Source organism: Labrus bergylta, chromosome 16, assembly GCF_963930695.1.
Source record: "Labrus bergylta chromosome 16, fLabBer1.1, whole genome shotgun sequence".
NCBI classification, from domain to species: domain Eukaryota; kingdom Metazoa; phylum Chordata; class Actinopteri; order Labriformes; family Labridae; genus Labrus; species Labrus bergylta.
This window is the reverse complement of record NC_089210.1, coordinates 21,800,757-21,872,244: the sequence shown is the minus strand read 5'-3', so window position 1 is coordinate 21,872,244 and position 71,488 is coordinate 21,800,757. Positions and strand designations below refer to the sequence as shown.

The window sequence follows — 71,488 nt, the reverse complement described above, 5'->3', positions numbered from 1 at the left end:
CGGCAACCTCTGATGCATTAAAATGGTGATATAATCTATGGGTGGAAGCTTTGACCTGACTGATATTTCCCAAATACTTGCTGGGGTCCTTTCCTTGCACCTGCTATTATCTGTTCATAACTCCTTATCTTTGTCTAATTACATTTAATTCATAAAAACTTCTGCAATATGTGAAGTTGTTACAATAGATTTAAATATTATTATGTGATTACCTTACAGTTGCTGTTTCCCGTCATGGATGATTTTGTTAAAACAAAATTAACTGAATGGGGTCTCAGCGATTGGATTAAAACGTTTCAAGGTGAAGTATTACCATTCTTTTTGTTTGTCACAGGCAATTTCCCACCAATACTGAAACATTCAATCATATGCTAATAGAAACAGAAAAGGTGCTGTAATATGGCTCTACAATGCCAACTTGACATAATTTCATCATTTTAAACAATGTTTGGTTTTGCTTGACAAAGATTATTCTGAATTGTTTTCCTAACAACAGTTCAAGGTATTGATGAGGAATGTTTTTACCTTCTCGATAAAGATGACATCAAAGACTTGATCACGAAAGTTGGACCAAGGGCAAAATTCAAGAAGAGACTCAAGTCTCTGAAGGTAATACTCCTCAATGTCTTAGGTTTAATACATTCTCACGTGTAGAATGACTATCAATTATTAGTAATTGTATGATGAAAGAATGACTAAAATAGTATTTACTGGAATCTCTCAAATTCATCTTTTCCCTTTGACATTAGGGGGAGAAAAATGCAACAAATCAGGTCATTAATTCATTTTCTTCTCCTTTGAGTGCAGTGCATTTTCTTTCATTTAGTGTTGTGTATATATTACAGTCAGGCCATAATTATTTTAAATGTCTGCTAAAATGTTCCATGGCTTTGTTCTGAGAGTGATTATTTTCTTGACGTTGTCAACAGGAACATGAAGAAACTGCTGATTCTGCTCAGGTAAGGATAAAATACATTTTCCAGGGATACTGTTATTATACTTGTACCTCTTTTAATCATCAATGTGCAATAGAATTACTGATGTGTCCTGAGAAAAATCACCATCATATTTGACTGAATCAATGGTTGACTCCACTTCGAGGTTTAGTCACACTCATCATAGCTTGGATGATATCTGTTTCAATGAGTCAAATGCATATTTCATCTTTAGGTTTTGGCCAACAGTAACACAAGAGATAAAGGTAAGGTCTAAAGTATCTTATGTATGATTTATGATGATCTGCTTTTGTAGTAATAATGTTTTGTTCTGACAAATCTACTATTTGTATGTTTTAATATTGTAAGAGGCAAAAAGCTGTTTTTGATTTTTAATGAAAAATAAGGAAAAAGAAAGTCTGAGTCTCAGCGGGAGTCCAGCGGATGTCTATCACCAACTAAGAAACGACGACGGGACTCCACATATTCAGGTATTTATGTTACGCTGAGAACAATTACAACCAACAGATCAAAGTATTCACCAGCATGTATGTGTCATGACTTCATATTAAACCTTAGGTGTCTCTTAGCAACATGCCATAGAGACGATATCAATGCTTCCATTACTTCATAAATTAACCATGGACTTAAACTTCGGGCCTCTCATTTGGCCTGAGCAGCTCAGAGGGCAGCACAAGTGTCTATAGTAGTTTCTGCCAAATGAAGTTTGTATTTTCATGCCCAGCACTCACACTGTTTGACTAACAAATGTACACACAGAAACCTGAATAACAAGACTAACATGGGCATGTTAGTCTATAAACAAGGTGTGGTCAGGCACAGTGTTGGGGCTTTTCTATGGATGCCAAATAATTCTTTGTACCATGCAGTACACATGTTTACTGCTGTTTTTTTTCACTATAATGGCTTATTTTTTCAACACCTGCGGTTGCTGCTTTGATGACACTCTAAATTATCCTTAATTGACATTTAAGAGAAAGGATTTTGTTTAACATGGTACCTAATTAATACCTAATTAATACACTTGTTTCTTTGTCTTTTCTTTTCTCCAACAGAAAAAGTCATGCTGTCTGAAGTGAGAAACATCATGGCATGTGTTCATGACAAAATACTACACAGAGAAAAAACAAAGCTCAATGCTTTTCTAGAGTAAGACAAATGATTTTTCATATTTGCTTATGGGTCCAAAAGAGATTTGTGACTATTTGATTTTTGACAAAAAGAAATAAAACAGGTCCAGGCAATCAGGATGGTTCATATACCAACAAGACAATGACCCCAAGCATACTTCAAAGCTGTGCAGAGACTATTTGACAAAGAAAAGGGGATCTGGAGTAGTGGAACTGATGGACTGTCTAGGTCAAAGTCAGGATATGAATCCGATTGAACAAATTTTGGATTTAGTAGATTCAAAGATTGATCGCACAAAAGTTTCATCTAAAGCAAGTTTGTGGGAATAGCTAGAAGCTATTTGGAACTCAATATCAAAAGAGACAAGCAGTTATCAAGGTCAAAGGAGGCCATACTAAATATGAAGTTTTTTGGTTATTATATGTTATAAAGGACTATTTAGTTGTTTCAATTTATTTGACAAATAAACAATAGCATTATTGGTTTTCAACAAGTTTTTGAAAAATTTGTAAAATATTAGTTTTTTCGTTTTTATGACAGGTGGTCTAATAAATAATATAAGAAAATACTATATATATATATATATATATATATATATATATATATACTTCCATTTCTGCTGAAAAGCTGCAAGTTGTGAGACCATTTGTTCCCTGAAAAAAAGCCTTTTGGAGAACTCTGACATTTACACAATCTTGACATATTTGTTCACCTATACTTTTTCTTTAAGCTCTGGTGAGTTTACCTCTTACCTTTGTTCAATTTCAGCTCATTCACTGGACTTTAACTGCTGAATGGGTCTGTTCTAAAAGTTTGAACCATTAGTTTATATATCTCAGTGTTTCCCACAGAATGACACAATACCTGGGCGGTGGAGTTGTCCGAGTATTTATATATACACACACCAATTAATATATGGGGGGTGGGGGGCATTTGTGTACTAAACTCTACATTGAAGCAATATGCTCTTTAATCCATAAATTATTGACTCACTCTATGATGTAATAAAATGATTACACTATTAGGAGAAAATTATTTTGCCTGCTTCATGTAATAACTTATGACGTTTTGGGCCCAGCATCTTGTCACATTATCAACTAGTTATTACAATTTAGGGTTTTATTACATTTTTTGTAACATTTTGGATCATTGTTCCATTTCGGATTCTTACAAGCCCAGAACAAGGTATTTCATGGTATATAAATAAAGTTATTATTATTATTATTTATTGCATCTTCTAGAGCTACAGTCTATCCTTTAACAACTGAATGAATTGTGCTTTTTATATTCTCCTGTTCTGACTATTCTCATATCTGTATTTTACAATGACGTGTGCCTTTTACAAGTGAAAAAAAAAGATTCACTATTGACTTGACTCATTTTGTTAAATGGTCTTCTTTGTTGACAAATAAGATTAAGATTTATTTTTTCGGCTTTTTGTGCCTTTGATGGAGAGATAGGACAGTGGATAGAGTTGGAAATCAGGGAGAGAGAGAAAGAGAGAGAGAGAGAGAGAGAGAGAGAGAGAGAGTGGGGAATGACATGCGGGAAAGGAGCCACAGGTGGGATACGAACCCGGGCCGACCGCTTGAAGGACCATAGTCTCCATATATGGGGCGCGCGCACTAACCACTTTTCTGAAGTTTTGTGAAGGAAACAAAATCAATAACTTATTTCCCTTAGATGGTAAACATCTGGCTTTGACTTCCTGCATGAAATGAACATTTTAGCAAAATTTCAAGTTCGACTATTCACATGTGGCAGCTGTGGCTCAGTGGTAGTGTTGGTCGTCTCTTAACAAGGTCGTAGTTTTGTTTTCTAGCTCCTGCAGTTGTATGTCGAAGCATCCTTGGGCAAGAAACTAAACCCCTGCATCAACTTCTGTGAATGTGTGTGAATAGGATTAGTAAATAGTAAATGTATATGGTACTCCGTTATGATTTCATGAATAATAAAAGGATTTAATGAGAAGGATTAAAGCTTAACACTTGACACCTTTATTGTAATATCTTTCATATGAATTAACGGATTTGAACTGTTGTATAACAGGGAAAAAATCTGTGATTTGGAGACAGAAAAGAGGGAGCTGGTTGGTGTCTTTGGAAGAACAGGGGCTGGAAAAAGCTCTTTGATAAATGCTGTCGTCGGAGAGAAGGATCTCTTGCCCTCAGGAAGTGTCAGTGCTTGTACAACAGTCATCATTAAGGTGGAGGCTAACAAGCAGAACCAGAACTATGAGGCAGAGATTGAATTCATCACAAAAGAGGTAAAATAAGATGAACATAATGTATCCTTTAATCCCTAGTCTTTAAAAAGATGTTGAATGCATTGCTTCATCCATTTACAGTATTTGATTCTATACAATTAAAACTCAACTTAGTTAAAGGATGATTATTTTCTTTTTTAGGAATTGAAGCAGGAGTTGTGGTACTTGTTAACATTCATCCTGAATGATGAAGACTGCAAAGAGGAAGATGTCGATGATTACAATGACGCTGTTGAAATGCTGTCAGCGCTGTATGGAGAAGAATGGGAAAAAAACCCTTCTGTGGAACATCTCATGAACGACAAACATTTCAGAGAAATCCCAGAATTTATTGTTTCTACGAAGAAAACCTTGACCTGTGAATCAGTAAGAAAGAGAATAAATCTACAGTATCATTTATATTTGAATTTGAATTTATATATGTAATGGGGTCAATGCAATTTAACAGTTTCAATACACGAAACTGATGTGCTACATAAAGAGTATATTGCTAATTTCCAACATGTGTCCCTAATTGGGCCTTTGGGTAAACAAACAGAGTAAAAATGTACAGCATTCGATAACATAAAACCCCATAACATTATATGAGGATACATTAAAATACATGCACTATATGACAATACAAAATGCTATAAACCGGTTTAAGATACAATTTAAAAGTGGGTACAGCTCTGGTTTGCTTTCAGCCAGCATTTCACCTTTTTTGTTAAAGATTTGAAGTCTGAGAATTTTAATTCCGGTACACAAGTACATATCCAAAAATTACTAAGCTATCTTGTTTTGAAATGTATAACATTTCCATCTCAGACATAAAGTGATGTCTGCAATTTACATACTTCCTGGTCGTTCAAGTTTGGTTTAATTTTGGGGTAGTTTAGAAAATGTTATGGTAAATTCAGTACCTAAAAATGGATTTAAAGAGAGAATGGACTTGATCCTCAATGTCTGCAGCTCTATATCAAATGTTCCCTTAACAGCAAAGTCCTGTCATGTTACCTTCATAGATGGTCTGTGTAACTGTAAATCCTTAATCTTATTTTTCTTTTGTCAGGCTAAAAAGTTGTCTGCAGAACTTGTCAAATACACAAGAAGCAGATCAAAGTATGGAATGGCTAAAAGCATAAAGAAATGGTTTTGGCCCCTGGTGAAGTGTGTGACAATCAGGGTGCCAAATAATGACCTTCTCCAGAATGTCACACTTGCGGATCTACCTGGAAATGGGGACCGCAACAAGGGCAGAGATAAAATGTGGAAAGGGGTAAAACATTAAAATGCATCACTTTGTTTATATTGTTTTAAGTTTAACATTATTTTATTACAAAGCACTGATATTGACTCCATTGAAATACATTGCATAACCTTTCTTTGATATTGACTGATATTCACGATTAACTTGGATTTCATCCTTGTAGGTGGTTCAAAGCTGTTCCACTGTGTGGATCGTGACGGACATTAACAGAGCAGCATCAGAGAAAGAACCATGGGAGATTCTGAAAAGTGCCAGCAGCCTTATGGGAAATGGTGGCCAGTGTCAGCACATTCACTTCATCTGCACCAAGTCTGATGTTATCGAAGACTCTGATGATCTGTAAGTGATTTTTATCCATAGAGGAAGACGCTGACGAGTATCAGGGTCTACTGCGATGTATTTATTATATATATTTAAACTATGTGTACTTTGTTCATATATGTCATTTTTTAAACTTTTATCCTCAGAGGAAAGAAAACCACGTCATGTTAAAGATGTTGGAGATTGACTTTTCAAGGCTTCAGATAATGTATGAGGTTCAGCTTGATACTGATCTCTTCTTACAGTTCAGTAGCTGGCGTTCGTGCTGCCATATTTAAGAGGAACATCCGGGCCAAGGAGGAAGTGAAGAGAGAATTTGGGAAACTAAAGGGGGTTCAGGTGAGTTTTGAAATGTCAGAAAATCTAAAATGAAGATGTCTTTTCAATGCAATACCACCCTAAATGTATTCATTATTTTTGCAGACACATTTCAGTGGTGACTGTTTCAAAGTGTTCACAGTGAGCTCCAACGAGTTCCTTAAGGAGAAAAGGCTTGGACCAGATGAAACTGGTAGGTGAAGGTCATGCATAACTTTGTGAATAAAAGAATATCTGTTACATGTGAGAAGTTTCTCTGGATGTAATTATGTAAGCTCTATATTGTATGGTTTTTTTATAGAAATCCCCAAACTTCAGGAATTTCTGCAAGAACTGAATGACTTTCACTCAGTCACACTGAAGTATGTGTCAGGAGCGTATGGGATTCTTTCCCTTATTCAAGGTGCCGGCTGTGGAGACGTGGTAAGATCAAATAACACTTTAACTGCATTTAGTTTTAGTTTTGGCAGCCAATAATCACAATCTGAGCCAAAAAGGTACCTTAAAATCCAGTATTAGGACCACTCTAAATATTTTTAAATTGTGTATGTTTCTTATCCCTATATAAACTCCTCAAAAAAAGATTTCTAAAATATCCAAAACTAACCTAGATGAAAATAAGTTTTAGGTTCAACACCAGTTTTTACCTGCAATAATATAAGTCTGATTGATTGGCCTTTTAACTGAATATACAATATTTGAACTAACATGCTGACGTCTGCATCAATTTTCTCCAGCGCCACTTCTCTCTCCTCTGCTGCAGCAGCAGAACTACAGAATGCTATCAAGCACATGGCTAACAAAATCATGTTTGAAAAGTTCTACACCCATAAAAATATAATATTTTACATATAACCCAAAAAAGTTTACTTAATTGAAGAGATTATGTGTTCAGTAGTGACCATTTTAAAGTTACACACTGATTTTTAAACATTGGACCACACTTATTTCAAACTAATGGGATATAGCTGCTTAATATGCAGCCGTGAGGGACAGGGATGTAGTGTCACTTCCTGGCAGGGGTGTGGCTTTAAGTGTTGAAGGTTACATGAAAACTTCATCGAAAAAATTCACCACGTCATATGTGATAGATATCCCAGTGTAAAATATTGAGGCATGCACCGTCAGTACCGTGAGTGCTGCCCTCAACATCACACACAGCATGCGACATGACGCATTTAAAAATTTGCTGCCATTCATTAATGTAAGCTGTGGTTAGGAACATAGCACCACCACTTCACATATTTTCTCCATCATGAGGTCATGATGGTGCATTAAAAGCATACGGTGGTAAACAGGTCAGTAAATACAGCTGTTGGAGTGCTGGTTTGGAAGAAAGAATCTACAATTAAAGTCAACAAGTGAGCAGAGCAGGTGGGCAGCACGACTCAAGGGACGAGGGTCTTTACACCACAACTTTCACCGTAGGCTAAGAGCTCAAATACCATACTGTAGCTTGTAGGAGTGTAAACTCCACAAAGTGAAAACAGATGGTACTAAAAAAGCAACACAGGAGAGAAGAAATTGCACATTGTAGACTTGGTTAAAGTTCTTTTTTTTCTAAAATATCGAGATTGGAGTTGTACATTTACAAGAATAAAGCTGTGAATTTATGATATTCAATCTGTAAACCAATTTAAATTAGGCTATGGTGGAAATTTTTATTCTGAAAGGATACATCAAGTCTTAAAATTCCAAAAAAAAAAAAGGTAGAGGACCCAATAGCAGTCTAACAAAAATAAATAAAACAAAAAGGAAGAATAAAAACTTACTTTATTAAATGTCCAAAGAAAATCCACAAAAGGCAAAACAAATCACAATGAGAAAAACTGAGACGAAGGCAGGTTGCACAAAGCACAGACACATAGATAGGTTAGACACCTGACAATGAACTGACAACAAGAGGAAAGGAACTTTGAGACTAAATACACAGGGGTAATCAAACACAGGTGAGACTAACAACACAGGTGAAGACAATCAGGGCAATCAAAATGGAGGGAAACCAGATAAAAGGAAAGAAGAAAACTGCAGAAGCCACTGATGAACAGTCTATGGTGGCTTAATAAGACAACATAGGCTGTGATTAGACAAATGCAATGCCATGTCACACCAAACATAGTCTTTGACGTATTGAGTCTGTGATGATATTTGTATGGTCTTTATTTTACATTTTAGTTTTACTTTCTTTAAGAGTCATTTGTTGCTTGTACCATAAATAACTTTAAATCCAGATCGGGTCACATCTGGATGCAACTTCACACGTGGTTTAGAGCCAGATATCCGTCTATTTTTTAAAAACTTTGACACATTATTTTATGCCTAACATACAGTATAGAGTTGTATTGTTTTAACATTAAATGTTTTCTATTTGGTTTCAGGCTGGCGTAAAAGCAAATGTGTGCAAAGACCTTGAAGAAAACTTGAAATGTGCATTAGATAAAGTCTTTGAGCCCATGATAAAGTCCTATAGGGCTTTTAACAAGTGCCTCATGGAGGGTGTTGAAAAATCCAATAGTTCAAGGGAAAGTGACTTGAAGTCCTTCTTATATCCCGTATGTATTTGAATATTTTACTCCTTCATCCAAACCATCGATTTTTCACTTGATATTCAAAAGTTAATCATTTATGGAAATGTTTGTTTTTGTTTCAGAAAAGAATAAAAGGAAGAGCTTTATACGGGAGATTGAAGAGCATTGTTGCAAACAATGGTGTCTACAAACCAAAAAAAGGGAAACAATACAACCTCAATGAGAAATTAGCTTCAAAGCTGATGGAGAGCATTGATGAGGAATTTAGAAAGACCTTCCCGTAAGAACGTACTAAATGAGGAAAAGATAATACCTCTTCAAATGGCGATTATAATAATAATATAATAATGTGTGCAATGGTTATTTAAAGTAATTAACATAATTGAATACAAGTATCTAAATGAAATTTCTAAATTTAACTTTGTCAGTATTTGATCAATGAAAGATTTACTTGTTAACATGTTTCAGAAATGAATCAAAATGTGAACCATTCAACGGGGCCATCAGTTCCTTTTCACTCGGCACAGGGACTCTGGTTGAAAAGTACAGAAAGTACAAAGGTGTGCAGCTGCAACTGGAATTTCTCAGGACAGAGGTAAGAGATGGTGATGGTACCATCTTATCCAACAGTTTTGTTTTAAGCTTTTTGTCAAAGTGAAGGAGACTCAAGAACGAGGTGAAAAAATCAATTGAAACACGTTTGTGATTAACGTACTTAATGAAGAAAAAACATTTAAGAAAGAAACCAAATAAAAGATCTTTTTTTTTTGCGTTTATTGTTGATATTCATTTCTTATGTAGAACACCATCAATAAGGTACATGTTAGCGATGCAGATATACATGTTTTTGTTTTTAACCTTCTGTTGTAGGAAGAAAAAATTAAGGCAAAACTCGACAAAACCATCCGGGAGCGAAAGAAAGAAATCTACAGCAGCCTGACGACTTCAATCGAGGAAAACATGCAGAAGTGCTATGAAGGTAAGAAAGAAGATCTTGGCATTTGAAACCTGACACTTAATCAAATACATGTAATTAATGTGCATTTAAAACCATTTTCTGATTCACTGTAGATGCACAGCAATGTAAAGGCAAAGGCTCCTTGAATGCCATGAGGGTCGTCATTGAGCAGCATGTTCGTGCCAAGGTCGACATGTTCAAGGAGGCTAAAACTGTGATGATGTTAAATCTGACAGAACTAATGGTTTGTAATGGTTCATAATTAACATACAATACCTTATATGATTGTTATATAGTAAAACACGTTGTGTTGCACATCTCAATCTTTGTGTATGATTCTATATTATTATTCACATCAAGTCTTTTCTTCATTGAAATAGAATGTACATCATTCTCAAGATAGTTTTTGTGACTGCGGTTTTACAAAAAAGCAACTTTTTATAAAAAATGAAAACAAACACAAAAGCTTTTTCTCTATTTAAGACTTTTCTGCTTTCTGAGCAGCCCAGAAAAAACATACATTTAAACTGTTAATGTATCATCCAGTAAATCCTAAAGAAAAGTGTGCTGGTTAACAGTGTTAAATATTTGAAATCTTATTTAGGAGGTCATCCAGAAGATACTGATGGAAACACTTCTGAGGTCAATGGACCTATCACTCAATACAGATGATCAATCCGTTCCAGGTAAAGTGAATGTTAACAAGTACATTTGTTTACAGACAAAACACCAGTGAAGCGATTACAACTTTGCATGTCAAAGTGGTTTGATTCTGATTAAATGCTTGATAGATGTAAACTATGAAGTTGGAAGAACTAATCAAAACTGTTTTTATTTGGGTCTAAGAAATATTGCACAAGTAATCCTAGTTTATGTGGATATATCCTGTCATTTTTATAGCACTGATGATAACTGGTGAGAGGAAGTTACAGGAACATTATGCAGATTAGAGTGTGCTCTTGAACAACATAGTTAAAGCAACAAGATGTGACTTTTCCACCTTTAAACAGAAGTGTCAAAGGTCGATTTAATAGCAGAAGAACTTTCAACAGGGAGAAAGACGTCTCTGCCCCGACCGCCTGTTTTCTGCAGTATGTAACTTTGGCAGTTGGCCAAGGTCATCTCATGAAGAGTGTGTACGGCTGTTTGGAGACTAGTTCACACAAAAGCCTTCAGTTACTGTATAAATAGAAACCAGTTAGCCGTCTCTGTGCGGTTATGCAAATTCACATAGTCTAGAAAGGGTTAGGAGTAACATGGGTGACAGTTGCACTCAGGGACCTTCTGTGGGTGCCAAAGTGCACCAAACTGAAATATTGTTGCTTTAACACAGAAAGTGCACACCAAAGTGCAAAGACATTTTCTTCCGAGTTTAAAGTTTAACTTTTTGTGTTTGAGATGTCAAAGAGGAGCTTGAGACCGTGACAAAAAAATACAAAGCACTGAAGAAAAACAGACATGAAGGAACATCACCAGTTAGGTAAAACTTTGTTTTTAAAGTAGATAATGCTCTGATTTTAAACTGTAAGAAATTGCTTCACTTATTTTTATAACAGTTGCTAACAATGCTTCTATTCACACTAGTGCTGATCAACCCGGCCCGTCATCTGCACAGGTAAGTTTAAGTAAAAGTGATGATTAAAAGTTAACATTCTGGTAGACAATGAAATGGTAATATGAAAGTTATCAGTAGAATATCACAACCTTTGTGTTTAACTCTCTTGTGGATATTTCAGGTTTACCTGATGCAGAGAAACAGCTGAGGCCTGTTTAACCACTGAGGATCCCACAGGGAACATTGAAAAGTCAAACGAGGCTTCTGGATATCAATCAATCAAGCAAGATTTATTCATATAGCACCTTTCATACAAAGTCAAAGTGCTTTACAGCGACTGAAAAACAAAAATAAACATAAAATAGTGACAAAACAGGGTAGAAATAAAAATGGATTTAGAAGTAGAGAAGTAGAGACTAATGCACACCAATAGGAATAAAAATAGTTAAGTTAAAACTGAAAAGATTATCAAAAATATAGTTGAGATAATAAGAGGGTAAAGATTGCCTTATAGACAGTTAAAATAATTTTCAAAATTAATATGAAACCTCACAGGCAGCCTGTGTAAAGATTTTAAAATTGGTGTATTGTGTGCTCTCCTTCAGGTCTTTGTTAGCACTCGTGCTGCCGCGTTTTGAATTAAAACGTACATGTGGCTTAAAATTAAAATCAGAATCACGTAAAACAGATACCAGAACAAATATTTATTATTTTCTCCCTGAAGTAGCCAGCAAACTTTTGACATTTAGAACCTGGAAGCTGAGCACTGTGGTTAACTGTGGGATTGAAAAGTGAATCAATGGTACTGATTTAGTCTCAACCTTTTTGTCAGGTTGTTAATTCTGCTCTCTTTGAGTGGTGTGTTTAGATGTTTGTTGTGAGTTTCATACATACAGATGTCATATTAGTGACAGTTTTCCTTTTGATTAATTGTGGGCCTCAGGCCAGAAATGGCTGAAGGTGGGGGGGTGTTGTGTTTTTCATGTTAATCGTTTCTTTTTTGGGCCTTTTCGCCTTTATTAGATCGGACAGCTGAAGAGAGACAGGAAACGGGAGGAGAGAGTGGGGGGATGACATGCAGCAAAAGGCCGAGGTCAGATTCAGTCCCACAACTGCTGCTTAGGAATGTAATCGCTGTACATGGGGCGTGACATAACCGTTATTTGTTTCTACCATTCTTTCAGCAAGACATCAACTTCTGCAATAATTCAGCTTTTTGTTATTCTTGAATATGTGTTAACAACTTTTTGTTAGTGTTTTTATTTCATGAATTTAGAAGTGGATGATTTGATGTACCTGCTACAGTTTCACTGATTATTACGGTGTCAAATTAAATCTAATAAAACTTTAATCTGTGTAATGATATATTAGAAATAAGAGTTAATTTTATTATCAGACCAACTTTTCTGGCTTCCTGATATGAACTGTACAATGTTTGTTTTGTTTTTAAGTCTTCATTGTTTATAAATGCAATATGGCACATCATGCAATAAAACTCCTGATTAAAATGTTGTTGCCTTTTTGTCTTTATTGTGAATTTGGTATGAAAGTCCTGCAGCTGCCCAAAAGATTTCCATTCAACCCAAACGTGCTGTAAATACACAGAAGCTGTCATTTAAGAGACACAAACCTAGAAAACAAACTACTGCATACAACAGCTCACCTCTTTCAAGCAGAGAACTGTCATCATGATAATATCTGTCTCTCCATACTGTAATCTGTTCTGCACATGTCAAATTTACAAATGATCCCTACACTCATGTTCACTTCATTTGGCTGTCTACTCGCCGTTATATTGTATAGTTTCTGCTGATAATATGTATACACTCATGCACTTTTACTTATGTCAATACTGTCCATTTACAACTCTGTTTTTGCACATTTACATTTAATCTTTCATATTAAATTTACAACCATTTATGACTCTGTTTTTGCACATTTACATTTAATCTTCCATATTTAATCTTCCTATTTAAGACTAGTAATGCTTAGTTAAATCCTGGTTGTATATATTCACATTCTTAGTTTTGATATTTTTAGTACTTATTTACTTTGTATTTAATATTATATTATGTTCAGATTTGCTAACATTGTGTTTTTTACTCATATTGTGTGTTTGGATAACCTGCTGCTGTAACGCCACAATTTCCCAGTTTGGGATCAATAAAGTAATTCTAATCTATTCTATTCTATTCTATTCTAATCTATTCTATTCTATTCTATTCTATATAAAGTGCTTTATATTTACAGGGACTGTTGCAAAAACAAAATAATATTAAATCATGTTGCAGACAAGTTTTCGCTGTTCATATTTATTTCTTATTTTTCTACTTTTGATGTCTTTGTGAAATCTCAATTCAACAATAAAAAATACACTTTTTGCTGCTCTGATGTTCAACAATATTATCCTTGTCTTTGCATTAATTTAGGACACCCTGTTCTATGAAATTACGATAAATTAACTTCAATGATAAATTACAACAAACAATGTAGGCTTAATCTAATAGTTGTGTTATAAGTCTACACATAAGTCTAATATAACTTACTAAAGAACAATAAGAATAATCTATAATAATAAATATTTTTACAGAATGCATTAGCTACAAAATAAAGCCGCTCCTGTAAGATACCGCTGAGTAACCATGGTAACATACAGTTCCTGTTTCCACCTGAGAGAGGGAAGTTTTTCCTAAAGCCTGCCGCTGTATTTCTACCCTACACCTTGATGAAGGGGACTTCATTCAGCTGTGACATGGTGGTGACCTTCTCCAACAAGCAGAGGGAACTGGCTGCAGCTGCAATCACCACAATCCATGAGAATCCTGTCGAACTAGTAGAGGAGTATAAGTACCTGGGTACCATCTTCGACAGCCTGCTGAAATTCTCCTCCAATTCCGAGGAGATTCTCAGGAAATGTCAGCGAAAATACCTCCTAAGGAAGCTCAATTCCTTTGGATTCAGTAAGAACATTCTTCTGACCTTCTACTACTCCTTCATTGAGAGATTTATTACTTTTTCTATAACCTGCTGGTTCCACTCCACCACCCTCCAGAACAGAAACCGCCTGCAGAGCACGATCACAGTCTGCTCTAAGATCATTGGACTACCTGTACCTCTCACCAATGCAGACTCTCAGCTGTGAACTTTGCTTTTTTACTTCCTTCCATTTGCCATGCACCTTAACTGCCTTTGCTTTATCTGGTCTCATGCACTACATCACTTTATTCTATCCTTTCTATTTCAGTATTCATACAGTTCTGGTTACTTTATTCCTGTTGTCTCTTATCCATCATTGCACTACAGTCACTTTATTTATCTCATTTTTACCTTTACAGTTATATTGTATATAATAGTTCTGTTGTTCCATTGTTCACCATGCACCTTATTAACTTATCATTTAGTATTTGCCTACTTGCACATAGCTCTGTATATATATATATATATGTATTTCTCGTTTACTGCACATAGTTATGGTTACATCTGTTTACATCTGTTAGTCCGATCACTGTCTATATCTACTCTTTTATATTTTGTATTTTTAAGTTAAGTTTAAGCTTTAAGTTGTATTTAATGTTTCGTACTTGCACTGTTGTTAATTTACTGCTCTGTGTTCCTTTGAATTGCCCCCCGGGGACAAATAAAGTTTTTTGAATTGAATTGAATTGCGAGTGTGACTTCTCCGTCACGGAGGGGGAGAGTGTAGTGGTTGGTTTGGGGACTGCGGTCAAGCCAGCCGCTCCTCGAGTTTACATAGTGAAGTGAGCCGCTCCTAAATTTGAAGTGCTCACGTATTCTGATCTTTATGGTAAATGCTCCGGACTGCAGAGCGAGCAGGAGGAACAGACAGAGAGAGTGAGTCTGTTATTAATCTCCTTTTCCAGACAAAAGTGATAAATGCAGAAGTCTTACCATAAAACTGACTATGAGATACACGTGTATGAAACGGGAGTAAACAGAATACAGTACAGGGAATAGCTTCGGAGGTCGGGGAAGTTAGTGTGAGAATTATTCTGCGAGTCTGCGGTAACTTCCGTTTTTCAAAATAAGGGTCAGGGTGTGGTAGCCGGATGTATTCGCATTCACCAAGTCGGACAAGGAAATTAGGCAATACCCCTTAAACTGGCATGTTTCATTATACAACATGAACTACTGCAAATGAATTTTACTTCGTACACGGACCGTGGTTAAATGACTTATTGAGATAGTTTTGTTTTTTTTACTTGATCATCTGGGAGTTTTGATACAGTCATCTGTGGAGCTTTTTGGACTTTTACCATTTTTACTTTCATCATCGTCTACAGACTCCAAAGGAATTGTAAGTAAAGCAGTGTTACATAAGATAAGAAAGGAATAGAGATGTAACTAGTTTTACTAACTCTGACTGGACGTTGTATCTTTGATTAATGTTCTGCATAACTTAAACTTCAAAAGCAGCTTCTGGTTATCTATTTCAATTTGCTACATATTTTTGAATAATGTTACAGCCTCCATCTGTCCTTTGATTTAATGAAATTCATATTAACTGTTTGAAATGTGTCAAGTTGTAAATCTGTTGCTTAAGGTGGCTGCTTTAACCTACGAGGCACAGCAAGAAACACAGAAGCAGGCCCTCTCTCTCTCTCTCTCAATAATATCTCGCTTTGACAAAAACAAGTGAGAGAACGTTTTATACTCTGAGGGTCAAATTGTTCTTCTTGCCTTTTTGATAAGAAGAGAGAAGGAGCCACACGGGAGAGACCAGCAGATGGCATCACTACCTAAGAAACCACAACATGACAAGGAACTCACAGGTATTTCATTTATTTATTGAACAAATAAAATTGAACAAAGATTTTAAAACCTCAGGTGTCAAGGATTCCAAATGGGGGAGAAGAGTTAGGAGAGTTATGACCCCCCCCCTCCAAATAGTAGGCCTATAGGCTGTTATTAACCCTGAAGAGATTGCTTTTCTCTTCTAAGAGAACACTAATAAGGTTGTAATCTCATGCCTTAACTTCTTAAGAGGATTCCACTAAAAAAATAATCTACCCTTGAACCTCTCTGTTAACTTAGCTGTCATTTAATCAATGCAGCCAATCTTGTAGAAGCTATATAACTATTTGTACTTTACCCTGACCCTACCTGGTGTCAGGGCAGACCCCTTCACTTTCAGGTTCAGACGCCCCGTCTCCCTGTACCCATACAGATGATCCAGCCCTGCAGGCAACAGAAAAGGGAGATGAGCAGCGTAGTGTTAAATATGTCTACTTGTGATGGGTCCCCCGGGAGTTTATTGTTTTATTACTACAAAACAGGATAAAAATAATTAATTTAAAGAAGAATCCTGAGATAAAACAAAACATGTCTTCAGTCTATACTGCATATGGACAGTTTAAATCATTTCCCTGCTATTGAAAGGGCACTTTGTGCACTTACATGAACATTGGATTGTTAAAATAAGACCCAATTATGTTTTAAACTCTGAAAAACATTTTGCAAGAGGCTGTAAAAGCCTGAAGATACTATCTAAGACATTCTAACTGTTTCAGAAGAGAACGGCTCTCTCATGCTCTACATTTATTTCCTCTCTTTGTAAAACGATATTGATACATTTGTCTTTTTTTCTCTACTTTCACTCCAACAGGAGAAGATGTACTGCCTGAAGTGGAAAAAATCATGGCAAGTGTTGAGAGTAGGCTACCTCAGACAGAGCTCAAGGATTTTCTAGAGTAAGTAATACATTTTTTATATTGCATATTATTATTAGTTTTAGCGGACATGCTTACAAAGACATTAGCGACTGATCTCTGGAGTTGAGTCATTCATTTTGCAATGAATTTCTCCTATTCTGACTGTATTCTCTTGACAATGACCTGTGCCCATCACAAGTTAAAATCTGTTATCATTCTCTTTCCCTTTTTACTTATATAAAAACCTACAACCCAATTTCCTAGAAAGTTGGGACATTGTGTGAATTTAAATAAAAACAGAATGTGATGATTTACAAACATTTGGAACCCCATATATAACTGAAACTAGCACAAAAAAGACAATATATCTGTGGGTGAAAAAGTAACATCAGACTCGGAATGAGGATTTTGAAGTCAGCGTCTCGTTACTCATGCAGTGCACAGAATCTCACACAACATAGAGCTGTGGGAGAGGAGTTCCCCGAATAGAGAAAAGTCTCGGTATTTCAGCACAATGCAGATAACACTTGCTACATGCTACATAGATAAGTTATCTCTTCTCTGAAAGGCCCAGTTGTTCCATCTTCCCACCACCTCCCACTAATAAGACCTCTAAAAGAACAAGACACTTAATCATTGTATGTGCATAGCACTCAGTTACACACTCAGTATATCAAATGTTGAAACTGAGAAATGTAATAAACCCAATTTGAATCTTTATGCAAGCTGCACGTTCTATTTAGATTTAACACAACATCCCAACTTTTCAGGAACTGGGATTGTATTTGACCTCTATGTAATTCATCACTACCCATGCATTTCAACATAACTTAAATATTTCTTATATGTCAGAGAACTTCACCAGATTTATTTTTGGTTGTCAACTTTTATCAACTTTAAGGTTTTGTATAAACAATAACATGGCCTCTAAAAGTGTTCCTGTTTTCCAGCTTAACACAGAATATAAACAAAGGTCTTGCTGCAGTATATAGTGGCTGGTATGAAATCATTAAGGTTTGAAAAGAAAAACTTCTATTGAATTAATTTTCACATTAAAAAAGAGAAACAAACAACCTGGGCAAACAAAGACGAATATAAAAGAACAGTAGGGTTGAAAGTGTTTTTCCTGCATAGACAATTATTTGGGACCCCCCAAAGAGGTTTTACCCAGCACCAAAGGAAAATCACCAGAGTCAAAAAACAAAAAAGACAATTCAAATCCTCACTGAATCTATGTTTATGTATCAAATGACTGTTGAACAGGTAGAACATGAACTAAAATATGACGTCTCTGACTTCCAGCAGTCAACTCCCCTCTCATCTGTTTATACATGCGGCTCGCGCTGGATAGCCAGCTGATGCACTGTTTGTTTGTTTGTTTGTTTGTTTGTTTGTTTTGACTGGGTCTGGACGCTCCGCTGACGACCGCCAAGTGCTAAATGCTGGTAGATTTTTCATTTGGCAAGTTCATTTCACAGAGCTATCCACCACATGACGGGCAAATATTTACCCCAACAGTCATGTAAAAACTACACAGAGTTATAATAACGGAGTATTCCCTGCTCCTCTGTCTGCAGACAGAGCATCACGGCGGCACGCTGAGACACACCAAAATAAAACGAACCATATCCTCTCCACTTCTTAGAGATTGCATGCCCCACATTGAACACCAGCCCTCTCTTATGATTTTTTTGTACAGTTCATTTTCAATAATATGTATTCCATATTATTCCCATTATGTACTTGGAAACCCTGGTCTATTTTTGAAGTGATTTTCATGTTCTGTTTGTATGCTTAAGTCAAAATATATATAACTGCTTTGCCCTCCTTGGTTATTTCTTGTTGGTATCTGAAATAAATTGTTGGTCTAAAGTTTGAATTCCTTCTGCAGGTCACCAAAACTTCTAAATAATTTCTCTGAGTTTAAGTACATACTGCTGTAATACCTTGATCCCACCACTGCTTGAATATAGAATGACTGATCCCAGGTTTAAACTGAGGATCCAGTGCAGACCAAGTCAATAATTTGATGTCCAACTCAATATTATACTCTTTTATAAAGTCTATTGTCCCAGACATCAACATGTGGCTGCAGGAGCAGGGGGTTGAACCCTCTTGATAGACCATTGACTCTACCACTGAACCACAGCCACCCCTGTGTCTTTCTTAAGATTATCCAAATCCTTTTTCATGTCACTTCTTAAAGCTTGCCTAAATGTGTTGAAAACATCCCTCATTTCTAAGTTCAGGCCTCTGATCTCTTTAATGATGTCTTCTAGCCAATAGCAGATATCTTAAGCACCTTGCTAATACAGCTTGTTGTTAGTTGAGTCCACAATTTACTATGTCAAATGTAACATGGCCAAGAGGAGTCAAACATGTCCTCCCTGTCAGTAGACTAACCATGTCCCCATTTGGATGACAGCTATAGGTATGACCAGGTGTCCCGCTTTGTATGGGACTGCACAACATTTTCATCACCTGTCCTGAGTCCCTTAAATTGAGAAGATGTCCTGCATTTGATTGGCTTTAGTTTTCAAGATGAGGCTCTTACCATAGCCTGTTTCAGATATCAAGATATCATCCTTGTTGACTATGTTACGCTCCTCTGCCACAAAACAAAGACACAAGTCAACCAGGATGCACTTTTTGGCAGATTATGATGGAAACTACAACAAAGACAGGAGATGCAGCCACATTTGCCAGAGTTCTTTTTCAGTCACACATTAAGGACAGTACGATTTGATGCGACACACTGAATGCAAGACTGACCCTTAAAGAAAATGTCAGTCTATGGATAGGCCTACATCCCTTAAAACCTGAAGAGGATTGCCCAACAGATAAAGGGACAGCAAGTAAAATAACCAACGTTCATCACTGTGCAGCACTTGCAGCAGACTGTGGCTCCGTACATTTATACAGACTCAGATATAACAAAAAAAACTCACGGCGTACAAAAGCAGCAACCATAGTTAAAGATGTGCTTACACCGGCCTCTGTGGTGAACCTGCATCGTGCAACCTAAACCAACCTCGGCATTGCAGTAACATTTTGTCCCGCATAAACATACTCTTTGTCCCACATTTGGTCTGTTGGCACCTTAATGACAGCAGTCGCTGTGAAATTGCTGGTGGTTACTTCTAAAACATTACTGACACATTATTTCATTGTTTAATTTCCAAATAAATCAAAAAACATATTAAATCTTTTTTTCAACAGGAAAAAAATTGGTGGTTTGAAGAAAGAAAAGAGGGAGCTGGTTGGTGTCTTTGGTAAAACAGGGGCTGGAAAAAGCTCTTTAATAAATGCTGTCATTGGAGAGAAGGATCTCTTGCCCTCAGGACGTACCAAAGCATGTACAACAGTCATCATTAAGGTGGAGGCTAACAAGCAGAACCAGAACTATGAGGCAGAGATTGAATTCATCAAAAAAGAGGTAAAACCTGCTTAATGAGTACTTGTCACTTTTCAAAAAGTTCAGATGTTGCTGCTCATCACTTTGCTTCATGCATTTTTTTTTCATTTGTTTCCATGAAACTATGTTAAAAGATTACTTTTTCATCAGGAGTTCGAGGAACATGTGCAGGGCTTTAAAAAAATCTTACTGAATGATGCAGGCAACGAAGAGGATAATGGCGATGACCGTGAAGGTGCTGACAATAACAATACGGAGAATAACAATGATGACGATGTTGAAAGTAACGCTGTTGAGATGCTGTCAGCAGTGTATGGAGAACAATGGGAAGAAATATTGGACAACAACAATTTCATGGATCGGAAACATTTCAAAGAAATTCCAGAATTTCTCAATTCTGGCAAGATGACGTTGTCCTTTAGAACGGTAAGTTATAGAATAAATCTATAAAGTGTTATTCTTATATTAAGTCTTTTTTAAAAGAGTGAACTTCATCCTAAATTGAAACAATCACATACCAAATGTACCATTCATAGAAAAATCATTTAGGACCTTGTCCACTAGTAACCAGATTGTCACGTTCCAATCAGGATGTTGTACTCACCATGGTGCATCTAAATAAAATATTGAATCTTATCCTTTATTGCAGGCTGAACAGCTGTCTGCAGAACTTGTCAAATACACAAGAAGCAAATCAAAGGAAGGAGTGGCTAAAGGCATAAAGAAATGGTTTTGGCCCCTGGTGAAGTGTGTTACTATCAAGGTGCCAAATAATGACCTTCTCCAGAATGTCACACTTGTGGATCTACCTGGAAATGGGGACTGCAACAAGGGCAGAGATAACATGTGGAAAGGGGTAAATCATTTAAATGCATCACTATTTGTTTATCTTGTCTTAAGTTTAACATTATTTTATTACAAAGCGCTTGATTGTATCCCTCTAGGTTGTTCAAGACTGTTCCACTGTGTGGATCGTGACTGACATGGAGAGACCAGCATCAGAGAAAGAAGCATGGGAGATTCTGAAAAGTGCCATCAGGTATCTTGGAAATGGTGGCCAGTGTAAGCACATTCACTTCATCTGCAACAAGTCTGATCATATTAGACGTAAAAAAGGTCAAAGGTAAGTGGGGTTTTTTTCAAACATTATATTAACACTAATAAGTGTCAGTAAAAATGGTAAATGAAAGATGTATATATAGATGTATAAAAGATGTCCCCCTACCTAATGTGTATACCATCACAATCAGTCTATAAACTGTGTACCTTGTTTATGAAGAACAAAAAAAACAGTCCAGGCCTTACCTGCATCTTGTTGAACATCACTAGCCTTCCATTGGTGTTGTTCTCATTTCTCTCAAGTTTTGCTAACACAACTGGTGCTCCATCAAGATTGTTATCATCATCTGTTGTATCTTCTAGCATTAGGAATGTGTAAAGATCACTGAGTCGTGCAGGTTTTTAATACCAACATTATACACAATGTATCTGATAATCCACTTTTACACTTTATTGTATAGATATATGATATGTGCTCATATGTTTGTGTGTTAAAGAGACAATGTTTTGCTTTTATTCTAAGAGAAACACAGTTTGAGGTTTCAGGGCTTCAGATATTGTTTGAGGCACTGCCTGATACTGATCTCTTCTATCAGTTTAGTGGAAGCCCTAAGAGAGAGGAACGAGGAAGTAAAGGTGGAAGTGAAAGAAAAATTTGGGACACAAAAGATGGTTAAGGTGAGTTTTATAGACTGACAACCCAAAACACGAAGTTGTTCTATAACTGCAATCCCATCTCAAAATGATTCATTTTATTTTTTCAGAGACATTTCAGTGATGAATGTTTCAAAGTGTTCACAGTGAGCGCCATTGAGTTTCAGGACAAACAATTTCTAGAACCTGCTGACACTGGTAGGTGATCCCCCCATGGAACAGTTAGTGGATTATTTAATGTTTATAACATGTGAAAAGTGTCTAAGAATATTGTTATGTATTTATTATTTACAGAAGTCCCTGAACTTCAGAAGATTTTGCAAAAACTTAATGACAATCACTCAGAGACACTGAACTACTGGTATGTGTCAGGAGCGTATGGGATACTGTCCTTAATTCAAGGGGCCCGCTGTGGAGGAGGGGTAAGATAATGTAACAACACTTTCATTCTGTTTACGTATCAGAATTATTCGGGCTGTATAAATAAAATGTTAATTTTTTATTAAATAAATGCAGAAAAAATAAGGCAACAATAAACTTGAGCCTAATTAATTGCACTCTGACGTTAAACGTTGCATACAACCGGTCACATCAGCTTTTACACTTGATGAAAAAAATGCTAAAGATGTCATGGGCTTTTGATTTGTATTATTTCACACACACACACACACACACACACACACACACACACACACACACACGCACGCACACAATGTTTTGAATTTTAAATGTTTTCTGTTTGATTTCAGGCTACGGTAAAAACAGAAGTGAGCAAAGTCCTTACAGAAACAATGAAGTGTGGACATGAACAAGTCCAAAAGTCCATGCAAGAGGCCACAGATGCTTTGGAAGAATGTCTCAAGCGTGGGGTTGAGAACTCTAAAAGTTCATGTGATGATGTCTTGAAGTCCTTTTTAAATCCTAAGGTACCTGAATATTTTGTTTTCATAACAAAACCACAGATTGTCCAACCCATACTTAAATTATTAGTGTCTAATGAAATATTCTAATTTTGTTTTGTTTCAGAGGAAGGGAAAAGGAAGTGGTTTTCACAAGACACTGAAATGTGTAATCGACAACTATGGTGTCCACAAAACAACAGCAGGGAAACACTTAAACCTCAATGAGGATTTAGCTGCAAAGCTGATGGACAGCATTGATGAAGAATTTAGAAAGACCTTCCCGTAAGGAATTACTAAACAAGGACAAAAAATGGCCTCCTAAAAACGACAGCAAAGAAAAACTTATAAGATAATTGTATACAATGTAGTAATACAAATCCTTAAAACATAGATCAATCGTTTTTGCGTTGTGCCAAAACATAACAAAAGTTATGTCAAGAAACTTTAGAAAAAGAGCAGAGCTGTTTTAGAAACCACATGCTACATACTCCTGTTGAACATATCATGCCGTATGTACTTCATATTACCTTCAACAGTAGTATGACTGCCAGTCTGTGGTTATTTTGCAGTATGCCAGGCCCGACTAAGCTGGTTTCTGGTCTTAGAATGCATTGGAGTAAAAAAAAACAGCCCAGCTGACAACAATCGCCACTACAGGGTAGCATCCACTTACAGTCTGGAAAAAGCTGACGAGTGATTAATTTAGATTTTCAGCATTTTGAGAATCAAACAAGTTGATGGTGGTATCTTTGTGTGGTTTGGTCGGATTGTGATTATTTCTCGGGACACAATGGCCGTTGCTGTCCATCATCTCTGACCTGGTGCTTTGAATTGTGGGAAACAGTACGCAAGGACGACTGGTCTGATGCATATAATGTTTGTGCACCTTGCTCAGACCCCGTTCAGTACGACATCCGGATAGTTTTGGCATACTGTGGATCTCGGATTTGTTCGCATACTGCATACTGCATTCTGGCCAAATCAGTGCGTACTACTAATTTAAATTAGTTGGTGGTTTCAGAAAAAGCCCAGGTGAAACCTGTACTCCATGTTGTATGATTAAAATAAACCCAACACGAGTCCACCATAAGCAAACCTTTGGCAGCATTTATGCAAAGGAAAACTGTCCTTCTAACCAGCAGTTACCTTGAGCACCCGGCTAATGGTGAACAGTTTTAAAAAAGTATTCAGATAGAAATTAAGGAGATGGATTGGGCTGTAAACTTAAAATTGGCTGTCTGGTTTTCCAAGCTGGATGAGCAAAACTAAGAACAAGACTATCAAAACATTTGTGATTAAGTTCAGGTCTATGTTGGATTCTGCCACTCCATCTGCTACAGCTGAAATTATTTAATTTGAAACTTGTCCGGTCTTACTTAATGAAAGAGCTACTTATGAACATGTTTCAGAACTGAATCAAATCCTGGACCATTCAACGGGACCATCAGTTCCTTTTCACTCGACACTGGGGAGCTGATTCAAAATCGGAAGTACAAAGACGTGAAACTGCAACTGGAATTTCTCAGGACTGAGGTAAAAGAAGGAATAATTCAATCTAATGACTGATCAAGTAGTTTGTCGAGCAAATCAACATTAACCTGACGTTTGTGACTAATGTATGGAATAAAGAGAAAACATGCAAAAGTGAAACCAAAACAATGTTATTTATTCAGCTCTAAACATTATATACACTGCCTATGAAGAACACCATCAATATAAGGGATTATATTAGGGATAATATTAGGGATGCACAATACATATCAGTTCAGATGATTATTTGGCCAATATTACGGATATATATATATTTTTATAATCATTATTAACAATAATGGCGTTCATTTATGTTTTACGGTGTACATATGCGAGTGTACTGAAGGGACAGAACGATGTTACTGATGTGAATGAAGCCCAGAGGGGAGGGGGAAAGAATTGTGCCGAATGTGAAAAAAACCTAAAATGGGGGCTAGTCAACTGCTGGCTTATACTATGTGTTGGGCCTCATTGGTTATCTGCAGAAAGTGAAAAATAACTTTTACATGGTTAAAGTTAAAAAATATATTCTAAAGGCCTAACTATTTTTTGTTTTTCATTCTTGACATTAGTATACTACGTTAATGTAGGTCTATATATACATCTTTACTGATTATATTCTTAGGAGCAGGTAATTATCGATATTGGCTTAATAAAATTCATATTGTGCGTCCCTAAATATAATAAATATTAGCCATTTAAATTAGAGGGTCTACAACACAGCTTGTTCTTTATCCTCTCTCTTAGGAAGAAAAAATAAAAATCGAACTCCAAGAAACCATCCGGCAGCGTAAGAAAGAAATGTACAGCAGCCTGACGACAACAATCAAGGAAACCATGCAAACATGCTACGAAGGTAAGAGAAAAGATCTTGGCACATGAAACCTAACACTGACTCAAAACATTTAACATGAAATGTAATTCAGTAAAATATTCTGTTTCATTGTAGATGCTCAAAAATGTGAAGGAAAAGGAAGACTAGAAAACACTAGGAAAATCATAAGGCAGCATGTTGATGCTAATAAGAACACCATGTTTGAGAAGGCTAAAGATGAAATGATGTCAAAACTGGAAAACCTGAAGGTTTGTCACATTTTAAGTTGAATGTTGTGTTTAAAGGCTGCAGCGTGGGTGAAGAGCCCAAGACTAATTCTCACTCTGTGGGACAATAAAGTAAACCTTGATTTTTATCTCGATTTTTATCCAAACTCAAAAGATAATAATACAGCAAAAAACGTTGCACAGTTTGATTATTTTATGGTTCAATAGAACATTTCTTCTATCATCAGGTGATGTGTATCATTGAGAAAATTACTTTTGCAATTAAAACACTGCAGTCAGTGTAACAAAAAAATACATTTTGCTGTTAAATATTACAGTACAACAGAAAAAAAAATCCTATAGAAAAATATTTAGCTTTTCTGTTTTCTGAGCAGCCCAGTGAACACACGTTTAACCTGTTACTTAACATAAGATCCAGAATATGTTGAACACTATATTTAAATGCCCTGGTAATACATTTGAAATATTTTGATGCCGATTTAGGAGGAAATCCTGAAGAAACTGAACGACACAATGAAGGAGTCTGTTGAGCGCGCTCTCAATTCAGATGAACAATCACTTCCAGGTAATGTGGATGTTTAGAAATTAAAAATGATTTTGCCAAAATGTACTCTGCCTGTCACATTGGTGTTGCACAATAGCTCAATCGTGTCCCCTAGAACAGGGTTTCTCAAACTATTTAGCCCGTGACCCCCAAAATAACGGTGCCAGAGACTGGGGACCCCCACTGTCCCTGGAAGTTGTTAAAGCATTTAAAGCAGCACACACTAATAGGCATATCCAAACACTGGGATTAGTAAACACAAAAAAACACAGCAGCCTATAATAGTTGTATTATTTCATTGTGTCTGTGTGCATTTTTATTTACAAAGAGTAACAGACACCTACATTGTTACATTCTTGTGCAAAGTTACATTAGAAAGATTTTTTACAAATTACTTTCATTTCATCACAGATCTCACTTTATTTTAAATTCAACAACTTTTTGTATATAATTTTACAATAATGGGTAAATGTGCAATTTTAAGTCACTTCAAATGTTTATTTGTTTATGGAAGGTCATCTTGCGACCCCCCTCTCAGTGTCTTGCGACTCCCCAGGGGGTCCTGACCCCCACTTTTGAACGAACATCAAGGAGGTGCAGGGCAGTGCAAAAACAGCAGGCCTAGGAAGAAGATATACCTGCACACCTGCAAAAAAACAAAAATTATTACCTGAAGAAGACCTCTGGGGGAAATGTTGGGATTGTGATGGAATAAAAAGTTTTGTGGCATTTGAGCAAGTGTGCAGGTATATCTTGTTCCTCAATAGTGTCCCCTAAAAAATGTTTACTACACAATCCAGCACATTTCACGAATGTACTTTATGTGGGTTAGGTATCTAACACGTCCAGTCCTACATACAAGCCTGTGATATCTAAAGATACAAACAGGGAGTTCACACATGGATGTTATTTTGAAAATTTGATGTATTTATGACCATGGCAGGACAAAAAAAAAGACATTTCCCCACAAGACAGGAAGTTCACATATATCTGCATACAATATGTGTGAAATGTCAGGTTTAATCACAGCCTGAAAAAACTTCCATGCTAATATTCATCCATAGAAATAAAGTCACCTACTAAGAGGATATTACAAGTTTTTGCTTTTGCCAGATTCTGAAGCAGATTATCTTCACACCAAAGTGCAAAGACATTTTTCCAAGGTTGAAGTTTAACTTTTTGTGTTTTAGATGTCAAAAAGGAGCTTGAGACGGTGACAAAATACTATCAAGAACTGAAGACAATCACACATGAAGGAACATCACCAGTCAGGTAAAACATTTTTTTTAAAGTAGATAATGCTCTGATTTTAAACTGTAAGAAATTGCTTCACTTATTTTTATAACAGTTGCTAACAATGCTTCTATTCACACTAGTGCTGATCAACCCGGCCCGTCATCTGCACAGGTAAGTTTAAGTAAAAGTGATGATTAAAAGTTAACATTCTGGTAGACAATGAAATGGTAATATGAAAGTTATCAGTAGAATATCACAACCTTTGTGTTTAACTCTCTTGTGGATATTTCAGGTTTACCTGATGCAGAGAAACAGCTGAGGCCTGTTTAACCACTGAGGGTCCCACAGGGAACATTGAAAAGTCAAACGAGGCTTCTGGATATCAATCAATCAAGCTTTATTCATATAGCACCTTTCATACAAATTCAAAGTGCTTTACAGCGACTGAAAAACAAGAATAAACATAAACTAGTGACAAAACAGGGTAGAAATAAAAATGGATTTAGAAGTAGAGAAGTAGAGACTAATGCACACCAATAGGAATAAAAATAGTTAAGTTAAAACTGAAAAGATTATCAAAAATATAGTTGAGATAATAAGAGGGTAAAGATTGCCTTATAGACAGTTAAAATAATTTCAAAATGAATATGAAAACTCACAGGCAGCCTGTGTAAAGATTTTAAAATTGGTGTATTGTGTGCTCTCCTTCAGGTCTTTGTTAGCACTCGTGCTGCCGCGTTTTGAATTAACTGCAGCTGATTTACTTTATTCTTTGGTAGACCAGAAATGAGAGCATTACTTCTAGTTATGAAATCGGTATTGCTCAGAGAGAGAAACTGCCTCACTTTGGAAATGTTCTTTAAATGATCAAATGCTGTTTTTGTGATGGAGCGTACATGTGGCTTTAAATTAAATTCATAATCAAATAAAACAGATACCAGAACAAATATTTATTATTTTCTCCCTGAAGTAGCCAGCAAACTTTTGACATTTAGAACCTGGAAGCTGAGCACTGTGGTTAACTGTGGGATTGAAAAGTGAATCAATGGTACTGATTTAGTCTCAACCTTTTTGTCAGGTTGTTATTTCTGCTCTCTTTGAGTGGTGTGTTTAGATGTTTGTTGTGAGTTTCATACATACAGATGTCATATTAGTGACAGTTTTCCTTTTGATTAATTGTGGGCCTCAGGCCAGAAATGGCTGAAGGTGGGGGGGGGGGGTGTTGTGTTTTTCATGTTAATCGTTTCTTTTTTGGGCCTTTTCGCCTTTATTAGATAGGACAGCTGAAGAGAGACAGGAAACGGGAGGAGAGAGTGGGGGGATGACATGCAGCAAAAGGCCGAGGTCAGATTCAGTCCCACAACTGCTGCTTAGGAATGTAATCGCTGTACATGGGGCGTGACATAACCGTTATTTGTTTCTACCATTCTTTCAGCAAGACATCAACTTCTGCAATAATTCAGCTTTTTGTTATTCTTGAATATGTGTTAACGATTGTTTGTTAGTGTTTTTATTTCATGAATTTAGAAGTGGATGATTTGATGTACCTGCTACAGTTTCACTGATTATTACGGTGTCAAATTAAATCTAATAAAACTTTAATCTGTGTAATGATATATTAGAAATAAGAGTTAATTTTATTATCAGACCAACTTTTCTGGCTTCCTGATATGAACTGTACAATGTTTGTTTTGTTTTTAAGTCTTCATTGTTTATAAATGCAATATGGCACATCATGCAATAAAACTCCTGATTAAAATGTTGTTGCCTTTTTGTCTTTATTGTGAATTTGGTATGAAAGTCCTGCAGCTGCCCAAAAGATTTCCATTCAACCCAAACGTGCTGTAAATACACAGAAGCTGTCATTTAAGAGACACAAACCCAGAAAACAAACTACTGCATATCTAGTCATCACAGGAGAAACACTCCAGGCCTGTAGGGGGCACTAAATGTTACAGCTATCCTTTTATGGAGAAATGTATTTTGATTATTGGTAAAGTAACTCCTGCTGCTGAGTGAGGCTTTTTAGCCAAGGATTTTCTCATGACTCAGCACCTGAACAACTGATGTTCATGTTGTCTGACTTTTGTTTGTTGTGCCATCAGTCCCAGGGGGTGAGGGGTGGGGGAGTGCTGTGTTTGTCATAGCCCGTCTGTTTCATCCGCCAGCCGATCTCAAAACGTTGTCCTTCCAATTATCTTTGTTAATTATGTTCTTTGTAAAAAAAAATTCACTCATATACAGTCTAAGTAGCGCCCCCTATCTGCTGTGATGATTGCAGCTTTTTTCTGTCTCCTTTGTTTTCTGTTTGTGTGTTTTTGACTTTGCATCATTTGTGTATTTGCTGAATGTTTACTATTAATGTATTCATTTCTGCTTTTTGCAGCATGTTCATTTCTTTTGCAGCACCACGTCTCCTTTGTATTTGTTAGACATTTATTTTCCAGTTGCATCCAGATTTTGCTGCCTGTTTTGTCCTTAAGTCAATATTTTCAACCTTTGCAGCTTGTTCATACATCGTATTAAAGTTAGTGAATGTTTTCCCTGACATCAGTTTCTGTTCTGACAAAAAACTGATGTTCCAATCAAGTTACCAGACCAAAATCTGTAAGCATAACCCAAACTCTTAAAGTAACCTTCACTGCATACTTAGTGTTTGTTGCTCATGAAGTCGTAGCATTCACATTGTAACTTTGTAATAATACAGTTTCCTGACATCATGCAACCACACACAAACCTACAGCAGTAAAACACCCTGTGTGTAGAAGGTGGCTCACCTTATATGCCTGACGTTATGTTGTAGCATTCTTTAAGCATAAGTTTGACTTCTGGGTGAGTTGTATAGTAAATAAACTGCTGTTGTTAAAACCAGCAATTAACAAATGTGCTCACACACAAATGTCAAGCACTACAATTTTTTCCATTGATTCGTTAAGATAAATCATTTTCTACACACATCAGAGCGGCATATGCCCTTGGTTTTAGTTAATAATGGCATTGTTTGTTTTATACAATAGTTGTGTTACCTTTCATACAACCCAACAACTGCACTGAGGCAGAACCTGTTGGTCTGCTTTGTGGACATACAGGTGTGGTTCTTCATATCATCTCAAGGCGTGTCCAAGGCTCTGTCTGTTCTGAGTTTGTTGAAATTAGATTTTACATACCGACTTCAAATATTAGATATCACACTTAGATGAAAAATAGGTGTTTTGGTAAGAATTAGTGTGTAAAGGCTTATGATGTAGGGATGTTTAAAGAAATTTGTCGGGCGGACACTCTGAGAACTGCAGGATTTTGTTCTTCCGCATTAGCTTCACTTTTCAACACCAGAGGTTGCTGCTTGGGATCCACTGATTCATTTTATTTTTTCTATCTTGTATTAATGTGTGCATAAGGTTTGTTTGTGTGTCAAACACTATTGGTTACTGCAGGACTGAAATTCATTTTGTTTTACTTAGCAGTTTATAGCAACAGAAAACCTAAAACTGTGATCTGTAACCCAACATTATTGTATTTAGGTATAAACTGTGCTGCAATCAACTTTTAGAAATATGATAAACAACCCATTGACCAACAGCTTGACACATTTTTTTTCTTTCTCCTGCCAACAGGTTTGATTCTATTCATACAACTGTGACACGTCTACTTATAAACCCATTGTTCTGCTGTTTTCTCTCAATATAAACTCAAGTCATAGCTGAGCCAAGCAGGGTTTGTTATAGCACAAGGTCCAGAACATAAAACACTGTGACTTATGTTGATATTAGTGAGTGTGACTTTAAAAGAAAAAACGACCCATTGTGTCTTCAGAGTTCCAGCTTTACAGTGCAAGTATCAAAAACAACCAGTAAGAGTTACCAGTGTATATCCCTCACACATGCCTGTTATCTTATTAATGAATTAGGCATTTTGTCCATCACTTTTATCTGATAGCTGCAGAACACAGCAACGGCTCCAGAGGAGAAATGTGGAGAAGGAGTAAGAAATACATAATTTACTGTATGTATCTGACAACAAGCGAGAAAAGCAAAATAAATTGGTAGTGATTAAAGAAAAACGTTTTTCAACTTGCAGCATGTGATTGTGAATAAGTTCATGAGAAAGTGAAAGTGCTGATGGCATGAAGGCGGAGCAGACACAGAGGGCTTGTGTACTTAAAGTACCTTGAATGAAACATCACTTCCATTTACAGGAAGAGGAACATTGGTCATGATTTAAGTATCAGGTCACGTAACCTCTAGTGTTTTTACCAAGACTGAGGTGATGGTGGTTTAATGACTGATTGAGACTGTTTCATTTTTATACTTAATCTGTGGAGCTTTTTGGACTTTTACCATTTTTACTTTCATCATCGTCTACAGACTCCAAAGGAATTGTAAGTAAAGCAGTGTTACATAAGATAAGAAAGGAATAGAGATGTAACTAGTTTTACTAACTCTGACTGGACGTTGTATCTTTGATTAATGTTCTGCATAACTTAAACTTCAAAAGCAGCTTCTGGTTATCTATTTCAATTTGCTACATATTTTTGAATAATGTCACAGCCTCCATCTGTCCTTTGATTTAATGAAATTCATATTAACTGTTTGAAATGTGTCAAGTTGTAAATCTGATTCAAATATAATTATTTGATGAACTTGCAGTTTCTAGTCATGGATGATTTTATTCACACATGTCACTGTAAAGTATTACCTTGCTCTCTTGACTGTAGCCGGTAATTTTCCACCAATACTGATATATTTATTCATGTGCTTATAGAAACATAGCAGATGTTGTAAACTGGCTTTGCTTACCCAAACTTGTTTTTTTGCACAATAATCTTAATAAATCCTGTAGTAGGCTATGAGACGTGCCTTTTTTCATATCTTGCAGTGTGTTCATGCTTGAGAATATGGAGAACATCTGTTAAAATTCTCCTTACGTGTGTGATGCTTTAGTTTTTTTAAACTAGACATCTGGCATTTCCAAAATAAATTTAGTTTTTGAATGGCCAAGATTACTCTGAATTGTTTTTCTAATAACAGATTGAGGTATGGATGAGGAAGATCTTTATTTTGTCAATGATAAAGTCATCGATAAAATACTACGGTCAAGCCAGCCGCTCCTCGTGTTTACGTGGTGAAGTGAGCCGCTCCTAAATTTTAAGTGCTCACGTATTCTGATCTTTATGGTAAATGCTCCGGACTGCAGAGCGAGCAGGAGGAACAGACAGAGAGAGTGAGTCTGTTATTAATCTCCTTTTCCAGACAAAAGTGATAAATGCAGAAGTCTTACCATAAAACTGACTATGAGATACACGTGTATGAAACGGGAGCAAACAAAATACTGTTCAGGGAATAGCTTCGGAGGTCGGTGAAATTAGTTTGAGAATAATACTGCGAGTCTGCGGTAACTTCCGTTTTTCAAAATAAGGTGTTCACAATTTAAAAAACAGTTTTCATGGGAAAAAAATAGGAAAAAAAAACATGTTTTTCCATAAGTACACCATGATTCTGATATGGTTGTACTTAGTACTTCCTAGACTACATGCTTGCAGTACTATGATGTACTTTTACTGTGTACTTTTTGAGAAATCCACTGTCAAAGTCCATAAAGAACTATAATGAGTCTTTTTTTCTGACTTTGATGTCCTGTAAAAACAAATTCTTCCATAAGTACACAATGATTCTGATATGGTTGGACTTAGTACTTCCTAGACTACATGTACAGGTACTATGATGTACTTTTACTGTGTACTTTTTGAGAAATCCATTGTCAAAGTCCCTTATAAATCACTTTAATGAGTATTTTTTATGAATTTAATGTCCTGTAAAAACAAATTCTTCCATAAGTACACAATGATTCTGATATGGTTGGACTTAGTACTTCTTAGACCACATGTACAGGTACTATGAAGTTATTTTACTGTGTGCTTTCTGAGAAATCCGCTGTCAAGCTCCCTTACACAGCACAGCTCTCTGCAGTGTTTTGAAGGTGACAGTAACAATTTGATACGCTCTGTCACAGCTACATGTTGCACTTTTAATATTTTGCAATAAACACACATACAAGCATTTTTCAAATATTAATAATCTGTCATGAATAAAAAATGACTATTATTATTGACATATTTTTTTTTACATTTATTTTAAACATTAACATTTTCATAGAGCATACATATGAAATTACAAAGACTATGAACACCAACAACTACATCTATCTTTTTTCTTCAAATTTGAACCAATACAAATATTAACAAAGATTTAAACAAACAAAAAATACAGCCATCAAATTAAAAATATGAGATACGTTTTGTCCCAAGTGCTCACATGTCTTTATTTGACATTTTTAAGTGTTCTATTTTCTGCCCTAACTGCAAAGAGCACAATCCCAATTGTTCACCCTTGCATGTTGGAGTTGTTGTTCATCCATGGCTAGGCACTGCTCATGGTACCATCTTTGGCATGTGTCACACTGTTTCTGTAAAATAAAATGTGCAAACCTTTATGAACTTGTCAGGAATAGAGAATCTTCTGCAATAAAGAAACATTTCTAGTTATAGGCAGGGCAATCTATACACATAATCATCTTCTATTTAGGTTTGTATGTGGGAGTTTGTGTCCACTACATTACTCTTTGCAAAAGTTTGCAGCATGTTTGCAATAAAATCCAACTCATTGCATTTATTTTTTAATTTGTGGGGGGAATGATGAAGAAGAGGTTGGTTTTTGAAAGAGTACAATCTCTGATAACACATGACAGCTTCTTTTTCTTGATTTTGTAAAAATCCTTGTAATTTCAAGCATTCTTTTTTTCTATATGTGCCATAAACTTGCTTACTTTCTATATCTTTGAATTATTTAAAAAAAAATTGTTTAAGTATCAAGGGGTTGAGGCTGGACTGAATTTCATTGTGTAGTGATCTGCAATGACAATAAAGGATCCATCCATCTATAACTAACAAAGACCTTGGCCCTCCAAATCCTTCATAAATACTGAACGAGACGTCTCGTCCTTAACTATTCGAAAATAAATTATTTTAGAATAGCAGAATTTAATGTGTTTGACTCTTTTGAGCATGTGTATTCTAAAAGGTATGAATTTTTTAATAACATTACTTATGTTTATGATACGTTAAAGGCTTTTTATGCAATTTTTTGATCCAGCAGATGTCGCCCTTTGAGCACCAGCATGAAACCAAAACAACTCGAGCTGCATTGTTGTGTTAGCATGCTAATGGTAGCGCTCTTTAGTTTGCTCGTATCTTCACACTGCATGTCAATTTACACAAAATGACCGTGATTTAAAAACGCTTACGTGACATTCAGTTAAGCAGTGAGTACAGTATGTTATTCTTCTTTTCTATAGTCCCTCACTTAAACAACTTGTATACGCGAGGGGATGAGCCGGCCGGCCGTCCCGTCCATGTAAACACGCTGTAGATACGGCTCAGACAACATCACAGACAGTGGGACTCAGGTGTCACACTCATTGTAGACAGTCATGACTCACAGAGTTATTTTCAGAGGATATACTGGATTTCTGCTACATTTACAGTATGTGTAAAATGTCGCACATTCAGCCTTTAAGACCAAATTTTGATTTAGGAACATCTCTGTGCTGCCGGTTTGTGCCAAAAGTACAGTTCAGCTCAATACATGACAGTAATGTGAAGGCTGAAACTGATTTGATGCGTTACATCAACGCTCACTGGACTTCTATATTTTCTGTTTACATTGCACTCTGTTTTAGACTGCAAATCATGAACTGCTCAACTGCACAGCTCCTCAACATCAGAAAAAAGACTCATTATAGTTCTTTATGGACTTTGACAGTGGATTTCTCAAAAAGTACTCAGTAAAAGTACTTCATAGTACTGCAAGCATGTAGTCTAGGAAGTACTAAGTACAACCATATCAGAATCATGGTGTATTTATGGAAAAACATGTTTTTTTTTTCTGTTTTTTTCCCATGAAAACTGTTTTTTAAATTGTGAACACCTTATTTTGAAAAACGGAAGTTACCGCAGACTCGCAGTATTATTCCTAATTTCACCGACCTCCGAAGCTATTCCCTGAACAGTATTTTGTTTGCTCCCGTTTCATACACGTGTATCTCATAGTCAGTTTTATGGTAAGACTTCTGCATTTATCACTTTTGTCTGGAAAAGGAGATTAATAACAGACTCACTCTCTCTGTCTCTTCCTCCTGCTCGCTCTGCAGTCCGGAGCATTTACCATAAAGATCAGAATACGTGAGCACTTCATATTTAGGGGCGGCTCACTTCACTATGTAAACTCGAGGAGATAAAATCAGGGCCGTAACCAGGGTTTAGAAAATAGTGAGGTCCAGATTTTTCTTTTAAATGTATCCTGTTGAATCATGCAACCCGAGCATACACCCGGCCGACAACTCACACACTTACTATCTGTAAAGTGAATGATTTGCGGACTAGTGCTGAGTTTTTCCACTCTGGCTGCGTGTTGTTAAGGTGGCTGCTTTAACCTACGAGGCACAGCAAGAAACACAGAAGTGTAGTTTGTTGGCTGGTTTGAAAAAGACCCGCAGTGTAAGGCGGGTTGTGACTTTGTGGCATTACTGAGTGAGTATTTTCAAAGTAAAAGCCATCTTGTGCTTCATAGATTGATGGTAACAATTTTTGCTTTCTTGTTTTTGTAAAAATGAATGGAGGTCAAGACCTCAGTGACCTCATAGTTGGTTACGGCCATGGATAAAATTATCACAATATTTTTTTATAGCAATAATATCTCGCTTTGACAAAAACAAGTGAGAGAACGTTTTATACTCTGAGGGTCAAATTGTTCTTCTTGCCTTTTTGATAAGAAGAGAGAAGGAGCCACACGGGAGAGACCAGCAGATGGCATCACTACCTAAGAAACCACGACGTGACAAGGAACTCACAGGTATTTCATTTATTTATTGAACAAATAAAATTGAACAAAGATTTTAAAACCTCAGGTGTCAAGGATTCCAAATGGGGGAGAAGAGTTAGGAGAGTTATGACCCCCCCCCCCCAAATAGTAGGCCTATAGGCTGTTATTAACCCTGAAGAGATTGCTTTTCTCTTCTAAGAGAACACTAATAAGGTTGTAATCTCATGCCTTAACTTCTTAAGAGGATTCCACTAAAAAAATAATCTACCCTTGAACCTTTCTGTTAACTTAGCTGTCATTTAATCAATGCAGCCAATCCTGTAGAAGCTATATAACTATTTGTACTTTACCCTGACCCTACCTGGTGTCAGGGCAGACCCCTTCACTTTCAGGTTCAGACGCCCCGTCTCCCTGTACCCATACAGATGATCCAGCCCTGCAGGCAACAGAAAAGGGAGATGAGCAGCGTAGTGTTAAATATGTCTACTTGCGATGGGTCCCCCGGGAGTTTATTGTTTTATTACTACAAAACAGGATAAAAATAATTAATTTAAAGAAGAATCCTGAGATAAAACAAAACATGTCTTTAGTCTATACTGCATATGGACAGTTTAAATCATTTCCCTGCTATTGAAAGGGCACTTTGTGCACTTACATGAACATTGGATTGTTAAAATAAGACCCAATTATGTTTTAAACTCTGAAAAACATTTTGCAAGAGGCTGTAAAAGCCTGAAGATACTATCTAAGACATTCTAACTGTTTCAGAAGAGAACGGCTCTCTCATGCTCTACATTTATTTCCTCTCTTTGTAAAACGATATTGATACATTTGTCTTTTTTTCTCTACTTTCACTCCAACAGGAGAAGATGTACTGCCTGAAGTGGAAAAAATCATGGCAAGTGTTGAGAGTAGGCTACCTCAGACAAAGCTCAAGGATTTTCTAGAGTAAGTAATACATTTTTTATATTGCATATTATTATTAGTTTTAGCGGACATGCTTACAAAGACATTAGTGACTGATCTCTGGAGTTGAGTCATTCATTTTGCAATGAATTTCTCCTATTCTGACTGTATTCTCTTGACAATGACCTGTGCCCATCACAAGTTCAAATCTGTTATCATTCTCTTTCCCTTTTTACTTATATAAAAACCTACAACCCAATTTCCTAGAAAGTTGGGACATTGTGTGAATTTAAATAAAAACAGAATGTGATGATTTACAAAAATTTGGAACCCCATATATAACTGAAACTAGCACAAAAAAGACAATATATCTGTGGGTGAAAAAGTAACATCAGACTCGGAATGAGGATTTTGAAGTCAGCGTCTCGTTACTCATGCAGTGCACAGAATCTCACACAACATAGAGCTGTGGGAGAGGAGTTCCCCGAATAGAGAAAAGTCTCTGTATTTCAGCACAATGCAGATAACACTTGCTACATGCTACATAGATAAGTTATCTCTTCTCTGAAAGGCCCAGTTGTTCCATCTTCCCACCACCTCCCACTAATAAGACCTCTAAAAGAACAAGACACTTAATCATTGTATGTGCATAGCACTCAGTTACACACTCAGTATATCAAATGTTGAAACTGAGAAATGTTATAAAAATAAACCCAATTTGAATCTTTATGCAATCTGCACGTTCTATTTAGATTTAACACAACATCCCAACTTTTCAGGAACTGGGATTGTATTTGACCTCTATGTAATTCATCACTACCCATGCATTTCAACATAACTTAAATCTTTCTTATATGTCAGAGAACTTCACCAGATTTATTTTTGGTTGTCAACTTTTATCAACTTTAAGGTTTTGTATAAACAATAACATGGCCTCTAAAAGTGTTCCTGTTTTCCAGCTTAACACAGAATATAAACAAAGGTCTTGCTGTAGTATATAGTGGCTGGTATGAAATCATTAAGGTTTGAAAAGAAAAACTTCTATTGAGTCAATTTTCACATTAAAAAAGAGAAACAAATAACCTGGGCAAACAAAGACGAATATAAAAGAACAGTAGGGTTGAAAGTGTTTTTGCTGCATAGACAATTATTTGGGACCCCCCAAAGAGGTTTTATCCAGCACCAAAGGAAAATCAAGACAAAAAAAAAAAAGACAATTCAAATCCTCACTGAATCTATGTTTATGTATCAAATGACTGTTGAACAGGTAGAACATGAACTAAAATATGACGTCTCTGACTTCCAGCAGCCAACTCCCCTCTCATCTGTTTATACATGCGGCTCGCGCTGGATAGCCAGCTGATGCACTGTTTGTTTGTTTGTTTGTTTGTTTTGACTGGGTCTGGACGCTCCGCTGACGACCGCCAAGCGCTAAATGCTGGTAGATTTTTCATTTGGCAAGTTCATTTCACAGAGCTATCCACCACATGGCGGGCAAATATTTACCCCAACAGTCATGTAAAAACTACACGGAGTTATAATAACGGAGTATTCCCTGCTTCTCTGTCTGCAGACAGAGCATCACGACGGCACGCTGAGACACACCAAAATAAAATGAACCATATCCTCTCCACTTCTTAGAGATTGCATGCCCCACATTGAACACCAGCCCTCTCTTAGGATTTTTTTGTACAGTTCATTTTCAATAATATGTATTCCATATTATTCCCTTTATGTACTTGGAAACCCTGGTCTATTTTTGAAGTGATTTTCATGTTCTGTTTGTATGCTTAAGTCAAAATATATATAACTGCTTTGCCCTCCTTGGTTATTTCTTGTTGGTATCTGAAATAAATTGTTGGTCTAAAGTTTGAATTCCTTCTGCAGGTCACCAAAACTTCTAAATAATTTCTCTGAGTTGAAGTACATACTGCTGTAATACCTTGATCCCACCACTGCTTGAATATAGAATGACTGATCCCAGGTTTAAACTGGGAGGATCCAGTGCAGACCAAGTCAATAATTTGATGTTTTTCATTGTCTTTCATTGTTTAATTTCCAAATTAATCAGTAAACACTTATTTTTAACAGGAAAAAAATTGGTGGTTTGAAGAAAGAAAAGAGGGAGCTGGTTGGTGTCTTTGGTCATACAGGAGCTGGAAAAAGCTCTCTAATAAATGCTGTCATCGGAGAGAAGGATCTCTTGCCCTCAGGAGATCTTGGTGCTTGTACAACAGTCATCATTAAGGTGGAGGCTAACAAGCAGAACCAGAACTATGAGGCAGAGATCGAATTCATCACAAAAGAGGTACAACCACCTTAATATGAGCACTTGTCACTTTTTAGAAAGTTACGATGTAGCTGCAAAAATACATTTGCTTATCACTTTGCTTCATGCATTTCTTTCATTTGATTCCGTGAAACTATGTTAAAAGATTTTCTTTTAAATCAGGATTTCAAGGAACATGTGCAGGGCTGTAAAAAAATGTTCCAGAATGATGCAGACGACCAAGAGGAAAATAGTGATGACAGTGACGATGCTGACAATATTAATCATGATGATGATAAAAGTCAGGCTGTTGAGGAAATGTCAGCAGTGTATGGAGAACAATGGAAAAAAATATTGGACAACAACAATTTCATGGATAAAAAACATTTCAAAAAAATTCCAGAATTCCTCAAGTCTAAAAAGAAGATCTTGTCCTTTAGAACGGTAAGTTATAGAATAAATCTTAGTGTTATTCTTTTATTACTGTAAGTGTTTTTAAAAAGAGTGAACTTGATCCTGAATAGAAACAATCACATATCAAAATGTACCATTCATAGAAAAATCATTTAGGACCTTGTCCACTAGTAACCAGATTGTCTGTGTAACCGATTGTCAATTACCCATCAGGATGTAGTACTATGTATCTAAATAAAATCCTCAATCATATCAATCATTGCAGGCTGAAGAGCTCTCTGCAGAACTTGTCAAATACACAAGAAGCAGCTCAGACGAAGATGAAGAAGTAAAGAGGTGGTTTTGGCCCCTGGTGAAGTGTGTGACAATCAGGGTGCCAAATAATGACCTTCTCCAGAATGTCACACTTGTGGATCTACCTGGAAATGGGGACTGCAACAAGGGCAGAGATAAAATGTGGAAAGGGGTAAATCATGCATCGCTGTTTTATCATCTCGTATTAAAAGTGTAACTTTATTTTATTACAAAGCGCTGATATTTAGATATTCACAATTAAATTTGATTGTATCCTTCTAGGTTGTTCAAGACTGTTCCACTGTGTGGATCGTGACTGAAATTAAAAGAGCAGCATCAGAGGAAAAAGCATGGGAGATTCTGGGAAGTGCCAGCAGGTATCTTGGAAATGGTGGCCAGTGTAAGCACATTCACTTCATCTGCACCCACTCAGATGTTATTACACTGCCAAAAGGTCAAAGGTAAGTGATTTTTTTCAAACATTATAATTATACGCAAACACAGATAAGTGTCAGTAAAAATAGTAAATGAACGCAATTGTATAAAAGATGTCCCCCTACCTAATGTGTTTACCACCACAATTAGGCTATAAACTATGTGAACAAAACAAAACAGTCCAGGCCTTACCTGCATCTTGTTGAACATCACTAGCCTTCCATTGGTGTTGTTCTCATTTCTCTCAAGTGTTGCTAACACAACTGGTGCTCCATCAAGATTGTTATCATCATCTGTTGTATCTTCTAGCATTAGGAATGTGTAAAGATCACTGAGTCGCGCAGGTTTTTAATACCAACATTATACACAATGTATCTGATAATCCACTTTTACACTTTATTGTATAGATATATGATATGTGCTCATATGTTTGTGTGTTAAAGAGACAATGTTTTGCTTTTATTCTAAGAGGAACATGGACAACTGCAAACTAGAGATGTAAGAGTTTGAGGTTTCAGGGCTTCAGATATTGTTTGAGACACTGCCTGATACTGATCTCTTCTAACAGTGTTGTTGAAGCCATAAGAGTGAGGAACAAGAAAGTAAAGGTGAAAGTGATGAAAAAATTTGGGGAACAAAGGATGGTCAAGGTGAGTTTCATAGACTGACAACCCAAAACACAAAGTTGTTCTATAACTGCAATCCCACCTCAAAATGATTCATTTTATTTTTTCAGAGACATTTCAGTGATGAATGTTTCAAAGTGTTCACAGTGAGCTCCACAAAGTTTCAGGACAAAGAATTGCTTGAACCTGCTGACACTGGTAGGTGATCCCCCCATGGAACAGTTAGTGGATTATTTAATGTTTATAACATGTGAAAAGTGTCTAAGAATATTGTTATGTATTTATTATTTACAGAAGTCCCTGAACTTCAGAAGATTTTGCAAAAACTCAATGACAATCACTCAGAGACACTGAACTACTGGTATGTGTCAGGAGCGTATGGGATACTGTCCTTAATTCAAGGGGCCCGCTGTGGAGGAGGGGTAAGATAATGTAACACTTTTAATCTGTTGTTGTTGTTCCTAATAGGAAATTATTAGGGCTGTCAAAATAATAAAAAAAGACAACTTTATACCAGCAACCTGTTTGAGAATATTTAGTCTCCGGTGTTTCCCACACAAACACGATACCTGGGCCCAAGTATATTTCCGGCCTGTTCTTATTTAATTTTTATTTTTATTCATAAAATTGCTGCATGCGCGCGAGAGAGAGAGAGAGAGAGCAAGAGAGAGAGCAGGGGGGAGAGAGAGAGAGAGAGCGTGTGAGAGAGTGAGTGCGCGAGAGAGTGCAGGCTCCGTGCAACCAGAGCCTCTGTATTATAAGGCTCTGCGTTCAACATAGCAAAACTCCCTTTAAAAAAAAATCCTTCTCGACTCCTGCGCATAGTTAAGACACAGCAAAATAGAGCAGAATCACATCAGCTTCCGAGCAAGAGAGGGAGAGAGGGTGAGCGACTGTCCGTACACTCTTGTAGGCCTAAATGCATCAAAACTGAAGCTTCTTCTGGCTCCTTTTAAAAAATGTTAATGTGTAGCTGCTTGCCACCGATTCTGTTCTGAACTCCAATAAATAACAGAATATCTGTTAATGTAGGCCTACAGCTGCTTTCTGTTCATTCAGTACTGAAGTCCTATAAATAACAGAATATCGAGTGGAAATTTTCAAAACGCGAGGCATACTCCTGGTGCTTGTCTGTGCGCATGCGCGAGCATAAATTGAGAAGATTAAAGTTGTTTGTTGCAAAAACTAGATTAATTTTGAGGGGAAAACACATTTGATATAAATACAACCCAATAGATACAAGACAGATAAGATAAGAGTACGACAAAAAAAAAAATTGGCGTTTTATGCTGAACGTTTTTTTGTTTTTTTTATATTGTGGAGATTCCTTTGCATACCACCACAGGAAGCCCACGTACCACCGGTGGTACCATAGTTTGAAAACCACTGACCTAAGGGGAAATAATAATTTATTTTGTCAGACTATCTCTTAAAAACTGTGTTCCAACAAGATCAGTTATTATAGTGGCAAGTATATATTTTGACTGTAATACTGCCGCCTGTGTTGAATCACAACATAGTACAGGTATATCACGTCTTGTTAAGGGATACCTTTGTTTAATTATTAACAAATGAAGATATCATATTTCTGTCGTGTTTGTCTTATTTTATTAAATGAATGAAAGAAAGCCCAGAAAGGGGGAAGTGTAGTTTAATTGTTTTGAATTTTAAATGTTTTCTTTTTGATTTCAGGATACCGTAAAAGCAAAAGTGAAAGAAGTCCTGACAGACAAAATGAAGTTTGGACTTCAGGAGGTCCCAAAGTCCATGCAAGAGGCCACAGATGCTTTGGAAGAATGTCTCAAGCATGGGGTTGAAAACTCCAAAAGTTCATGTGATGATGTCTTGGAGTCCTTTTTAAATCCTAAGGTACCTGAATATTATGTTTTCATAACAAAACCACAGATTATCCAACCCATACTTAAATTATTAGTGTCTAACGAAATATCTAATTTTGTTTTTGTTTCAGGGAGGGGGAAGTGGTTTTCACATGACATTGAAATGTGTAATCGACAAGTATGGCGTCCACACCACAAGAAAAGGGAAACACTTAAACCTCAATGAGGATTTAGCTGCAAAGCTGATGGACAGCATTGATGAAGAATTTAGAAAGACCTTCCCGTAAGAAATCACTTAACGAGGACAAAGAATTGCCTCCTAAAAACGACAGCAAAGAGAAACTTATAAAATAATTGTATACAATGTAGTAATACAAATCCTTAAAACATTTTAAACATTTAACTAACATTTTTTTTTTTTTTGCGTTGTGCCAAAACATAACAAAAGTTATGTCAAGAAACTTTAGAAAAAGAGCAGAGCTGTTTTAGAAACCACATGCTACATACTCCTGTTGAACATAGCATGCCGTATGTACTTCATATTACCTTCAACAGTAGTATGACTGCCAGTCTGTGGTTATTTTGCAGTATGCCAGGCCCGACTAAGCTGGTTTCTGGTCTTAGAATGCATTGGAATAAAAAAAATAACAGCCCAGCTGACAACAAACGCCACTACAGGGTAGCATCCACTTACAGTCTGGAAAAAGCTGACGAGTGATTAATTTAGATTTTCAGCATTTTGAGAATCAAACAAGTTGATGGTGGTATCTTTGTGTGGTTTGGTCGGATTGTGATTATTTCTCGGGACACAATGGCCGTTGCTGTCCATCATCTCTGACCTGGTGCTTTGACTTGTGGGAAACAGTACGCAAGGACGACTGGTCTGATGCATATAATGTTTGTGCACCTCGCTCAGACCCCGATCAGTACGACGTCTGGATAGTTTTGGCATACTGTGGATCTCGGATTTGTTCGCATACTGCATACTGCATTCTGGCCAAATCAGTGCGTACTACTAATTTAAATTAGTTGGTGGTTTCAGAAAAAGCCCAGGTGAAACCTGTACTCCATGTTGTATGATTAAAATAAACCCAACACGAGTCCACCATAAGCAAACCTTTGGCAGCATTTATGCAAAGGAAAACTGTCCTTCTAACCAGCAGTTACCTTGAGCACCCGGCTAATGGTGAACAGTTTTAAAAAAGTATTCAGATAGAAATTAAGGAGATGGATTGGGCTGTAAACTTAAAATTGGCTGTCAAGTTTTCCAAGCTGAGTGGGCAAAACTGAGAACAAGACTATCGAAACATTTGTGATTAAGTTCAGGTCTATGTTGGATTCTGCCACTCCATCTGCTACAGCTGAAATTATTTAATTTGAAACTTGTCCGGTCTTACTTAATGAAAGAGCTACTTATGAACATGTTTCAGAACTGAATCAAATCCTGGACCATTCAACGGGACCATCAGTTCCTTTTCACTCGACACTGGGGAGCTGATTCAAAATCGGAAGTACAAAGACGTGGAACTGCAACTGGAATTTCTCAGGACTGAGGTAAAAGAAGGAATAATTCAATCTAATGACTGATCAAGTAGTTTGTCGAGCAAATCAACATTAACCTGACGTTTGTGACTAATGTATGGAATAAAGAGAAAACATGCAAAAGTGAAACCAAAACAATGTTATTTATTCAGCTATAAACATTATATACACTGCCTATGAAGAACACCATCAATATAAGGGATTATATTAGGGATAATATTAGGGATGCACAATACATATCAGTTCAGATGATTATTTGGCCAATATTACGGATATATATATATTTTTATAATCATTATTAACAATAATGGCATTCATTTATGTTTTACGGTGTACATATGCGAGTGTACTGAAGGCACAGAACGATGTTACTGATGTGAATGAAGCCCAGAGGGGAGGGGGAAAGAATTGTGCCGAATGTGAAAAAAACCTAAAATGGGGGCTAGTCAACTGCTGGCTTATACTATGTGTTGGGCCTCATTGGTTATCTGCAGAAAGTGAAAAATAACTTTTACATGGTTAAAGTTAAAAAATATATTCTACAGGCCTAACTATTTTTTGTTTTTCATTGTTGACATTAGTATACTACGTTAATGTAGGTCTATATATATATCTTTACTGATTATATTCTTAGGAGCAGGTAATTATCCGTATTGGCTTAATAAAATTCATATTGTGCGTCCCTAAATATAATAAATATTAGCCATTTAAATTAGAGGGTCTACAACACAGCTTGTTCTTTATCCTCTCTCTTAGGAAGAAAAAATAAAGATCGAACTCCAAGAAACCATCCGGCAGCGTAAGAAAGAAATGTACAGCAGCCTGACGACAACAATCAAGGAAACCATGCAAACATGCTACGAAGGTAAGAGAAAAGATCTTGGCACATGAAACCTGACACTGAATCAAAACATTTAACATGAAATGTAATTCATTCAAATATTCTGTTTCATTGTAGATGCTCAAAAATGTGAAGGAAAAGGAAGACTAGAAAACACTAGGAAAATCATAAGGAAGCATGTTGATGCTAATAAGAACACCATGTTTGAGAAGGCTAAAGATGAAATGATGTCAAAACTGGAAAACCTGAAGGTTTGTCACATTATAAGTTGAATGTTGTGTTTTAAAGGCTGCAGCGTGGGTGAAGAGCCCAAGACTAATTCTCACTCTGTTTGACAATAAAGTAAACCTTGATTTTTATCTCGATTTTTATCCAAACTCAAAAGATAATAATACAGCAAAAAACGTTGCACAGTTTGATTATTTTATGGTTCAATAGAACATTTCTTCTATCATCAGGTGATGTGTATCATTGAGAAAATTACTTTTGCAATTAAAACACTGCAGTCAGTGTAACAAAAAAATACATTTTGCTGTTAAATATTACAGTACAACAGAAAAAAAAATCCTATAGAACAATATTTAGCTTTTCAGTTTTCTGAGCAGCCCAGTGAACACATGTTTAAACTGTTACTTAAAATAAGATCCAGAATATGTTGAACACTATATTTAAATGCCCTGGTAATACATTTGAAATATTTTGATGCCGATTTAGGAGGAAATCCTGAAGAAACTGAACGACACAATGAAGGAGTCTATTGAGCGCGCTCTCAATTCAGATGAACAATCACTTCCAGGTAATGTGGATGTTTAGAAATTAAAAATGATTTTGCCAAAATGTACTCTGCCTGTCACATTGGTGTTGCACAATAGCTCAATCGTGTCCCATAGAACAGGGTTTCTCAAACTATTTAGCCCGTGACCCCCAAAATAACGGTGCCAGAGACTGGGGACCCCCACTGTCCCTGGAAGTTGTTTAAAGCTGTTTGAAGCATTTAAAGCAGCACGCACTAATAGGCTTATCCAAACACTGGGATTAGTAAACACAAAAAAACACAGCAGCCTATAATAATTGTATTATTTCATTGTGTCTGTGTGCATTTTTATTTACAAAGAGCAACAGACACCTACATTGTTACATTCTTGTGCAAAGTTACATTAGAAAGATTTTTTATAAATTACTTTCATTTCATCACAGATCTCACTTTATTTTAAATTCAACAACTTTTTGTATATAATTTTACAATAATGGGTAAATGTGCAATTTTAAGTCACTTCAAATGTTTATTTGTTTATGGAAGGTCATCTTGCGACCCCCCTCTCAGTGTCTTGCGACTCCCCAGGGGGTCCCGACCCCCACTTTTGAACGAACATCAAGGAGGTGCAGGGCAGTGCAAAAACAGCAGACCTAGGAAGAAGATATACCTGCACACCTGCAAAAAAACAAAAATTATTACCTGAAGAAGACCTCTGGGGGAAATGTTGGGATTGTGATGGAATAAAAACTTTTGTGGCATTTGAGCAAGTGTGCAGGTATATCTTGTTCCTCAATAGTGTCCCCTAAAAAATGTTTACTACACAATCCAGCACATTTCACTAATGTACTTTATGTGGGTTAGGTATCTAACATGTCTAGTCCTACATACAAGCCTGTGATATCTAAAGATACAAACAGGGAGTTCACACATGGATGTTATTTTGAAAATTTGATGTATTTATGACCATGGCAGAACAAAAAAAAAGACATTTCCCCACAAGACAGGAAGTTCACATATATCTGCATACAATATGTGTGAAATGTCAGGTTTAATCCCAGCCTGAAAAAACTTCCATGCTAATATTCATCCATAGAAATATAGTCACCTACCAAGAGGATATTACAAGTTTTTGCTTTTGCCAGATTCTGAAGCAGATTATCTGCTGGGGCAAAATGGTGGACAACAAAGCCGTGTGGCGTGCGTGTGTCTGTGAGAGAGAGTCAACAAGATGTTGAGAGAGAGAAAGAGCACCATGTGGAGCTTCGTCAGGTAGGTACAAAATGGTGGACAACAAAGGGAGCTGTGTGGTTTAGTAACTATAACATAAACACCAGAAAACCAGCGAACGGATTCAACAGCAGGTACACTGGTCTTTCTGATGGTGAAAGCAGATAAGAGAGAAATCATTTTCTACACATATCAGAGTGGCAGTTGCCCTTGGTTTAAGCTATTGATTGTTTTATATAATAGTTGTGTTGCCTTTCTTTCAACACAACAACTGCAGGCAGAACCTGTTGGTCTGCTTTGTGGACATACAGGTGTGTTCATGAGTGACATTTAAAATCAACTTAGGAAAATGTAATAACTGTTGACTGCAAAACCCTTTCAAACCTTTAATTAAACTTAATGAAAAGAACATCCCAGCCCAGATAACTTTGGACTTGAGCCACCAAGTCTACCAGTTAATCAAGTTTATAGAGGTATAGATAAAAAAGGACAAGTTAAACTAGAATCCTGCTGTACACAGTTAACCCTTTAACTGCTGGTTTACAAAATGTTTCCTTATTAAATACTGTAGCTTTCAGGTTTGAAAAATCACTTTACAGCAAAAAGCTTCTATCGTTTATCTTCAGGTATATCGTGTGGTAGGTCTTTAATGAAGTGAATGTACACAATCTGAAAGTCAGACTTATTGTACTTCATATTGATGACTTTGGAAAATGTTATTCCCATCTTGTTTTTTTTAACATCGGGAAATAATGACAACTCTTTAATGTGATAGGATGTCATGTTACACTGTAACCCTTTTTCGTGAATGCCACAATATTATACTTTGATATGAACAGTATGATACTGTAGAATGGGTTCACTGTACAGTACTGTGAATTGCAATGCATTTTGGGTAAATATTATCAGACTGTGTGGATATCACAGTAGTTTGAGACCTTTGTGAATCCATTTACAGTAACTGATCTGCCCGCGAAAAATAGACCAATCACAGGAAAGCTGCGTTTGAACATTTTTGGGGGGAAGACCGGGAAGATGGCGGGACTTTGATGCAAAGGCTGTGACTTCACAAAAATATGTAAGTAAAATATATCTTATTCCATTTACCATTTTATATTTTTAAAAATACTTTCATAAGGATAACATTAGTTCATATCTTAACAGTTAAGTCAGGTCTTTCAACCACTTATTACTACTGTTACCTTAACATTTGTAGTTAGCTTTAAAGCTCGTGTATCACCATTAGGCTACTTAGGTTACTTTAAGCCATCTCTCATAAATTAGTTCAACTGTGATTCTAGCTATCTGTAAATTTCATCGAGTTTTATATAATATAAAATTCCCGATTTGACTTTAAAGTATTCTAATTACATTAAAAACAATTATTTGAGGTTTATGTTTATTTTAAAGAGTTAGATGGTTTGAGATTTAGCAATTTTTTTCTTGTGTTCTACTCGCCAAGTGCGTAGTGATTATTTTGCTGAAAACATAACTAACATTAGGGCTGCTGACAATCATCTTCTTTACAAGAGTAGACTACTAGCTAGCTTGTTAGCTGTTTGAATCGGTTGGTGACGTTACGTGTTCTTCGGTGTGGATCACTTTAATAACGGTAAGGTTAGATAGTTAGTGTTGTTCATTTGGAAAACGTGAGAATCAGAAAGAGTTGATATCCACGACGTCATTCTTTAATATTATTCTACGGTGTGTTGATCTCATTTACTAACATTAGCTAGTTACATTACACAGCTAGTACGGCTTTTTGACAGTGGAACCGAGTGTGGAACAAGAAGAGTTGGACGACGTTATATATGTATTGTTTGTTGTGGGTCAGCGTTTAAATCGTCTTTTTCCCGTTCGGACACCGAGCTGCGGTGAAGAGAAACTGAGCTGGCGGGAAGAGACAACGAGCCGGCGGTGAAGAGACACCGAGCCGGCGGTGAAGAGACAACGAGCCGGCGGTGAAGAGACACCGAGCCGGCGGTGAAGAGACTGACAAGGTCCCGGACCCCGATTCAGCCTGCACACACAGGAGTTCGGTGAGTTCCATTAAAGTTTTACAGCAGACAGATTATGACTAAACGTTGACATTATCTGACCTTGATCGCAATTTATCTGTTGTTTGTAATGTTAGATGGTTTAGCCTAACATATCAACTGAGAGTGGTCAGGCGAAGCTAACGTGTATACCTGACAGCTACTTTCCCAAATATCATCAGTTATATCACCAGGTATAGGCGATATAACTGTGAGGAGTACATTATTTGGTGAATTCACCACAATGGTGATGCAATACAAGTGCAAACACTGATTTCTCCACGGGGATGCTTTCAAAATTGTATTCTCATGTGAAGACGCCTATTTAAAATAAAGAAAAGCAAACAAGCAATAAATATCCAAACAAGCAATAAATATCCAAACAAGCAATAAATATCCATTGTTAAACTTTCCTCAGAGCAGTCTGCTGTGGAACAGTCGTTAATGGAAGTTTACTTTTAACACCCTGGCTACCACCTAGCATAAAGACATGTTACCCCATATCACCACACACATAATCAACAAAGACAAAATGATTTACATTTTGGGATCTACCTTTTCACAATGACAAAAAGAGTTTCCCTTGAAATAGACTGTTTCTTGTTTTACAGGTTTATGGTGAGGATAAACCCAGACAACACCAAATGCACTTCAAGGGTCCAGGTCAGCCAAAGGAGTGGCAAGACAGTCCAGCTAAAGGCTACAGCCGTGAATCCCCGAGTTGCATCCTTTCTCAAGGACTTTTTAGACTTCGACTGGCATGTAGCAAATAGTTGTTTGATGCTGTAATAATGTTAAACATTTCAAATGTTGCATCTTTAATGTTTAAATTTTTTTTTTAGAAATGTTCCTGTTGTGTTTCTACTTAAAACAAGGAACTCTTGACCTGTCAGCTGTACTTGTTCTAGCATAGGATGGGGGATTGTCTGCATTTTACAGTTACATTTGACAAAAAATCTGTCTTTTTTTCTTCATTCTATAAAACGAACAAAATACTTGTTGATACAGTGTATTTGAAGCTAGATTATATTTTTCATGAATTTGTTTTAATATATCCACTTTTTCCTTATTTACAGCCTGTGGTTGGGGTTGCTATGACTCTATAGAATAGAGTAAGACTTCTCTTTGGTTAGTGTGTAGCTGATCCTGTGCAAGCCAATGTCACCTGAAAAAACAAACATCCCCAAACCCGAATGTTACTGCCGTCATGGTAGTTTAACTGCTCATGACTTTCTTTGAGTCATCAGCAGGGAAATTTCTGTATCTTTTTGCCAATTCTAGATAAAGTGGTGGCAACATGCAGGTTTGTAGCTGTTTCGCCTATCGAACTTGGTGACTTGTAGAGGATCAACAACACACTGACCTTCGTCTGTTCATTTCTTTTGGTCAGCCCTGCTGTTATGTATGTTCATGTTTTGTTTTTTATGTAATATTTTTGTAACACCGAACTGAGGTTGAGAAATACAATGAAATGCATTTAACTTTCAAATATCATTCTCATATATCATCATTTAGCTAAATAAACAATATTTTAAGTACAGTAATACACTGGCAACAGATATTCAGTAGAGGTAGGTTCTACAGCACTGTTATAATTAATACAGTAACATTAACATATACAGTACTGTACTGTATTCAATTTCACAGCAGCATTAAAAAGTACAGTACTGTATTGTTTTTAATTTCACAGTAACAATCACAAATACAGTACTGAACTGTATTCAATTTCACAGTAATGTTAACAAGTACAGTACTGTATTGTATTTGGCTCTACAGTAATCAAAATAATACTGTAATTGTAATTACAGTAACATTACTGTGAAGTATATCACAGTAAGTCATTGGCAACCAGCTGCCAGTATAATACTGTGATTATCGCAGCAACAGTCTTACAGTGTAGCGTTGATGAATAGGTGAAAATAGTTTGGTACAAATGAAGGTAAATAAAAACACATTTACTGTAAGCATTTTTAAACTGGTTATGAAGGTTTGCATGAGGGTGGTTGCGTGAGAGTCAAACAGATCTGACAGATAAAATAGTTACTGCAGGACTAGATTTTGATCCTTGACCACATAATGTAGGTGTAACTTGGCCATCAACCTTCAGAAATAAGACGAACAAGCCCTCCCTGTACTTTTACCAACTTATTATCTCTCTTCCTGGTGCCAATGGGTGAGATACTTTACATATCAGGCAGGAAGGTCATTATACAACATGATTATTTGTTTGCTAGAAACTACTGAATTTGTGACAGCTGGAACTTTTTTTTGGTTTGGTTTATTTAATTTTTATTTGTCACATCAAAGCTCGTGAAACAGAATACATTTAATGCTGTTGACTTCACCGCCTATTGAAGCGAAAGAGACCATCAGCATCTATTAGGTTATTACAAACGTCTGCCACCTGGTTGATGTCAGCCATTCACTGCACACTCTTTTATATCAATGCGCTACAAAGATTCACAAAAGCAGGAGAAGATTTCCTCTGAAAAGAAAAGAATACTTACACATACTTTGATGTGTACAAGACAAATCAGCACAGAGGTTAGAGGAAGCACTTAGCTCACAGAGGCTGCCAAAAACAACACAATCCAAACGATCCTCACTGTAGCTTTCATTTGAATATTTTGTTAAAAACAAGACTGAAACCTTTTACTGAATAAATCCTGTGAGGTTTTATTCTGAAAGTGTCACATGGCCTCTCCATAGGATCTGATGATGTGTTTTTCCAGGTTTTTTCCAGTATAAAGTGTCTCCTGCTGTTTTCTTTAACACTACTATATGAATCCTGTAATGTTAAACATTATGATATGAGCCTCACAGCTTCAAACGAGGGAAGCAGGAGTGATCCAGCTCATGTTCATCACTGTTATCCTGGATTTAATTGAAAGATAAAGATGTATTAAGTTTAAGAAAAGAAGCGTTATAATGTATACACTTCAAAGCAAACAGCTTAAATGTCTAAACTCTGACAAAAATGAATGTAAATGCTATTAAGCATTAAAAAGAATTAACCAAACTCATATTTAAAGTGAAGAGGAGAAAATAAATCTCTTGAATTACTTTTAAATGAAATGAACAGAACTGAACAGAAAGGTTACCATACCATGAGATAAAACAAAAGGTTAAAATTGACTCAATAAAAGATCGGTAGAATAAAACCATCAGTGTCCACATTAAAAGTGTTCATTCTGCACAGAAAGTAGAGTCTCTAAAGGCCCTTTTTGCAGATTTCATGTGTTCTTGTCATGATTTAAGTTTTTGTCAATCAAAGTGCCCTGGTACTTGTAACACTCAACATTCTCCACAGGTGTGTCTTTGATCATAGGCGGGAGGGTTGAGTGGGAGCTTTTCTGAAAATCAATGACCATCTCTTTTGTTTTTTTTAACATTGATCTTGAAGAAATGGTGGTCGCACCACTCCACAAAGTCCTTCACAACAGGCCCATGATCGACCTCTCCATCCTGGAGCAGACTGATTAGAACAGTGTCGTCCGCAAACTTCAGGAGATGCCTGTCGTCATAGGTGCTCCTACAGCCGTTTGTATATAAAATATACAATAAAGGAGACGGGACACACCCCTGGGGAGAGCCTGTGGATGACAGCCGCTTCTCGGATAGAGCACCATTCACCCTGACTGCCTGAGGCCTGCAAGTTGAAAAGTCCAAGACCCATTTCACCAACCTAGTATCAAGGTTAAAATTGGACAGTAGTTTCTTTGCTAAAATGTGGGGTTGGATTGTATTAAAAGCTGGAAGAAATCTACAAATAAAATCCTCGCATGTGTTTTTGTACCCTCAAGATGTTTATATAAATAGTTAAATAGAGTAATAGTGGCATCATCCACCCCTCTGTTTGCCCGATATGCAAATTGCATCGGGTCAAGCAGGCCCTGAAGATGATTGGTCAGAACTCTTCTGACTAATTGTTCAAAAGTCTTCATTTCTACTGAAGTCAGAGCCACAGGCCTCATGTCATTTAGCTCTTTGGTATAAATAGAAACCAGTTAGTTAGAAAGGGTTAGGAGTAACATGGGTGACAGCACTGTGTCTTACCACAGTGCAGTTGCACTCAGGGACCTTCTGTGGGTGCCAAAGTGCACCAAACTGAAATATTGTTGCTTTAACACAGAAAGTGCACACCAAAGTGCAAAGACATTTTCTTGAAGAATTAAAAAAGATAATTGAAAGAAAGCCCAGAAAGGGGGAAGTGTAGTTTAAATGTTTTGAATTTTAAATGTTTTCTGTTTGATTTCAGGCTACGGTAAAAACAGAAGTGAGCAAAGTCCTTACAGAAACAATGAAGTGTGGACATGAACAAGTCCAAAAGTCCATGCAAGAGGCCACAGATGCTTTGGAAGAATGTCTCAAGCGTGGGGTTGAGAACTCTAAAAGTTCATGTGATGATGTCTTGAAGTCCTTTTTAAATCCTAAGGTACCTGAATATTATGTTTTCATAACAAAACCACAGATTGTCCAACCCATACTTAAATTATTAGTGTCTAATGAAATATTCTAATTTTGTTTTGTTTCAGAGGAAGGGAAAAGGAAGTGGTTTTCACAAGACACTGAAATGTGTAATCGACAACTATGGTGTCCACAAAACAACAGCAGGGAAACACTTAAACCTCAATGAGGATTTAGCTGCAGAGCTGATGGACAGCATTGATGAAGAATTTAGAAAGACCTTCCCGTAAGGAATTACTAAACAAGGACAAAAAATGGCCTCCTAAAAACGACAGCAAAGAGAAACTTATAAAATAATTGTATACAATGTAGTAATACAAATCCTTAAAACATAGATCAATCGTTTTTGCGTTGTGCCAAAACATAACAAAAGTTATATCAAGAAACTTTAGAAAAAGAGCAGAGCTGTTTTAGAAACCACATGCTACATACTCCTGTTGAACATAGCATGCCGTATGTACTTCATATTACCTTCAACAGTAGTATGACTGCCAGTCTGTGGTTATTTTGCAGTATGCCAGGCCCGACTAAGCTGGTTTCTGGTCTTAGAATGCATTGGAATAAAAAAAATAACAGCCCAGCTGACAACAAACGCCACTACAGGGTAGCATCCACTTACAGTCTGGAAAAAGCTGACGAGTGATTAATTTAGATTTTCAGCATTTTGAGAATCAAACAAGTTGATGGTGGTATCTTTGTGTGGTTTGGTCGGATTGTGATTATTTCTCGGGACACAATGGCCGTTGCTGTCCATCATCTCTGACCTGGTGCTTTGACTTGTGGGAAACAGTACGCAAGGACGACTGGTCTGATGCATATAATGTTTGTGCACCTCGCTCAGACCCCGATCAGTACGACGTCTGGATAGTTTTGGCATACTGTGGATCTCGGATTTGTTCGCATACTGCATACTGCATTCTGGCCAAATCAGTGCGTACTACTAATTTAAATTAGTTGGTGGTTTCAGAAAAAGCCCAGGTGAAACCTGTACTCCATGTTGTATGATTAAAATAAACCCAACACGAGTCCACCATAAGCAAACCTTTGGCAGCATTTATGCAAAGGAAAACTGTCCTTCTAACCAGCAGTTACCTTGAGCACCCGGCTAATGGTGAACAGTTTTAAAAAAGTATTCAGATAGAAATTAAGGAGATGGATTGGGCTGTAAACTTAAAATTGGCTGTCAAGTTTTCCAAGCTGAGTGGGCAAAACTGAGAACAAGACTATCGAAACATTTGTGATTAAGTTCAGGTCTATGTTGGATTCTGCCACTCCATCTGCTACAGCTGAAATTATTTAATTTGAAACTTGTCCGGTCTTACTTAATGAAAGAGCTACTTATGAACATGTTTCAGAACTGAATCAAATCCTGGACCATTCAACGGGACCATCAGTTCCTTTTCACTCGACACTGGGAGGCTGATTAAAAATCGGAAGTACAAAGACGTGGAACTGCAACTGGAATTTCTCAGGACTGAGGTAATAGAAGGAATAATTCAATCTAATGACTGATCAAGTAGTTTGTCGAGCAAATCAACATTAACCTGACGTTTGTGACTAATGTATGGAATAAAGAGAAAACATGCAAAAGTGAAACCAAAACAATGTAATTTATTCAGCTCTAAACATTATATACACTGCCTATGAAGAACACCATCAATATAAGGGATTATATTAGGGATAATATTAGGGATGCACAATACATATCAGTTCAGATGATTAACTGGCCAATATTACGGATATATATATATTTTTATAATCATTATTAACAATAATGGCATTCATTTATGTTTTACGGTGTACATATGCGAGTGTACTGAAGGGACAGAACGATGTTACTGATGTGAATGAAGCCCAGAGGGGAGGGGGAAAGAATTGTGCCGAATGTGAAAAAAACCTAAAATGGGGGCTAGTCAACTGCTGGCTTATACTATGTGTTGGGCCTCATTGGTTATCTGCAGAAAGTGAAAAATAACTTTTACATGGTTAAAGTTAAAAAATATATTCTAAAGGCCTAACTATTTTTTGTTTTTCATTGTTGACATTAGTATACTACGTTAATGTAGGTCTATATATATATCTTTACTGATCATATTCTTAGGAGCAGGTAATTATCCGTATTGGCTTAATAAAATTCATATGGTGCGTCCCTAAATATAATAAATATTAGCCATTTAAATTAGAGGGTCTACAACACAGCTTGTTCTTTATCCTCTCTCTTAGGAAGAAAAAATAAAGATCGAACTCCAAGAAACCATCCGGCAGCGTAAGAAAGAAATGTACAGCAGCCTGACGACAACAATCAAGGAAACCATGCAAACATGCTACGAAGGTAAGAGAAAAGATCTTGGCACATGAAACCTGACACTGAATCAAAACATTTAACATGAAATGTAATTCATTAAAATATTCTGTTTCATTGTAGATGCTCAAAAATGTGAAGGACAAGGAAGACTAGAAAACACTAGGAAAATCATAAGGCAGCATGTTGATGCTGATAAGAACACCATGTTTGAGAAGGCTAAAGATGAAATGATGTCAAAACTGAAAAACCTGAAGGTTTGTCACATTATAAGTTGAATGTTGTGTTTAAAGGCTGCAGCGTGGGTGAAGAGCCCAAGACTAATTCTCACTCTGTGGGACATTAAAGTAAACCTTGATTTTTATCTGGATTTTTATCCAAACTCAAAAGATAATAATACAGCAAAAAACGTTGCACAGTTTGATTATTTTATGGTTCAATAGAACATTTCTTCTATCATCAGGTGATGTGTATCATTGAGAAAATTACTTTTGCAATTAAAACACTGCAGTCAGTGTAACAAAAAAATACATTTTGCTGTTAAATATTACAGTACAACAGAAAAAAAAATCCTATCGAAAAAGATTTAGCTTTTCTGTTTTCTGAGCAGCCCAGTGAACACACGTTTAACCTGTTACTTAACATAAGATCCAGAATATGTTGAACACTATATTTAAATGCCCTGGTAATACATTTGAAATATTTTGATGCCGATTTAGGAGGAAATCCTGAAGAAACTGAACGACACAATGAAGGAGTCTATTGAGCGCGCTCTCAATTCAGATGAACAATCACTTCCAGGTAATGTGGATGTTTAGAAATTAAAAATGATTTTGCCAAAATGTACTCTGCCTGTCACATTGGTGTTGCACAATAGCTCAATCGTGTCCCCTAGAACAGGGTTTCTCAAACTATTTAGCCCGTGACCCCCAAAATAACGGTGCCAGAGACTGGGGACCCCCACTGTCCCTGGAAGTTGTTAAAGCATTTAAAGCAGCACGCACTAATAGGCATATCCAAACACTGGGATTAGTAAACACAAAAAAACACAGCAGCCTATAATAATTGTATTATTTCATTGTGTCTGTGTGCATTTTTATTTACAAAGAGCAACAGACACCTACATTGTTACATTCTTGTGCAAAGTTACATTAGAAAGATTTTTTACAAATTACTTTCATTTCATCACAGATCTCACTTTATTTTAAATTCAACAACTTTTTGTATATAATTTTACAATAATGGGTAAATGTGCAATTTTAAGTCACTTCAAATGTTTATTTGTTTATGGAAGGTCATCTTGCGACCCCCCTCTCAGTGTCTTGCGACTCCCCAGGGGGTCCCGACCCCCACTTTTGAACGAACATCAAGGAGGTGCAGGGCAGTGCAAAAACAGCAGGCCTAGGAAGAAGATATACCTGCACACCTGCAAAAAAACAAAAATTATTACCTGAAGAAGACCTCTGGGGGAAACGTTGGGATTGTGATGGAATAAAAACTTTTGTGGCATTTGAGCAAGTGTGCAGGTATATCTTGTTCCTCAATAGTGTCCCCTAAAAAATGTTTACTACACAATCCAGCACATTTCACTAATGTACTTTATGTGGGTTAGGTATCTAACATGTCTAGTCCTACATACAAGCCTGTGATATCTAAAGATACAAACAGGGAGTTCACACATGGATGTTATTTTGAAAATTTGATGTATTTATGACCATGGCAGAACAAAAAAAAAGACATTTCCCCACAAGACAGGAAGTTCACATATATCTGCATACAATATGTGTGAAATGTCAGGTTTAATCCCAGCCTGAAAAAACTTCCATGCTAATATTCATCCATAGAAATATAGTCACCTACTAAGAGGATATTACAAGTTTTTGCTTTTGCCAGATTCTGAAGCAGATTATCTGCTGGGGCAAAATGGTGGACAACAAAGCCGTGTGGCGTGCGTGTGTCTGTGAGAGAGAGTCAACAAGATGTTGAGAGAGAGAAAGAGCACCATGTGGAGCTTCGTCAGGTAGGTACAAAATGGTGGACAACAAAGGGAGCTGTGTGGTTTAGTAACTATAACATAAACACCAGAAAACCAGCGAACGGATTCAACAGCAGGTACACTGGTCTTTCTGATGGTGAAAGCAGATAAGAGAGAAATCATTTTCTACACATATCAGAGTGGCAGTTGCCCTTGGTTTAAGCTATTGATTGTTTTATATAATAGTTGTGTTGCCTTTCTTTCAACACAACAACTGCAGGCAGAACCTGTTGGTCTGCTTTGTGGACATACAGGTGTGTTCATGAGTGACATTTAAAATCAACTTAGGAAAATGTAATAACTGTTGACTGCAAAACCCTTTCAAACCTTTAATTAAACTTAATGAAAAGAACATCCCAGTCCAGATAACTTTAGACTTGAGCCACCAAGTCTACCAGTTAATCAAGTTTATAGAGGTATAGATAAAAAAGGACAAGTTAAACTAGAATCCTGCTGTACACAGTTAACCCTTTAACTGCTGGTTTACAAAATGTTTCCTTATTAAATACTGTAGCTTTCAGGTTTGAAAAATCACTTTACAGCAAAAAGCTTCTATCGTTTATCTTCAGGTATATTGTGTGGCAGGTCTTTAATGAAGTGAATGTACACAATCTGAAAGTCAGACTTATTGTACTTCATATTGATGACTTTGGAAAATGTTATTCCCATCTTGTTTTTTTTAACATCGGGAAATAATGACAACTCTTTAATGTGATAGGATGTCATGTTACACTGTAACCCTTTTTCGTGAATGCCACAATATTATACTTTGATATGAACAGTATGATACTGTAGAATGGGTTCACTGTACAGTACTGTGAATTGCAATGCATTTTGGGTAAATATTATCAGACTGTGTGGATATCACAGTAGTTTGAGACCTTTGTGAATCCATTTACAGTAACTGATCTGCCCGCGAAAAATAGACCAATCACAGGAAAGCTGCGTTTGAACATTTTTGGGGGGAAGACCGGGAAGATGGCAGGACTTTGATGCAAAGGCTGTGACTTCACAAAAATATGTAAGTGAAATATATCTTATTCCATTTACCATTTTATATTTTTAAAAATACTTTCATAAGGATAACATTAGTTCATATCTTAACAGTTAAGTCAGGTCTTTCAACCACTTATTACTACTGTTACCTTAACATTTGTAGTTAGCTTTAAAGCTCGTGTATCACCATTAGGCTACTTAGGTTACTTTAAGCCATCTCTCATAAATTAGTTCAACTGTGATTCTAGCTATCTGTAAATTTCATCGAGTTTTATATAATATAAAATTCCCGATTTGACTTTAAAGTATTCTAATTACATTAAAAACAATTATTTGAGGTTTATGTTTATTGTAAAGAGTTAGATGGTTTGAGATTTATTGATTTTTTTCTTGTGTTCTACTCGCCAAGTGCGTAGTGATTATTTTGCTGAAAACATAACTAACATTAGGGCTGCTGACAATCATCTTCTTTACAAGAGTAGACTACTAGCTAGCTTGTTAGCTGTTTGAATCGGTTGGTGACGTTATGTGTTCTTCGGTGTGGATCACTTTAATAACGGTAAGGTTAGATAGTTAGTGTTGTTCATTTGGAAAACGTGAGAATCAGAAAGATTTGATATCCACGACGTCATTCTTTAATATTATTCTACGGTGTGTTGATCTCATTTACTAACATTAGCTAGTTACATTACACAGCTAGTACGGCTTTTTGACAGTGGAACCGAGTGTGGAACAAGAAGAGTTGGACGACATTATATATGTATTGTTTGTTGTGGGTCAACGTTTAAATCGTCTTTTTCCCGTTCGGACACCGAGCTGCGGTGAAGAGAAACTGAGCTGGCGGGAAGAGGCAACGAGCCGGTGGTGAAGAGACAACGAGCCGGCGGTGAAGAGACACCGAGCCGGCGGTGAAGAGACTGACAAGGTCCTGGACCCGGATTCAGCCTGCACACACAGGAGTTCGGTGAGTTCCATTAAAGTTTTACAGCAGACAGATTATGACTAAACGTTGACGTTATCTGACCTTGATCGCAATTTATCTGTTGTTTGTAATGTTAGATGGTTTAGCCTAACATATCAACTGAGAGTGGTCAGGCGAAGCTAACGTGTATACCTGACAGCTACTTTCCCAAATATCATCAGTTATATCACCAGATATAGGCGACATAACTGTGAGGAGTACATTATTTGGTGAATTCACCACAATGGTGATGCAATACAAGTGCAAACACTGATTTCTCCATGGGGATGCTTTCAAAATTGTATTCTCATGTGAAGACGCCTATTTAAAATAAAGAAAAGCAAACAAGCAATAAATATCCAAACAAGCAATAAATATCCAAACAAGCAATAAATATCCATTGTTAAACTCTCCTCAGAGCAGTCTGCTGTGGAACAGTCGTTAATGGAAGTTTACTTTTAACACCCTGGCTACCACCTAGCATAAAGACATGTTACCCCATATCACCACACACATAATCAACAAAGACAAAATGATTTACATTTTGGGATCTACCTTTTCACAATGACAAAAAGAGTTTCCCTTGAAATAGACTGTTTCTTGTTTTACAGGTTTATGGTGAGGATAAACCCAGACAACACCAAATGCACTTCAAGGGTCCAGGTCAGCCAAAGGAGTGGCAAGACAGTCCAGCTAAAGGCTACAGCCGTGAATCCCCGAGTTGCATCCTTTCTCAAGGACTTTTTAGACTTCGACTGGCATGTAGCAAATAGTTGTTTGATGCTGTAATAATGTTAAACATTTCAAATGTTGCATCTTTAATGTTTAAAAAAAAAAATTAGAAATGTTCCTGTTGTGTTTCTACTTAAAACAAGGAACTCTTGACCTGTCAGCTGTACTTGTTCTAGCATAGGATGGGGGATTGTCTGCATTTTACAGTTACATTTGACAAAAAATCTGTCTTTTTTTCTTCATTCTATAAAACGAACAAAATACTTGTTGATACAGTGTATTTGAAGCTAGATTATATTTTTCATGAATTTGTTTTAATATATCCACTTTTTCCTTATTTACAGCCTGTGGTTGGGGTTGCTATGACTCTATAGAATAGAGTAAGACTTCTCTTTGGTTAGTGTGTAGCTGATCCTGTGCAAGCCAATGTCACCTGAAAAAACAAACATCCCCAAACCCGAATGTTACTGCCGTCATGGTAGTTTAACTGCTCATGACTTTCTTTGAGTCATCAGCAGGGAAATTTCTGTATCTTTTTGCCAATTCTAGATAAAGTGGTGGCAACATTCAGGTTTGTAGCTGTTTCGCCTATCGAACTTGGTGACTTGTAGAGGATCAACAACACACTGACCTTCGTCTGTTCATTTCTTTTGGTCAGCCCTGCTGTTATGTATGTTCATGTTTTGTTTTTTATGTAATATTTTTGTAACACCGAACTGAGGTTGAGAAATACAATGAAATGCATTTAACTTTCAAATATCATTCTCATTTATCATCATTTAGCTAAATAAACAATATTTTAAGTACAGTAATACACTGGCAACAGATATTCAGTAGAGGTAGGTTCTACAGCACTGTTATAATTAATACAGTAACATTAACATATACAATACTGTACTGTATTCAATTTCACAGCAGCATTAAAAAGTACAGTACTGTATTGTTTTTAATTTCACAGTAACAATCACAAATACAGTACTGAACTGTATTCAATTTCACAGTAATGTTAACAAGTACAGTACTGTATTGTATTTGGCTCTACAGTAATCAAAATAATACTGTAATTGCAATTACAATAACATTACTGTGAAGTATATCACAGTAAGTCACTGGCAACCAGCTGCCAGTATAATACTGTGATTATCGCAGCAACAGTCTTACAGTGTAGCGTTGATGGATAGGTGAAAATAGTTTGGTACAAATGAAGGTAAATAAAAACACATTTACTGTAAGCATTTTTAAACTGGTTATGAAGGTTTGCATGAGGGTGGTTGCGTGAGAGTCAAACAGATCTGACAGATAAAATAGTTACTGCAGGACTAGATTTTGATCCTTGACCACATAATGTAGGTGTAACTTGGCCATCAACCTTCAGAAATGAGACGAACAAGCCCTCCCTGTACTTTTACCAACTTATTATCTCTCTTCCTGGTGCCAATGGGTGAGATACTTTACATATCAGGCAGGAAGGTCATTATACAACATGATTATTTGTTTGCTAGAAACTACTGAATTTGTGACAGCTGGAACTTTTTTTTGGTTTGGTTTATTTAATTTTTATTTGTCACATCAAAGCTCCTGAAACAGAATACATTTAATGCTGTTGACTTCACCGCCTATTGAAGCGAAAGAGACCATCAGCATCTATTAGGTTATTACAAACGTCTGCCACCTGGTTGATGTCAGCCATTCACTGCACACTCTTTTATATCAATGCTCTACAAAGATTCACAAAAGCAGGAGAAGATTTCCTCTGAAAAGAAAAGAATACTTACACACACTTTGATGTGTACAAGACAAATCAGCACAGAGGTTAGAGGAAGCACTTAGCTCACAGAGGCTGCCAAAAACAACACAATCCAAACGATCCTCACTGTAGCTTTCATTTTAATATTTTGTTAAAAACAAGACTGAAACCTTTTACTGAAAGAGCCAATACCAATAAATCCTGTGAGGTTTTATTCTGAAAGTGTCATATGGCCTCTCCATAGGATCTGATGATGTGTTTTTCCAGGTTTTTTCCAGTATAAAGTGTCTCCTGCTGTTTTCTTTAACACTACTATATGAATCCTGTAATGTTAAACATTATGATATGAGCCTCACAGCTTCAAGCTCAGGTTCATCACTGTTATCCTGGATTTAATTTAAAGATAAAGATGTATTAAGTTTAAGAAAAGAAGCGTTATAATGTATACACTTCAAAGCAAACAGCTTAAATGTCTAAACTCTGACAAAAATGAATGTAAATGCTATTAAGCATTAAAAAGAATTAACCGAACTCATATTTAAAGTGAAGAGGAGAAAATAAATCTCTTGAATTACTTTTAAATGAAATGAACAGAACTGAACAGAAAGGTTACCATACCATGAGATAAAACAAAAGGTTAAAATTGACTCAATAAAAGATCGGTAGAATAAAACCATCAGTGTCCACATTAAAAGTGTTCATTCTGCACAGAAAGTAGAGTCTCTAAAGGCCCTTTTTGCAGATTTCATGTGTTCTTGTCATGATTTAAGTTTTTGTCAATCAAAGTGCCCTGGTACTTGTAACACTCAACATTCTCCACAGGTGTGTCTTTGATCATAGGCGGGAGGGTTGAGTGGGAGCTTTTCTGAAAATCAATGACCATCTCTTTTGTTTTTTTTAACATTGATCTTGAAGAAATGGTGGTCGCACCACTCCACAAAGTCCTTCACAACAGGCCCATGATCGACCTCTCCATCCTGGAGCAGACTGATTAGAACAGTGTCGTCCGCAAACTTCAGGAGATGCCTGTCGTCATAGGTGCTCCTACAGCCGTTTGTATATAAAATATACAATAAAGGAGACGGGACACACCCCTGGGGAGAGCCTGTGGATGACAGCCGCTTCTCGGATAGAGCACCATTCACCCTGACTGCCTGAGGCCTGCAAGTTGAAAAGTCCAAGACCCATTTCACCAACCTAGTATCAAGGTTAAAATTGGACAGTAGTTTCTTTGCTAAAATGTGGGGTTGGATTGTATTAAAAGCTGGAAGAAATCTACAAATAAAATCCTCGCATGTGTTTTTGTACCCTCAAGATGTTTATATAAATAGTTAAATAGAGTAATAGTGGCATCATCCACCCCTCTGTTTGCCCGATATGCAAATTGCATCGGGTCAAGCAGGCCCTGAAGATGTTTGGTCAGAACTCTTCTGACCAATTGTTCAAAAGTCTTCAAGTCAGAGCCACAGGCCTCAGGTCATTTAGCTCTTTGGTATAAATAGAAACCAGTTAGTTAGAAAGGGTTAGGAGTAACATGGGTGACAGCACTGTGTCTTACCACAGTGCAGTTGCACTCAGGGACCTTCTGTGGGTGCCAAAGTGCACCAAACTGAAATATTGTTGCTTTAACACAGAAAGTGCACACCAAAGTGCAAAGACATTTTCTTGAAGAATTAAAAAAGATAATTGAAAGAAAGCCCAGAAAGGGGGAAGTGTAGTTTAAATGTTTTGAATTTTAAATGTTTTCTGTTTGATTTCAGGCTACGGTAAAAACAGAAGTGAGCAAAGTCCTTACAGAAACAATGAAGTGTGGACATGAACAAGTCCAAAAGTCCATGCAAGAGGCCACAGATGCTTTGGAAGAATGTCTCAAGCGTGGGGTTGAGAACTCTAAAAGTTCATGTGATGAGGTCTTGAAGTCCTTTTTAAATCCTAAGGTACCTGAATATTTTGTTTTCATAACAAAACCACAGATTGTCCAACCCATACTTAAATTATTAGTGTCTAATGAAATATTCTAATTTTGTTTTGTTTCAGAGGAAGGGAAAAGGAAGTGGTTTTCACAAGACACTGAAATGTGTAATCGACAACTATGGTGTCCACAAAACAACAGCAGGGAAACACTTAAACCTCAATGAGGATTTAGCTGCAGAGCTGATGGACAGCATTGATGATGAATTTAGAAAGACCTTCCCGTAAGGAATTACTAAACAAGGACAAAAAATGGCCTCCTAAAAACGACAGCAAAGAGAAACTTATAAAATAATTGTATACAATGTAGTAATACAAATCCTTAAAACATAGATCAATCGTTTTTGCGTTGTGCCAAAACATAACAAAAGTTATATCAAGAAACTTTAGAAAAAGAGCAGAGCTGTTTTAGAAACCACATGCTACATACTCCTGTTGAACATATCATGCCGTATGTACTTCATATTACCTTCAACAGTAGTATGACTGCCAGTCTGTGGTTATTTTGCAGTATGCCAGGCCTGACTAAGCTGATTTCTGGTCTTAGAATGCATTGGAATAAAAAAAATAACAGCCCAGCTGACAACAAACGCCACTACAGGGTAGCATCCACTTACAGTCTGGAAAAAGCTGACGAGTGATTAATTTAGATTTTCAGCATTTTGAGAATCAAACAAGTTGATGGTGGTATCTTTGTGTGGTTTGGTCGGATTGTGATTATTTCTCGGGACACAATGGCCGTTGCTGTCCATCATCTCTGACCTGGTGCTTTGACTTGTGGGAAACAGTACGCAAGGACGACTGGTCTGATGCATATAATGTTTGTGCACCTCGCTCAGACCCCGATCAGTACGACGTCTGGATAGTTTTGGCATACTGTGGATCTCGGATTTGTTCGCATACTGCATACTGCATTCTGGCCAAATCAGTGCGTACTACTAATTTAAATTAGTTGGTGGTTTCAGAAAAAGCCCAGGTGAAACCTGTACTCCATGTTGTATGATTAAAATAAACCCAACACGAGTCCACCATAAGCAAACCTTTGGCAGCATTTATGCAAAGGAAAACTGTCCTTCTAACCAGCAGTTTAAGTAAAAGTGATGATTAAAAGTTAACATTCTGGTAGACAATGAAATGGTAATATGAAAGTTATCAGTAGAATATCACAACCTTTGTGTTTAACTCTCTTGTGGATATTTCAGGTTTACCTGATGCAGAGAAACAGCTGAGGCCTGTTTAACCACTGAGGATCCCACAGGGAACATTGAAAAGTCAAATGAGGCTTCTGGATTTGGTCTCAACCTTTTCTTCAGGTTGTTATTTCTGCTCTCTTTTTGTTGACATGTTTGATATGAGTTTCAGAGATGTTAGATTAGTGATAGGACAGTTTTCCTCTTGATTAGTTGTGGTGGGCCTCAGGCCAGAAATTGCAATGGGTGGTGGAGGGTCGGGAGGGGATGTTGTGTTTTCATGATAATCGTTTCTTTTTTCGGCCTTTTTGCCTTTATTAGATAGGACAGCTGAAGAGAGACAAGAAATATTGGGAGGAGAGAGTGGAGGGATGACATGCAGCCAAGGGCCAAGGTCGGATTCAAACCCACAGCTGCTGCTTAGGAATGTAGCCTCCGTACATGACATAACCGTTAAGCAATCCAGCACCCCTTTCATGTTTCTACCATTTTTTCAGCTAGACATCAACTTCTTTAATAATTCAGGTTTTTTAATTCTTGAAGATGTGTTTTTTTGTGAGTGTTTTTATTTTATGAATTTAGAAGTGGATGATTTGATGTACTCCCTGCAGTTTCACTGATTATTACTGCATCTTATTAAATCTTGAACCTTAATCAAAGAATTAAGATTTTAGGCATTTCAAGGGCTGATCTTGTTCTTTTGTGATGATTAAGGACAAGACTGTTTTACCGGGATACAAAACTTAAATCTGTGATGATATATTAAGGGTGAAATAGAAGTTAATTTTATTATCAGACCAACTTTTCTGTGCTTCCTGATATGAATTGTACAATGTTTTTTTTAAAATGTTTTTAAGTCTTCACTGATTATAAATTGATTATAGCACATCATGCAATAAAACTCCATAAAATGTAAATGTTGTTACCTTTTTATCTTTAATATGAATCTGATATAAAAGTCCTGCAGCTGCCCAAAAGATTTCCTTTCAAACCCAACGTGTTGTAAATACACAGAAGATGCTCATTTAAGAGACATGTTGGGGTTTTATGTTATAAGTGATGTTGGGTTTTAGATCAAAATGTGGTTATTTAATTGATATTAATCATTATCCTTAATAAATTATTAATATAAATTAACAATATTATTCAACTTGCACTAATAAGAACGGGGCACCACACTGAAATCACCAAATTATCACAAAACCAGCCTCGAATTAATTAAATACTAATATTATTCATAATTAATAACATGTATTTAATAAATTGAAGGCGTGAAATCCGAACACTAGCCCTCGCACCCAGCTTATATCACAATGCAAATACACCAGTAATCACAAACAACTGCTCTCTTAACTTAAAACAGAATTTATTTAACAAGCAGCATCAACTGCAATCAATGAAACTCAATCAAACAAATAACTACTATAAACTAAACTACAGCAAACAAAGTATTTACAAGCAAACAGTGTGGCACGTGTGTGGTTGTGTATGTGTGTGAGAAAGAGAGAAGGATAGGAAGAAGACAAGATGGCGGGGAAGCACCATGTAGTGACATCACATGGGGCAAAATGGTGGACAACAAAGCCGTGTGGCGTGCGTGTGTCTGTGAGAGAGAGTCAACAAGATGTTGAGAGAGAGAAAGAGCACCATGTGGAGCTTCGTCAGGTAGGTACAAAATGGTGGACAACAAAGGGAGCTGTGTGGTTTAGTAACTATAACATAAACACCAGAAAACCAGTGAACGGATTCAACGGCAGGTACACTGGTCTTTCTGATGGTGAAAGAAGATAAGAGATAAATCATTTTCTACACATATCAGAGTGGCAGTTGCCCTTGGTTTAAGCTATTGATTGTTTTATATAATAGTTGTGTTGCCTTTCTTTCAACACAACAACTGCACTGAGGCAGAACCTGTTGGTCTGCTTTGTGGACATACAGGTGTGTTCATGAGTGACATTTAAAATCAACTAAGGAAAATGTAATAACTGTTGACTGCAAAACCCTTTCAAACCTTTAATTAAACTTAATGAAAAGAACATCCCAGCCCAGATAACTTTGGACTTGAGCCACCAAGTCTACAGTTAATCAAGTTTATAGAGGTATAGATAAAAAAGGACAAGTTAAACTAGAATACTGCTGTACACAGTTAACCCTTCAACTGCTGGTTTACAAAATGTTTCCTTATTAAATACTGTAGCTTTCAGGTTTGAAAAATCATTTTACAGCAAAAAGCTTCTATCGTTTATCTTCAGGTATATCGTGTGGCAGGTCTTTAATGAAGTGAATGTACACAATCTGAAAGTCAGACTTATTGTACTTCATATTGATGACTTTGGAAAATGTTATTCCCATCTTGTTTTTTTTTTATATCTCTTTCTATTTGGGAAATAATGACAACTCTTTAATGTGATAGGATTTCATGTTACACTGTAACCCTTTTTCGTGAATGCCACAATATTATACTTTGATATGAACAGTATGATACTGTAGAATGGGTTCACTGTATAGTACTGTGAATTGCAATGCATTTTGGGTAAATATTATCAGACTGTGTGGATATCACAGTAGTTTGAGACCTTTGTGAATCCATTTACAGTAACTGATCTGCCCGCGAAAAACAGACCAATCACAGGAAAGCTGCGTTTGAACATTTTTGGGGGGAAGACCGGGAAGATGGCGGGACTTTGATGCAAAGGCTGTGACTTCACAAAAATATGTAAGTGAAATATATCTTATTCCATTTACCATTTTATATTTTTAAAAATACTTTCATAAGGATAACATTAGTTCATATCTTAACAGTTAAGTCAGGTCTTTCAACCACTTATTACTACTGTTACCTTAACATTTGTAGTTAGCTTTAAAGCTCGTGTATCACCAGTAGGCTACTTAGGTTACTTTAAGCCATCTCTCATAAATTAGTTCAACTGTGATTCTAGCTATCTGTAAATTTCATCGAGTTTTATATAATATAAAATTCCCGATTTGACTTTAAAGTATTCTAATTACATTAAAAACAATTATTTGAGGTTTATGTTTATTGTAAAGAGTTAGATGGTTTGAGATTTAACGATTTTTTTCTTGTGTTCTACTCGCCAAGTGCGTAGTGATTATTTTGCTGAAAACATAACTAACATTAGGGCTGCTGACAATCATCTTCTTTACAAGAGTAGACTACTAGCTAGCTTGTTAGCTGTTTGAATCGGTTGGTGACGTTATGTGTTCTTCGGTGTGGATCACTTTAATAACGGTAAGGTTAGATAGTTAGTGTTGTTCATTTGGAAAACGTGAGAATCAGAAAGAGTTGATATCCACGACGTCATTCTTTAATATTATTCTACGGTGTGTTGATCTCATTTACTAACATTAGCTAGTTACATTACACAGCTAGTACGGCTTTTTGACAGTGGAACCGAGTGTGGAACAAGAAGAGTTGGACGACGTTATATATGTATTGTTTGTTGTGGGTCAACGTTTAAATCGTCTTTTTCCCGTTCGGACACCGAGCTGCGGTGAAGAGAAACTGAGCTGGCGGGAAGAGACAACGAGCCGGCGGTGAAGAGACACCGAGCCGGCGGTAAAGAGACACCGAGCCGGCGGTGAAGAGACTGACAAGGTCCTGGACCCGGATTCAGCCTGCACACACAGGAGTTCGGTGAGTTCCATTAAAGTTTTACAGCAGACAGATTATGACTAAACGTTGACGTTATCTGACCTTGATCGCAATTTATCTGTTGTTTGTAATGTTAGATGGTTTAGCCTAACATATCAACTGAGAGTGGTCAGGCGAAGCTAACGTGTATACCTGACAGCTACTTTCCCAAATATCATCAGTTATATCACCAGATATAGGCGACATAACTGTGAGGAGTACATTATTTGGTGAATTCACCACAATGGTGATGCAATACAAGTGCAAACACTGATTTCTCCACGGGGATGCTTTCAAAATTGTATTCTCATGTGAAGACGCCTATTTAAAATAAAGAAAAGCAAACAAGCAATAAATATCCAAACAAGCAATAAATATCCAAACAAGCAATAAATATCCATTGTTAAACTCTCCTCAGAGCAGTCTGCTGTGGAACAGTCGTTAATGGAAGTTTACTTTTAACACCCTGGCTACCACCTAGCATAAAGACATGTTACCCCATATCACCACACACATAATCAACAAAGACAAAATGATTTACATTTTGGGATCTACCTTTTCACAATGACAAAAAGAGTTTCCCTTGAAATAGACTGTTTCTTGTTTTACAGGTTTATGGTGAGGATAAACCCAGACAACACCAAATGCACTTCAAGGGTCCAGGTCAGCCAAAGGAGTGGCAAGACAGTCCAGCTAAAGGCTACAGCCGTGAATCCCCGAGTTGCATCCTTTCTCAAGGACTTTTTAGACTTCGACTGGCATGTAGCAAATAGTTGTTTGATGCTGTAATAATGTTAAAAATTTCAAATGTTGCATCTTTAATGTTTAAAAAAAAGAAAATCAGAAATGTTCCTGTTGTGTTTCTACTTAAAACAAGGAACTCTTGACCTGTCAGCTGTACTTGTTCTAGCATAGGATGGGGGATTGTCTGCATTTTACAGTTACATTTGACAAAAAATCTGTCTTTTTTTCTTCATTCTATAAAACGAACAAAATACTTGTTGATACAGTGTATTTGAAGCTAGATTATATTTTTCATGAATTTGTTTTAATATATCCACTTTTTCCTTATTTACAGCCTGTGGTTGGGGTTGCTATGACTCTATAGAATAGAGTAAGACTTCTCTTTGGTTAGTGTGTAGCTGATCCTGTGCAAGCCAATGTCACCTGAAAAAAGAAACATCCCCAAACCCGAATGTTACTGCCATCATGGTAGTTTAACTGCTCATGACTTTCTTTGAGTCATCAGCAGGGAAATTTCTGTATCTTTTTGTCAATTCTAGATAAAGTGGTGGCAACATGCAGGTTTGTAGCTGTTTCGCCTATCGAACTTGGTGACTTGTAGAGGATCAACAACACACTGACCTTCGTCTGTTCATTTCTTTTGGTCAGCCCTGCTGTTATGTATGTTCATGTTTTGTTTTTTATGTAATATTTTTGTAACACCGAACAGAGGTTGAGAAATAAAATGAAATGCATTTAACTTTCAAATATCATTCTCATTTATCATCATTTAGCTAAATAAACAATATTTTAAGTACAGTAATACACTGGCAACAGATATTCAGTAGAGGTAGGTTCTACAGCACTGTTATAATTAATACAGTAACATTAACATATACAATACTGTACTGTATTCAATTTCACAGCAGCATTAAAAAGTACAGTACTGTATTGTTTTTAATTTCACACAGTAACAATCACAAATACAGTACTGAACTGTATTCAATTTCACAGTAATGTTAACAAGTACAGTACTGTATTGTATTTGGCTCTACAGTAATCAAAATAATACTGTAATTGCAATTACAGTAACATTACTGTGAAGTATATCACAGTAAGTCACTGGCAACCAGCTGCCAGTATAATACTGTTATTATCACAGCAACAGTCTTACAGTGTAGCGTTGATGAATAGGTGAAAATAGTTTGGTACAAATGAAGGTAAATAAAAACACATTTACTGTAAGCATTTTTAAACTGGTTATGAAGGTTTGCATGAGGGTGGTTGCGTGAGAGTCA

General features: G+C 36.6%; 4 protein-coding genes and 1 long non-coding RNA gene across 10 annotated transcripts; all 5 read left to right on the top strand.

The window, feature by feature from the left end:
- The first annotated feature begins 933 nt into the window (after positions 1–933).
- Positions 934–11,490, top strand: LOC110005111 (nuclear GTPase SLIP-GC-like). Its single transcript, XM_065964814.1, has 17 exons — positions 934–959; positions 4,137–4,353; positions 4,495–4,719; positions 5,405–5,611; positions 5,766–5,941; positions 6,169–6,262; positions 6,347–6,434; positions 6,543–6,664; positions 8,620–8,793; positions 8,892–9,049; positions 9,238–9,364; positions 9,640–9,748; positions 9,841–9,971; positions 10,332–10,413; positions 11,126–11,207; positions 11,312–11,342; positions 11,464–11,490. Exons 1-17 carry the CDS (start codon positions 934–936, stop codon positions 11,488–11,490), a joined length of 2,076 nt encoding a protein of 691 aa, XP_065820886.1.
- A 3,612-nt stretch (positions 11,491–15,102) lies between these two features.
- Positions 15,103–27,408, top strand: LOC109979413 (nuclear GTPase SLIP-GC-like). Of its 2 annotated transcripts, none has more exons than XM_065965082.1 (17): positions 15,103–15,597; positions 15,996–16,072; positions 16,906–16,990; positions 20,171–20,387; positions 20,517–20,792; positions 21,016–21,222; positions 21,311–21,489; positions 22,022–22,103; positions 22,190–22,277; positions 22,374–22,501; positions 22,829–23,005; positions 23,106–23,263; positions 24,391–24,514; positions 25,259–25,367; positions 25,461–25,594; positions 26,057–26,138; positions 27,308–27,408. In XM_065965082.1, the coding sequence occupies exons 2-17, from the start codon at positions 16,027–16,029 to the stop codon at positions 27,391–27,393; spliced, it is 2,178 nt and encodes a 725-aa protein (XP_065821154.1). In that variant the 5' UTR covers positions 15,103–15,597; positions 15,996–16,026; the 3' UTR covers positions 27,394–27,408. The 2 variants fall into 2 exon arrangements, with proteins under 2 accessions (XP_065821154.1, XP_065821153.1); XM_065965081.1 differs by having other exon boundaries at positions 15,993–16,072.
- A 4,147-nt stretch (positions 27,409–31,555) lies between these two features.
- On the top strand, positions 31,556–53,795 carry LOC136183011 (nuclear GTPase SLIP-GC-like). Of its 4 annotated transcripts, none has more exons than XR_010668858.1 (18): positions 31,556–31,731; positions 36,180–36,259; positions 37,093–37,177; positions 39,227–39,443; positions 39,588–39,848; positions 40,084–40,284; positions 40,395–40,573; positions 41,116–41,197; positions 41,284–41,371; positions 41,468–41,595; positions 42,866–43,042; positions 43,143–43,294; positions 44,442–44,565; positions 45,310–45,418; positions 45,512–45,645; positions 46,109–46,190; positions 47,294–47,420; positions 53,673–53,795. XR_010668858.1 is itself a non-coding variant. In XM_065964517.1 (17 exons), the coding sequence occupies exons 2-17, from the start codon at positions 36,214–36,216 to the stop codon at positions 52,895–52,897; spliced, it is 2,145 nt and encodes a 714-aa protein (XP_065820589.1). In that variant the 5' UTR covers positions 31,556–31,731; positions 36,180–36,213; the 3' UTR covers positions 52,898–52,957. The 4 variants fall into 4 exon arrangements, 1 of the variants encoding a protein (XP_065820589.1); XR_010668856.1 differs by lacking the exon at positions 53,673–53,795 and adding an exon at positions 52,818–52,957; XR_010668857.1 differs by lacking the exon at positions 53,673–53,795 and adding an exon at positions 48,337–48,456.
- LOC136183012 (nuclear GTPase SLIP-GC-like) lies at positions 53,715–61,664 on the top strand. The gene is made up of 9 exons (XM_065964518.1): positions 53,715–53,849; positions 53,950–54,107; positions 55,237–55,360; positions 56,105–56,213; positions 56,307–56,440; positions 56,903–56,984; positions 59,120–59,239; positions 60,031–60,178; positions 60,787–61,664. The coding sequence occupies exons 1-7, from the start codon at positions 53,715–53,717 to the stop codon at positions 59,209–59,211; spliced, it is 834 nt and encodes a 277-aa protein (XP_065820590.1). The 3' UTR covers positions 59,212–59,239; positions 60,031–60,178; positions 60,787–61,664.
- A 3,042-nt stretch (positions 61,665–64,706) lies between these two features.
- On the top strand, positions 64,707–70,509 carry LOC110004614 (uncharacterized). 2 transcript variants are annotated; one of them, XR_010668860.1, is made up of 3 exons: positions 67,341–67,480; positions 68,412–69,470; positions 70,079–70,509. It is a non-coding gene; the product is annotated as an uncharacterized lncRNA (long non-coding RNA). The 2 variants fall into 2 exon arrangements; XR_010668859.1 differs by having other exon boundaries at positions 64,707–69,470.
- The last annotated feature ends 979 nt before the right edge of the window (positions 70,510–71,488 follow it).

What these genes read in the sequence shown, in the direction of transcription:
- LOC110005111 (XM_065964814.1), top strand. Translation starts at nt 934, where the DNA reads ATGAAGAAACTGCTGATTCTGCTCAG. An exon ending in GAATTTAGAAAGACCTTCCC is followed by an intron (nt 9,050 to 9,237) that starts GTAAGAACGTAC and finishes AACATGTTTCAG; the next exon opens with AAATGAATCAAAATGTGAAC. An exon ending in CCGGCCCGTCATCTGCACAG is followed by an intron (nt 11,343 to 11,463) that starts GTAAGTTTAAGT and finishes TGGATATTTCAG; the next exon opens with GTTTACCTGATGCAGAGAAA.
- LOC109979413 (XM_065965082.1), top strand. Translation starts at nt 16,027, where the DNA reads ATGGCATCACTACCTAAGAAACCACAACATGACAAGGAACTCACAG. An exon ending in CATGCAAACATGCTACGAAG is followed by an intron (nt 25,368 to 25,460) that starts GTAAGAGAAAAG and finishes GTTTCATTGTAG; the next exon opens with ATGCTCAAAAATGTGAAGGA. An exon ending in AGATGAACAATCACTTCCAG is followed by an intron (nt 26,139 to 27,307) that starts GTAATGTGGATG and finishes TTTGTGTTTTAG; the next exon opens with ATGTCAAAAAGGAGCTTGAG.
- LOC136183012 (XM_065964518.1), top strand. Translation starts at nt 53,715, where the DNA reads ATGAAGTGTGGACATGAACAAGTCCAAAAGTCCATGCAAGAGGCCACA. An exon ending in AGTCCTTTTTAAATCCTAAG is followed by an intron (nt 53,850 to 53,949) that starts GTACCTGAATAT and finishes GTTTTGTTTCAG; the next exon opens with AGGAAGGGAAAAGGAAGTGG. An exon ending in CATGCAAACATGCTACGAAG is followed by an intron (nt 56,214 to 56,306) that starts GTAAGAGAAAAG and finishes GTTTCATTGTAG; the next exon opens with ATGCTCAAAAATGTGAAGGA.
- LOC136183011 (XM_065964517.1), top strand. Translation starts at nt 36,214, where the DNA reads ATGGCATCACTACCTAAGAAACCACGACGTGACAAGGAACTCACAG. An exon ending in GGGAACAAAGGATGGTCAAG is followed by an intron (nt 41,198 to 41,283) that starts GTGAGTTTCATA and finishes TTATTTTTTCAG; the next exon opens with AGACATTTCAGTGATGAATG. An exon ending in CATGCAAACATGCTACGAAG is followed by an intron (nt 45,419 to 45,511) that starts GTAAGAGAAAAG and finishes GTTTCATTGTAG; the next exon opens with ATGCTCAAAAATGTGAAGGA.